The sequence below is a fragment of the Emys orbicularis genome, chromosome 5 (genome assembly GCF_028017835.1).
Source record: "Emys orbicularis isolate rEmyOrb1 chromosome 5, rEmyOrb1.hap1, whole genome shotgun sequence".
Classification (NCBI taxonomy): Eukaryota; Metazoa; Chordata; order Testudines; family Emydidae; genus Emys; species Emys orbicularis.
In genome coordinates, this window is record NC_088687.1 from 2,880,773 (window position 1) to 2,952,270 (window position 71,498).

The 71,498-nt window shown below is 45.7% G+C and overlaps 2 protein-coding genes across 3 annotated transcripts in view; both read left to right on the top strand.

Annotated features, from left to right (window-relative positions):
• The first annotated feature begins 508 nt into the window (after nt 1-508).
• On the top strand, nt 509-22,857 carry SARAF (store-operated calcium entry associated regulatory factor). Of its 2 annotated transcripts, none has more exons than XM_065404802.1 (6): nt 509-629; nt 4,104-4,279; nt 5,603-6,008; nt 9,458-9,566; nt 17,361-17,488; nt 19,787-22,857. In XM_065404802.1, the coding sequence occupies exons 1-6, from the start codon at nt 527-529 to the stop codon at nt 19,810-19,812; spliced, it is 948 nt and encodes a 315-aa protein (XP_065260874.1). In that variant the 5' UTR covers nt 509-526; the 3' UTR covers nt 19,813-22,857. The 2 variants fall into 2 exon arrangements, with proteins under 2 accessions (XP_065260874.1, XP_065260876.1); XM_065404804.1 differs by having other exon boundaries at nt 9,461-9,566.
• A 34,311-nt stretch (nt 22,858-57,168) lies between these two features.
• REST (RE1 silencing transcription factor) overlaps nt 57,169-71,498 on the top strand; it is a 14,630-nt gene continuing 300 nt past the window's right edge. Inside the window, exons 1-3 of the mRNA XM_065404771.1 lie at nt 57,169-58,079; nt 64,654-64,737; nt 70,090-71,498. The exon at nt 70,090-71,498 is cut by the window's right edge and continues 300 nt beyond it. Coding sequence (XP_065260843.1) covers nt 57,179-58,079; nt 64,654-64,737; nt 70,090-71,498 — 2,394 coding nt within the window. The 5' untranslated portion in view covers nt 57,169-57,178. The remainder of the gene's footprint in view (nt 58,080-64,653; nt 64,738-70,089) is intronic.

A 71,498-nucleotide genomic window follows, 5' to 3' on the forward strand; every position in this document is an offset into this window, starting at 1 on the left:
GATCTTCTGGGATCGATTTATCGCGTCTCATCTGGACGCGATAGATCGATCCCAGAAGCGCTCCCCCGTCGACTGCGGAACTCCTGCTCGCCGAGAGGAGGAAGCGCTGTCGACGGGGGAGCCTGCCTGCGCCGCGTGGACCCGAAGTAAGTACTTTTAGTTCGATATAGGAAACGTCGACTTCAGCTACGCTATTCTCGTAGCTGAAGTTGCGTTTCCTATATCGATCCCCCGCCCCAGTGTGGACCAGCCCCTAGCCTTAGACGTTGCCCAGCCGCCCCTCTTGTTGGCTCAGAGACTCCTCGCCTCCCATTGGCTCTGCAGGGCAGGGAGGCGGGATCAGGACGGGGGGCGGAGCGAGGGTCGGCGGGACTCCGCCCATGTTCCGCGCTGTGGCCGGAACGCAGCAGGGTGCGCGAGAGAGGACTGCTCAACAATCACCAGCCAATCAGAGGGCGCGGCTTGCAGGCGCGTGCGCAGTAACGGGCGCTGTCGGCGCCGGGTGACAGCGAGCTGTAGCAGCCGGATGTGCCCTGGAATCGTCATGGCGGCCGGCGGGCGGGTCCTGCTCGTGTCCCTGCTGCTGTTCCTGAGCGGGCCGGGGCTTGCGCGGGGCTGGGACCAGCCGGGTAAGGGCTCGACCCCTCCCCGCGGGGGGGCGCGGGAGCCGGGCTGCGCCGGTCTCTCAGCGCCCCGGGAGGGTGTGAGCCCCCTGTTCCCGCGGGGCGGGCGGCGCGCCGAGCCGAGCCCCGCCGCGGGCCTGGCCCCGCACTAGCCCTTGTTAACGGGGGCGAGCAAGGGGCACACGGGGTTGGTACCGTTACACTAACGCTGCCTGCCGCTGAGCATGCGCACGCCGCGCACGGTACCAGAGCTGGCAGAAGCTGGGGCTCAGTATAGGGACAAACAGGCCAGACCTGGGGAAACCATCTCCTGGCGTGTCGGCTCCAATTCACTTCCCTTTATACCCGGCAGTAAACAAGTGATGTCCTTGCCAGGGACTGACCCCAGCTAAGAAGACTGGGAGACGGGTCACCCTTAGTGCCAGTCTCAATCCAGACCAGCTTCACAACCTCCTTTCTCAACAAGGCCTTTCCTCTCCTCTCTCCTGTTTTCCATTCCACCTGGGTTCACATCCGCTTCACTTTTAAGATAACACTGGTGGGGTGGGAAGGTTTATGTTTGCTCCTTTTAAGACACTTTCCTTTTGTCTTATTTAAAACCATCCCCAGTCACCCCTATCTAGGGTGACCAGATGTCCCGATTTTATAGGGACAGTCCCGATATTTGGGATTTTTTCTTATATAGGTACCTATTACCCCCCACCCCTATCCTGATTTTTTACATTTTCTATCTGGTCACCCTACCTTTTATTGGTCCAGGCCTTCTTTTTATAAACTTCCCCTCACCCAGCAGTTCTCAGCACGTGGCCCGCAGGCCGCTTGCAGCCCAATCAGCACAGAGCTGCCCCATGTGACAGCCTCAGGGCCATACAGGTAGTATTGGATGTGGCCCCCATAACACATTGTGGCCCATAATGGTAAATAGGTTGAGAACCACTGCCCTAATCTCATTAGAATCCTGGGCTAGATGGACCATTGGACTGACCCAGTATTGCTGTTCTTGTGTATGCATTATTTAGGGTCTGTCTTCAAGTCTCTGAATTTTACTGTTTTGCTTGTTTTCATTTTTGTCCCCCTGAAAAATTATGATTGTGAGGGTTTGTTTGCTTGTTTGACCTGCATGGCTCATGTATTGTGGTAAATTTCTATAAAGTGTAAGATTCTTGACGATCCTCATAAGTAGGTGATAGTATGCTTCGTCATCATGACACAGCAGGCATTTAATTTTTGAGTCTTTTAATGGGCATTCTTGACTTGGGGATTGTTCCAGTAGAGTTGGTATGTCACTGATTTATCAATTGAAGAGGGCTAGGCTGAAATTAAACCCTGTTTTACTCATCTTTCTTTCTTGAAGTCTTCAGTTTGTATATTGCTGTCTTGAATTTGATGGACTGGTACATGGATTGACTAATGTCATAGGTTTTTCCTCCACTTCCATTTTGTACTAATTTTAGGTTCAGTCATGAGTGCCAGTCAAAAGCTTTTTATGGAGTCTATGAAGCAGACAAATATTTATTTTAACAAATTTGTTCATGAGCATCTGTATGGTAAATACACTGTCAGGGATTCGCTTTTCAGAGAAACTACACCTCTACCCCGATATAACGCGACCCAATATAACACGAATTCGGATATAACACTGTAAAGCAGTGCTCCGGGGAGGCGGGGCTGCGTGCTCCGGCGGATCAAAGTAAGTTCGATATAACGCGGTTTCCCCTATAACGCGGTAAAAATTTTTGGCTCCCGAGGACAGCGTTATATCGGGGTAGAGGTGTATTGCATTGCTACTAAAGGTTCTTGCATAAATCTGAATGTTATTGGTGAGGTGCCAGCTGGGCTGTGACATACATAGTAACATCTCTTTGAAAGGAGTAGAACAGAGCTGGGTCCTATTAGCAGGGTTTATCGGTGTCAGACTTTCAGCCACAATCACATTGTTGCTGGGAGTCTCAAGTGGTTTTTAAAGTGCTCAGAGTGGATAAAAATCAATGATTTGTTTTAAAAAAAAAAAAATAGGTTTTTTCCTTAAAAAGCATTTTATCGAAAAAATCTGATCTAAAGATAGTTTTAATTAAGATACATTATAGCTCAGATATCTCATCATGGAATAGGGATTATAAATTCTAATTCTGTACTATGAGACAATATACCATATATACTCGTTCATAAGCCTAATATTTTTGGTAAATAGTGACGCATCAAAGAGCGGGGCTCATCTTATAAACAGTTCTACACCAAAATTTGATGATTTTAAACTCTATGGAATCATTGAATTGAATATCTAATACATTGTTGTTTTGTTTACCTGGAGCGTCTGCAGGCATGGAGCCCCTCAGCTCCCTGTGGCTGTGGTTCGCCGTTCCCAGCCAATGGGAGCTGCGGGAACGGTGAACCACAGCCACTGGGAGCTAAGGGGCTCCATGCCTGCAGACGCTCCAGGTAAACAAAACATCCCAACCTGCCAGCGGCTTACCCTGATGGGCTAGCAGCCAAAGTTTTCCAACCCCTGAAATATAGGGTCAGTTTATGAAAGGGTCATACAGTTTTCGCTATTTTTACTTATCCATCTTGGGGTGTCGGCTTATAAACGAACAGGCTAATGAACGAGTATATACAGTATTCATGTAATGTTTAAGAAAAGTTTTGTAAATGAGTTCCAATAGTTCATGGATTAGGGACCCAATCTTATGGGTTTCCAGGGGTTTCTGTTTAGATTATTTAGGTTAATCTTTCTATCTACCCAATGGGATTCAGTGCTCAGTCTAGAAGATACCAGCAGAGATGTTTAGTTTTGCAGTTCTCAAACTGTGGATTTGTGTCTCCAGAGATAACATGCTTGTTAACAGCAAAAATGTTTTTAAATAAATTAAATAATATATAGAGGTGAGATATAACAGACCTCAACCCTATTGTCCCTCTGCAAATTATGTAGACAGAATCAATCCCTGACTCTCTCTCTAAAAGTGCAAAGTTTCAAAAAGTTCAATGAATTAGAAGATTGTTGGGGGCAGAATAGATCTGGACAAGGAGAAGTCTGGAGATAAATGTGAGAAGGGAGGGACAGGCAGTAGAAACAAAAGTGAAACTGTTTGAGCAGCATATTCCAGAAGTCTTGAGGTCTTTCTGAGTGTAGCCTTCATTGATTTGAAATCTACCATACCATTCTCTCACTAGAAGGGAAAACCTATAATGGCAGCAGGCCGTAAAAGAGACCCAGTTTGGGAATATTGTAATGAAGTTCCTCTACCTGTGAAGAATATGTATTAAGGTTATAACAACCAACAGGAGTGCACTTTTATGTAGAAATCCATGATTAAATCGAGTCTTCCTGACTAGTGATTTAAATCAAATCCACCCTGGTGCTCCCTGTTCTGAAAGCATCTTGGCAGGCTGCTTGAGTTAACTGTCACATTTACTCTTGTTCTGAAACAAATTCTTCATGGATGCTAGTTCTGTTAATTTGTGTACTTCCTGTTTCAGGGAGAGTTTTGTTGCGGGAGGTCCAAGCTCTCACTTTCCACAGAGATCAATATACTACTTCTCGGCGAACATCTCCAATTCCCCAGTTACAATGTACTGGCGGTACAGCTGGATGTGCATACGTCCCCGCGATTGTCCAGTGTCTTAACAAAGGCTGGGATGGCTTTGACATACAGGTAGCTTCACTTAAAAGTGCATGTAAATGAAATGCTAAATATTAAATAAGAATCTCTTTGCACAGACTGAATGAAATTTTCAGCAACCATAAACAGAAAAGAATCACAAGAACGTTTCTAAATTATAGTGCAGATTATTCCTTTAAATTTGATCCAAATGTTAGGTTTCTTTAAAATACCCTTCCTGAAATCAAAGACCAATACAAAAGTCTCCATATTACCCATATCTTTCTTTAGTGTAAAAATAAGGTCTAGTCTACATGAGAAAGTTGCAGAGTTTAACTTAATTATTTTTAAACTGGGTTAGTTAAAACAGTGCAAGACCATACTTGGACACCCTTATTTTGGCTTTGCTAAAACAGATTGCCAATCAATTTATGCTAAACCTGAAACAAGGCATTCTGTAACCAAACACAGAGGTTTGTACCATCTTAGCTAAACCGATTTTTAAAACCAATTTAAGTTAAACTGCTGCAAATCTTTCAAGCAAAAATGTGGTTTCAATTTTAATATTTTATCCAATTGTCAAAAGTTTGGGTAATAGCAAAATAGATCTCTAAGGAAGAAAAGCTGAAATGGGAGTCTTAGCAATAGAAACACTGAAAGATCTTGGTATTACTTTGTAAATTCAGTCGAATCTGGATTTACAATTGCACATGTCATTCTGAATTGTTTCTTCAGAAATTACCTATTTAAATCTTCCTAAAGCTCTGTGTGCCCTATGGCTAAGGCCATTTTTTTGTTTGAGATAGGCACGTCTTTAGGAGTTGCATTTATGACTTCCTTTACAGAATGGTTTCATTACATCATTGTTTCTGATCCTGCAATTTAATCTGTGTGGGCAACCCTTCTGTCTCACTGATGTCAATGGAGCTCCACCTGGATACAATAGTCTGTTGACATGGATCAGATTGCAGGACTGGAACCTTGATTAGTATTTCATTGTAACTACCACACAGCTTTCTTGTGGGGGACACTTATTAAAACATTTTAAAGGCTATTTTTTTTTTATTACATGATACTCTGCAGTATTCTTTAAAGATGAATGCTTAGAAAAACCTGATATGTGAACTACTGAAACACTGTCTTTAAAGTTACAATTGCTTTCCTTTTTGAATGTTCAGTTTCTCTAAGTTAAAGGTTCGTGAATCTTGATAGCTAACTTTTAAAATACAAATGTCCAGAAGCTCTCTTAATTACTGTTTTAAAATTATTTTATTAATTATTGCTATATTTCACTACATATATAGGAAAGCAAACAAAAGAGCTACTCTCACCTACCAGGAAATGGTTACTACTTTGAATTTTGTTTACTAATTTCAGTGGGAGTGTAAGGCAGACTTGGACAACTCCTATCGCTTTGGAAGAATCGAAGTGACCTGTGAAGGCTATGATTATCCAGACGACCCTTACATCTTAAGGGGATCTTGTGGTTTGCAGTACGGGTTAGAGTTAACCGAGGAAGGCCAAAGAAAAGCAAACAACTTTGGTGGAAGCTTTGGCTCCAGCTATTACCAGTCAAGTAAAGTGAATTCTCAGGATTCCTCTAACTCTGTTGCTGGAGTGATTGTCGTAATAGTACTTCTGCTCCTTGCTTATGGATGTTACAAGCTATTCCTCAGTAATCAGCTGCCTCAACAGGATTTCTCTAATGGTGATGGATACTCTAGGACGTCTTGGCAGAATAGTCAGACACCACCTCCTCCTGGTTTTAAATCCAGCTTCACAGGTGTGGTTCTAAGCTTGTTGTAGCAATGGGATATTGCTCTGGCTGCAGCAAATGTGGGTGGGAATAGTTTAAGAAACAAAACAGTGTCTTCATGCATTGCTGAGTGTGAATGTCAGTTATGGGGCCCACAGTCATGAGTTCATTATTAAAGTTGCAACTAGCTTTGCACTATACTCTTTGGAGGAGACTTTCAAAGGCACAAATGGCCAACTCCTACTGACCCTCAAAGAGAGTTGGATTCCTGGCTGCCCTTTGTCTTTGAAACTCTCCCATTATTTTTGGCAAACTTAACTTTTTTCAAAGCAGTCCTTTTAGCATGAAACTTCATATTTATTTGGTCAGAGTCTGTGGGGAGGAGGGTTGGTCGGTCACAACTTGAAAGGAATCAAACATTTTGAGTAAAAATATTTTTATGTGGTATGCCATTGTGCTAGGTGCTGAATAAACACAGAAAAAAGACAGTCCAGTGCCCCAAAGTTTATAAACTTAAATATAAGGAAAGAGACACCAGATGGATACAGACAGACCCACAGAGGCACACAAGGAAACAATGAGATAACGTTGGTCAGCATGATAGGCAGTGGTCTCAGCATGCCAGCAGCCCAGCCATTGTCAAGTTTTTGTAGGCTTCATGGCAAAGGGGAGTTTTGAGGAGGGAGTTGAAGGTGGATAATGCGGTACAGTAGAACCTCAGAGTTACGAACACCAGAATTACAAACTGACCAGTCAACCACACACCTCCTTTGGAACCGGAAGTACACGGTCAGGCAGCAGCAGAGACCTAAAAAAAAAAAAAGCAAATACAGTAGTATATTAAATGTAAACTACTTAAAAAAAAAAAAAGGGAAAGAAGCATTTTTTTCTGCATAGTAAAGTTTCAAAGCTGTATTAAGTCAATGTTCAGTTGTAAACTTTTGAAAGAACAACCATAACGTTTTGTTCAGAGTTACGAACAACCTCCATTCCTGAGGTGTTCATAACTCATAGGTTGTACTGTAGGTGTGCAGATGTTTACGGGGAGTGCCTCCCAAGTGTATGAGGCAGCACTGGAGAAAGTATGAAGGTGCTTGTTTGAAAATGTAAGTAGTGGGCAATGGAGGCTGGCATCATTGGCTTATCGGAAGTGGGAGTCAACTTTTCAATACTGAATGAGAGATAGGGTAGGGATAAGTCATGTGGAAACTTGAAAATTTAATGCTGTGAACTAGTGTGGTGGTGAGCGCTTTTATATGTATGTTAATGGGAGTTGTGCTCTTAAATTCCATAAGTGCTTTTGAAAAAACTGTTCCTATTCGCTTATTGTGGAATTTCTAAACCATGTGTCTGTGCCGTGTGCCCATTAATGACCCTGGTGAGTTCCTACAGAACAGCAATGGCTATTGTTATCATTATTATGTATTAGTATTGTGAAGCACCTACAAAACCCAGCCGTGGACCAGGACCCTACTGGTGTTGTCAAGCGCAGAGCAAAAAGTCATTTTCTTCTCCCATCCTATTCCTTATCATCCAAATTTAGCCAAGGTCCCTGTCCTTGCCAGGGCCAACAGATTTTAGACATACTAGGAAATTTTCCCTGTTTGTAAAATTTTTCTTTAACTCTTATCTCAAATACCTTATTGATTTCCCTCAGACTACTATGGCATAACATGCATGTGAAGTTTCTGGCAGATGGTTTAGATTGGACGAGTTCAGGGGGAGTTTGGAATGCCATCTCCAATCACTTCACTTTTTATTTTTTATTTTTAGTGATTATTAATATGTTTATCTCTGGAGTTAGTTTAGAGTGCAGTTCTACTCTAAAATGTGACTGTAAATGACATTGTGAAATTCCACATTGCCTCTGACTCCAGGTTAAAAGGCTTCTGCTTACAATTAGAAATATGGCTTTTTCTAACTGTTAATTCTGCAGGTTCAACCAGAGATTTAAGTCAAGCTGGGTTTTCCCTGACTCATGCATCACCAATAATGAAGATTTTGCAATCTGATCTTAGTTAACAGTTCTGTTAACACACACTTAAGACCGAACTACCAGGAGAAAAATGTGGTAGTGTTGTTTTAGTCATTAGATTGAGCACATACACCTCTACCCCGATATAACGCTGTCCTTGGGAGCCAAAAAATCTTACTGCGTTATAGGTGAAACCGTGTTATATCGAACTTGCTTTGACCCACTGGAGTGTGCAGGCCTGCCCCCCTGGAGTGCTGCTTTACTGTGTTATATTGGGTCGCGTTATATCGGGATAGAGGTGTACTACTCAACATACTTATTTACTCAAAATGGCAGCAAATCTGTTGAGTGAGAAGACTGGGAGGCAGTGGTCTAATGTATAAGGCATTGAGCGAGGTTCTGTTCCCAGCTTTGCCACTGACCTGCTGTGTGATCTTGGATGAGTTGCTTCACCTTTGTTTCACCTCTCATGCTTTATCTGTCTTGCCTGTATAAGCTCTTTAGTACAGGGACTGTCTCTTAATGTGTTCTTGTGCAGTGTCTAGTAACAAAGACATTGTTGGATGGAGCTACTAAGCCAGGGGTAGGCAACCTATGGCATGTGTGCCAAAGGTGGTACGCGAGCTGATTTTTAGTGGCACTCACACTGCCGGGTCCTGGCCACCGGTCTGGGGGGGGGGCTCTGCATTTTAATTTAATTTTAAATGAAGCTTCTTAAACATTTTAAAAACCTTATTTACTTTACATACAACAATAGTTTAGTTATATATTATAGACTTATAGAAAGAGACCTTCTAAAAATGTTAAAATGTATTACTGGCATGCAAAACCTTAAATTAGAGTGAATAAATGAAGACTTGGCACACTACTTCTGAAAGATTGCTGACCCCTGCACTAAACATTACTGTAATACAAACAGAAGGTGCCATTTCATAGAATACCAGGGTTGGAAGGGACCTCAGGAGGTCATCTAGTCCAACCCCCTGCTCAAAGCAGGGCCAATCCCCAGACAGATTTTTGCCCCAGATCCCTAAATGGCCCTCTCAAGGATTGAACTCACTACCCTGGGTTTAGCAGGCCAATGCTCAAACCACTGAGCTATTTCCCCTCCCCCAAGGAAATGTTAAGGAAAGTCCTGAGGAGACACCATCTGAAGTTGTAGGAGGATATCACAGGGGGAAGGTCCCGCCACCTGAGCAGCACCTCCTTGAACCCAGGACCCTCAAATTAAAAGTCTGATGCTCTACCAACTGAGCTAGCCAGGCTCATTTTTTAATGTAGTCACTTTCCAGAGCAGAACTGCTCCCTGAAGCTCTTCAAATGGGGATTGATCTATTGAAGGCCATTGAAGTCATTTGGAGTCAGCCTCACAGTTCTTCTTTGTTTAAAATAATTCTTTAATATGACATATTATTGACTCTGAGGATGGCATGATGGTTAACTGCCACTGACTCATATTTGATAGTTTTGTTTTGTTTTTCTGTTTGCAATTTGAATTAAGGAGCTGGTGGTTTTGGTGGCAGTTCCAGTTCTGAGACCAATTTAGGAGGAGGGTTTTGGACTGGACTCGGAACAGGAGGCCTACTAGGATACTTGGCTGGTAGTCAAAGGTAAGCTCTACGCTCACTCTCTCCCTCCCTGTTCCCAGTAGTCTTTCCTCCTCGTGGTGTATGCTTTACCTGGCTATAAAATATTCACATTGCTTCTGGATTTGAGCTTGCAGGATCCTGCATCATCCAAGCTGCAAAATCCTGCCACAGTAGCAATTCCCAGGCGGAAGCTGCAGCTTCAGCAGATGGGGCATTTTAAAAGGGTTCTCTGAGACTGGTTTTGTTTCAGTTAAGGCACCTACCATTGTAGCTTGTTTAAATGAATTGCAAATTAAAAAAATTATGTAAAAAAGCTGTGTGGAATGTCTCCAGTGACATAGCTAAGAGTATTAAGAATAGAAGTAATTGTAAATTAGGCTTGGTCTACACTTACCCCCCAATTCGAACTAAGGTACGCAACTTCAGCTACGTGAATAACGTAGCTGAAGTTCGAAGTACCTTAGTTCGAACTTACCTCGGTCCACAGGCAGGCTCCCCCGTCGACACCGCGGTTCCCCCGTCGACGCCGCGGTACTCCTCTCGTCTAGCTGGAGTACCGCAGTCGACGGCGATCACTTCCTGGTTCGACTTATCGCGTCCAGACAAGACGCGATAAGTCGAACCCAGAACTTCGATTCCCAGCCGCCGAACTAGCGGCTGGGTGTAGACATACCCTTAGATGGGCTGTTGATTAATTGCCGTTAACTTACGCGATTAACTCAAAAAAATAATCACAGTTTTAATTGCACTGATAAACAATAGAACACCAATTGAAATTTATTAAATATTTTTTGATGTTTTTCTACATTTTCAAATATATTGATTTCAATTACAACACAATACAAAGTGTACAGTGCTCACTTTATATTACTTTTGATTAAATATTTGCACTGTAAAAATGATAAACGAAATAGTATTTTTCAGTTCACCTCAGAAGTACTGTCATGTGATCTCTTTATCGTGAAAGTGCAACTTACAAATGTAGATTTTTTTTGTTACATAACGGCAATAAAAAAAAAAGTAAAATTTTGAGCCTACAAGTCCACTCAGTCCTACTTCTTGTTCAGCCAATCGCTCAGACAAACAAGTTTGTTTACATTTACGAGAGATAATGCTGCCTGCTTGTTTACAGTGTCACCTGAAAGTGAGAACAGGCGTTCGCATGGCACTTTTGTAGCCGGCATTGCAAGGTATTTACGTGCCAGATATGCTAAACATTTGTATGCCCCTTCATGCTTCGGCCACCATTCCAGAGGACATGCTTCCATGCTGATGACGCTCGTTAAAAAAAATGCGTTAATTAAATTTGTGACTGAACTCCTTGGGGGAGAATTGTGTCTCTCTAGCTCTGTTTTACCCGCATTCTGCCATATATTTCATGTTGTAGCAGTTTTGGATGATAACCAAGCACATGTTCGTTTTAAGAACACTTTCACTGCAGATTTGACAAAATGCAAAGAAGATACCAATGTGAAATGTCTAAAGATAGCTACAGCACTTGACCCAAGGTTTAAGAATCTGAAGTGCCTTCCAAAATCGGAGAGGGACGAGGTTTAGAGCAGGGGTCTCAAACTCAAATGACCACGAGGGCCACATGAGGACTAGTGCATTGAACCGAGGGCCGCATCACTGACACCCCCCCCTCGCTGCCTCTGGCCCTGCCCCCACTCCACCCTTTCCATTAGGCCCCGCCCCTGCCCCACCTCTTCCCACCCCTTGCCTGCCCCATTCCAACCCCTTCTCTGAAGTCCCCACCCCAACGCTGCCCCCAGGGGGTGCATAAAGGGTGCAGGGTGCGGCAGGTGGCTCAGGGCAGGGGGTTGGGGTGCAGGAGGGGTGTGGGATGTGGCGGGGGCTCAGGGCAAGGGGTTGGAGTGCAGGAGGGGTGCGGGATGCGGCAGGGGGTTGGGGTGCAGGAGGGGTGTGGGATGTGGCAGGGGGCTCAGGGCAGGGGGTTAGGGTGCAGGTGGTGTGCAGGGTGCGGCAGGGGGCTCGGCAGGGAGTTGGTGGGTGGGGTGCAAGAGGGTGAGGAGTGTGGCAGGTGGCTCAGGGCAGGGAGTGCAGGAGGGGTGTGGGATGTGGCAGGGGGTTGGGGTGCAGGAGGGATGTGGGATGTGGCAGGGGGCTCAGGGCAGGGAGTTAGGGGTGCAGGAGGGGTTCAGGGTGCGAGCTCCAGCCTGGCGCTGCTTACCTGGAGCGGCTCTGGGGTGGCAGCGGTGCGCGCCAGGGCAGACTCCCTGCCCGCCCTGGCCCCCGGCCCCACGCCGCTCCGTTCCAGGAAGCAGCTGGAACCGTGTCTCTGCAGCCCCTGGGGGAGAAGGGGGGGCTCAGAGTTCCGTGCCTGCGCTGCTCTTGCCGCTCCCCTAGGTACCTCCCACGAAGCTCCCATTGGTCGCGGTTCCCTGTTCCCGGCCAATGGGAGCTGCGGAGGGCGGTGCCTGGAAGGAGGCAATGCAGGAGCCCTCTGCCTCCTTCCCCCTCCCCCCCCTGGCCTGAAGGGGCGTGCTGCCAGCTGCTTCAGAGAGCGGCGCGGGGCTCGCAACCCACAGGGAGCAATCCCACGGGTAGGCAGAGGGGCGGGGAGCTTGGCGGGCCACATGCAAGAGCCCCGCGGGCCGCGTGTTTGGGACCCCTGGTTTAGAGCATGCTTTCAGAAATCTTAAAAGAGCAATACTCTGATGGAGAAACTACAGAATCAACCTTCTGCTGGTGGCATCTGACTCAGATGATGAAAATGAACATGGGTCAGTCTGCACTGCTTTGGATAGTTATCGAGCAGAACTCATCATCAGCATGGACGCATGTCCTCTGGAATGGTGGTAAAAGCATGAAGGGACATGAAACTTCAGCACATCTGGCATGTAAATATCTTGTGATGCCAGCTACAACAGTGCCTTGCGAACGCCTGTTCAAACTTCCAGGAGACATTGTAAACAGGAAGTGGGCAACATTATCTCCTGCAAATGTAAACAAACTTGTTTGTCTGAGTGATTGGTTGAACAAGAAATAGGACTGAGTGGACGTATAGGCTCCACAGTTTTACATTGTTTTATTTTTGAATGCAGTTATTTTTTGTACGTAATTCTACATTTGTAAGTTCAACTTTCATGATAAAGAGATTGCATTACAGTACTTGTATTAGGTGAATTGAAAAATACTATTTCTTTTGTTTTTTACAGTGCAAATATTTGCAATCAAAAATAAAGTATTCTGTGTTGTAATTGAAATAAATATATTTGAAAATGTAAAAAGCATCCAAAACCATTTAAATAAATGGTATTATATTATTGTTTAACAGCGCAATTAATCGCATTATTAATTGCGATTAATTTTTTTAATCACATGACAGCCCTATAAATTAGCCTTTTTTCTTAATTTTATCTCCCCTAAAGTCACTTTGGGCTGGTTCCTGCTCTGTTGTAACATCCAGAATGCACCATTCTGTGACATTATGGGGAGCCAAATTCCAGGAGCTCCAGTGCATGGACTAGTCTCCCCACCTCGTATCCCATGAATGAAAATCCGAGTGGCATGGTTCTACAAAGGACTTTTACATAAATATTACTTTGTACAAAGTAACAGGCAAAAATGTGTGTTACAATAATAAAGTAATTTAAATATCTGAGCCCTCATCTGCCATTCACATTTGAAATGTTTATTTAAAAATCAAAAAATTTTGTAAACTCTCTTCCAAACAGCCTAGTAGGAGTAGCAACAGTTGCCATTTTAGTGGGATTTTATTGGTCTTCAGGGACTCTGCAGAGCGCAAACTGATCTTGCACAGGAGTGTTTTGTTATCAAGTGACTGGGCTACCTGCAGATATGCCAACTCACTTTTATTGGAATGTAGTAATATAAGGGGCTGTGTGTATTTACCTACTCTTTAAGGAACAAAAGTTGGGATACTAACTGATAAAAGCTTTCTGACTCTAATACAAAACATGCTGGAATGCACTGAAGTTTCAATCTACTTTGACAAGTGATTGGGAGGGAGCTGGAGGAGACAAACTGCAGAAAAAAACAGTTTTGGGGATCAGAGACCAATTCTGCACAAGCAGCAATAGAATCCAGCTGACACTCTTAGCTCTGAAGGGCTCACAGAAGTAAAAGCAGCAAAGCTAGCAGATATGACTGAATACATACACGGTGCAGATTTCTTCAGTAGGAAGAAACAGAAATGTTTACAGTGTCACTCTTCAGAGGAGAGTGGCTTGTTGAAGTAAATGAAGTCGCCCCCATTAGGGCTTCTAGGATGTTTCGAATATCTGGATTTTTTAAGCTTTAAACTGGTCTAAACACCAGGAAATTTGTGTATAGTAGGGTTACCATACGTCCGGGTTTCCCCGGACATGTCCGTCTTTTGGGTCTTTAAATAGCCGTTCGGGGGGGAATTTGTAAAAAGCTAAAAATGTCCGGGATTTCTCCCGGACGACTATTTAAAGACCCAAAAGCGGCTGACAGGGCAGCCGCGCCGGCTGAAAGCGGTACTGGGAGCAGCATGGAGCGGCCGTGAGAGGTGGGTGCGGGCGGCCCGGCTTCCCCTGCCTGGGGCTCCCCTCGCCCGCCGGGGGGCACGGGCTCCTCCTCTGCAGCACTGCCCGCCGCGGGGCTGGGGCTCTCCCGGGGCTCTGCCCTGCACGCGCCCAGCACCTCCGGGGCTGCTCCTGCCTCCCTGGGCTGGCCCCAGATCCCCTCCCCCGGGGGGCTGGGGTCCTGCTGCGGCTTGTGCCCCTCTGCCTCCTCCGCGGGGCTGGCAGCCCCAGGGGGTTGAGGCCGTGCCACCCCTTCCCCAGCTTCCCCCTCAAGCAGCCCCCTGCCGGGCCTGTTCAGCCCTCGGCCCCACCGGGTCCTGCCCTGCATCATGCAACCCGCTCCTACCGTGCGGCGGCCCGGCACGGGGGGACTGGAGGAGCCGCAGCAAAGCCTCGCCCGGAGCTGGTGCAGGAGACGAGCCTGGCTCTCAGCCCAGGCTCCGGCATCAGCCGGGAGCGGAGCCACCAACCGCCGGCTCGGCTCAGCCCAGCCCCGCTCTTAAAGGGACAGGGACCCCACCACGGCTTGGCCCGGCCTGGGGCACGTGGAGGTGTCACCTCACCCCCCGCCTGGGGGGCCCAGCGAGGGGAGTGCTCAGCACCATAGCAGCGCAGAGGGGAGGCCAGCAATGCACCTTACTCTCTCCTGCACTGCCAGCCACGGTCTTGCCTCCTTTCCCCAGCTCTGTGAGGCACTGTACACCTCAGAGCAGCAAATGGTAGCAGATTCTGCTGTCTCCAAGCAGAGTCTAGCCCTGAGTGTTTATTTCCGCAGCAGTGAGTTTTCGGTTTGGTGCATTCACTCCTGATCTCCCTGGTAAAGTGTAACAAAAGCCCTTGGCATTCATTTTCTCAGTGTTTCTGGGAATACCCTTTTCAGTTTCATAGATTGATCTGGGATCTTTCTTTTGCTGTTTCCGGAGAGAACTGTTGACAGCAGAGAGATATGTCCCTGACTAGAGGGCAGGAAGCAAATTTGACTAGACCAGTTGTGACTTCCTTTTGATTTGTTACTATAAAATGTATTACACACAAATAGATTGCTAATGAACTTCCACCTTTGGGTTTCTGGAAAACAACTCACTCTAATACTTGGAAGATGCAGGGACCTTTGGTCTTAAAAAATGAAACATCAGACTCATTAATTTGGGGGAAGTGCAGTGGTCCATTTAAGAAATTTCTTAAAAACATGATTCAAAAAATCCTTCTGAGACTGTATTTTAATGCTGAGATCCCAATAGCCTTACTATAGAAATAGAAAGTAAAACAAAGACATTCTTGATCCAGGTCAATTAGAGCAGTGGTTGTCAATGTTTCCAGACTACTGTACCTCCTTCAGGAGGCTGATTTGTCTTGAGTACCCCTCACTTAAAAACTACTTGCTTACAAAATCAGACATAAAAATACAAGTATCACAGCACAGAATTACTGAAAAATTGCTTATTTTCTCATTTTTACCATATAAATTATCAAATAAATCACGACTCCCAGATTGAGAAACACTGGTATAGTATATAGAGCAGTATAAACAAGTCACTGTCTACGACGATGGTTGCATATGCTTCGATAATTAGTTTGGCAAGGCCTATATCAAAGTTACACACATTTTTACACAATATCAGGCAAACCAGTTTGGATCTCTCACTATTGATGTCTCTGTACTAATTGTGCTCTGCATCATTTCACAAAAAAGTTATTTAACTGAGCTTGAAATTTGTCATTATACTGAGATTTCTAAAAATACCCTTCTAGAAAAACTTCCATTTGGTTTCCCAGTAAAGAAAAGGACTTTATATAGCTTGTTTGTTTGAACTTCGAGGCCCATACAGTCCCTGAAATGACACTGCCTTGGTTAGTGTTGTGCCCCATTTCTCACAGTACTCATGATGGGTTGGATTGTCACAGTCCAGCTCAGCCACACAAGGGAGTAAATATTATCTTTTCCAAGTAGACCCCGTTGATATGGGGATGCCCCTTTAAAGGAAGGCCCCGGGACAGGTATGAAGAGGTGAGTGTCAGAGGTAGGGTTACCATACGTCCGGATTTTCCCAGACATGTCCGGCTTTTTGGTCCTCAAATCCCCGTCCGGGAGGAATTTCCAAAAAGCCGAACATGTCCGGGAAAATAGGGAGGCATGGTAAGGGGACCGCCTCCTCCCCGGGCTCCAACTTTCCCGGCTCCCGCCGCTCTCCATCGCAGCAGGGGCCGAAGCAACTTCCCCAGCGCAGCAGCAGCCGGGGGGCGGGAGGGAGGAGGGGGAATGTGGGGTGCTCAGGGGAGGGGGCAGAGTTGGGGTTGGGAAGGGGCGGAGTTGGGGCGGGGCCGGGGGCGGGGAAGGGGTGGAGTTGGGGCAGGGGCGGGGTCCCGTGGAGTGTCCTCTTTTTTCACTATTGAAATATGGTAACCCTAGTATATAGAAAATATGTGCTTTTTGACTTCAGTCGGAGCTCTTGGGTGCTCAGAATGCCGGAAACTCGAGTCACTTATTTAATGGCCTAAATAAGTATTTAAGAGCCTAACTTTAGCTTCCTGTCTTAGAACAGATTTTAAGCCAACATTTTCAAATTTGTGAAAGCACATGCCACAAGAGTACCAATGTCACCAAGTACCATAGTAGCTTTGTTCCATTAAAAAACTCTTCTTTCCCCATGTTCTGACAAGAATAAGAAGAAATTGTGATCCAAACTTAGTGTGAAGGAGTAGATTTTGGATTTTCAAAAAGTAGGAATCTCCTGCCTGTAGAAGTTGAGAATAAACTGAAGTGAAATGAGTCAAAGATCATGAATTTTACTCAGTGTCTCTAGTCACACCTGTACTGCAGTTGCTCATATCTTCTCTAGTAAAATGTCCTAGAGATACTTTAAAGTACTTTTTTTTACATTACATGAATGTAATAGAAGAACAAAGGAATTGCCAGACTGGATCAAAAATCTAGTCCAGTTTCTGACAATACTCAGCATCAGATTCTTTTTAGGAAGGTGCAATCCCTAGGAATTAGAGACTGGTTAAATCCTGAAGCATGAGGTTTAATATCTCTTCCAAAAGTTATTAGCATTAAGTATGATAGCTCTGAAAAACCTTGTTATCCATGTATATGTCTAATTCCTCTTTGCATCTTGCTAATTTTTAGGCCTAAAAATAAGAAAAATGTGTGCAATTGTATTTTTCTACTCTCATCTGCCTTTTTAAAAGAGATGCTTCGCTCTGGGTGTTAATACCTTCTTAAACAGTGACCTTTCTTTAAAAAAAAAAAAAAAACTTAAACCCATGTTTCTTTTGTCAGGGCACAACCACATTCCTCATATTTTCCATATGCCAATCCATATGCCAGTCCTACCGCTCCTCCTCCTCCAGGTGGAAATTCAAGTGGCTCTACGGGGCCTCATACCTCAGGGACAAGAACTGCTTCTGGTAAGGCAAAGACTGTTTTATTTTCCTGTGGCTTTTTAAGAGATTTTGGGGCTGATCCAAAGCACATTGAAATGAATGAACAGACTCCCATGGATTTTAGTGGGCTTTGGATCCGCTCCTCCTGGGCAAAATAAAACCTAACATGTTGCTGGGTAGCTGTTCTCTATAAAGTTCCTTGAATGTGTGTGAACTTCCTACTGCACATAGATTCTTTCCCAAAGTATTATTGATTAAATAACCAAAATGACAAATTAGAGAGACAAGGTGGGAGAGGTAATATCTTTTCCTGGGACTGATACAGCTACAGGTAAACTGCATGCATGAAGTGCCAGATGACCTTCCAAGACTGCCACCTCCAGCTCTGTAATGACCATGTTCAGGAATTCAAAATTTGTACATAGAATCATAGAAATGCTGGGCTGGAAGGGACCTCAAGAGGTCATCTAGTCCATCCCGCCCGCATTGAGGCAGGATTAGTATTCCTAGCCCATCTCTGACAGGTATTTGTCCAACCTGTTCTTAAAAACCTCCAATGACTGGGATTCTACAACCTCCCTTGGAAGCCTATTTCAGTGCTTAACTATTCTTATAGTCAGAAAGTTTTTCCTAATATCTAACCTGAATCTCCCTTGCTGCAAATCAAACTAAATACTTCTTGGTGGACATGGAGTACAATTAATCCCCATCATCTTTATAACAAGCTATTACATATATCAGGGGTAGGCAACTTATGGCACGCGTGCCGAAGGCAGCACGCGAGCTGATTTTCAGTGGCACTCACACTGCCCGGGTCCTGGCCACCAGTCCAAGGGGCTCGGCATTTTAATTTAATTTTAAATTAAGCTTCTTAAACATTTTAAAAACTTTATTTACTTTATATATAACAATAGTTTAGTTATATATTATAGACTTATAGAAAGAGACCTTCTAAAAACGTTAAAATGTATTACTGGCACGCGAAACCTTAAATTAGAGTGAATAAATGAAGACTCGGCACACCACTTCTGAAAGGTTGCCGACCCCTGACATATATGAAGGCTGTTATCGTGTCCCCCCTCAGCCTTCTCTAGACTACGGTAGTTGACTTGATTAAATGTAATAAATTTCACATAAAAAAACTGCCCTTAGAAGACCATTAGGATTTGATTGCACTCCTGTGCAATCCTTGTTCTGCCCCTTGTGCATCTGCATTGTGGTATAGTCTTTAATTACATGAACATATACTATTAATTTTTCTCAGGACCTCACCCTCAGTCACTGTGGAAGTTGCTGAGTGAATGAAACTGCTGAACAATATTTTTATCCTTGGTATTCAGTGTGTGGTTCCTGTCCTTATTCACAGTACCTCATTAAACCTCCATATTGTATGAGATAAAGGTCCACAGGGCTGTCTGGTGGTCTGGATTAGGGCACAGAGATTTTTCCTTTTTAGTGCCCCATCTACCCTACATTTTCAGTAGTCAGAAGAGCTTGTTACCACACTATTGCAGTTTGTAGTGTAGAAAGAACCTTAGAAATATTTCTTAACCAGACTAAAACTTCAGACTATGGAACAAAGTTACGATTCCATCTTTGCTACAAATTGGAGCCAGGCTGTAACCAGGTCTCCCTTAACTCCTTTCTCATGTAAATAGGTTTTGTCATTCCAGATCATCACCTCTCCTTCTTTGTTTCCATGGAGGCAGCAAAGTTGCTCTAGGTGCAACAAGTTTCTTTCTCTTGCTCCTGGTTGAGTAGTGGCAGCTTATGGCAGTGCCATAACTGTGTTCTAAGATATTGCTCAATGATTAATATGGGGGCCAAGGGTTGATTTATTAATGAACATTTATATTATGGTAGCACCCAAAGACTACCATCAGGATTGAGGCACCATTGTACTTATGCTCACACAGCATTCAAAAAAATTCCTGGTCTGGAGGGTTTGCAATCTAAATGACAGATGTGGAGCTTCCCTGTAGGCTTTCAGTGAGCATCATGTTACCTGCACTAGGACCAGCCTTAATAGTCTGCAGACTTCATTAGTCTGTTAGGGAGTTTTCCTCTCTTCTATTAGTGTGGATTATTCGTGTGTGTTTTAGTAAACTCTTTTGTCAGAAATCAGACAGTCCAAGTTGTCACCTAGAAATCTTTCCCAGGCCAGCTCAGTGTCATGCTCTGTCACACTAATCCTGTGACTACCCTTAACAAGACTCAGTTATCAGTGTGTACAAGTGTAAAGGAGAGGGGAACCAAATGGAAAGCTGATGGCTGGACTGAAGCTGTTAATGTTTTTGTAATGATTGTCTTTTTCCTTTGCAGGCTTTGGAGGCACAAAAAGGAGATGATGTTCTTAGTTCCCTGGCACGGTTGCAGTTAAATACACTCTTCCTCCCTGCATTTTAGTGCCTTCTTTTTAAAATATGGAGCTTTAGTTTTAAAACCTATTGAAATCCTTCTCCAGAGGACTTATGGGCTGGGTGTTGAGTTAGAAATATCTCCACAGCTTAGAGTTTATTTTAATAAGATGTTCCTTGGATTTAGATGTTGTAGATGTTACGCTTTGGATATCTGTTTTGAAAAGAAAATGGAGATAAGATCAGTGAGCAGATACTGCTCTTGGTGGTGAGAACAGTTTTTTTGATGTGTTCAGACTAAAGTCTGTATGACTGTGTTGGAGAGGAATGAATGAATAAATATAGGCAATGAGTTTTTCATAGCCCTAGCAGAGTGGTTGGATACTACCATCTTGTTTAGAGATTTAGCAGGTATCAAAACATACCCTATTTTCCTATAATAAAAACAAAGTCCTCCAAGTTTACAAAGGGATATCTTACCAATCTTTAGTATTTTAGCGATCTGGCAATGGTATCTGTCCCAGTCTTCCAAAATTACTAGCTTACCCATGCCCTGGGAGCCAGTTCTTTTCAACCAGGGTTTCTCAGTCTTTGTGCTCCAGCATCTGCAAGCCAGTGGGGACACTGGGACGCTAGCAAACTTGGTAATAAACACTCAAGCCCAGCTTCTCAAAAGCTATTATTGAAATCAATGGAAGAGAAAGGAGCCTAAATATCTTTGAGGATCTGGACCTCAGTACATAATGAAGCCTGGCATGTAAGGCATTGTTCACCTCCGTGCTGTTTTCTGAAGATCCATTTGGGCTCTCTTTCACTTACTGTAACACCCATACATTCTATAACAGTGAATTCAATTAATCATATATGCAGGCATTGTCCATAATTGTAGGACTCTTTCTGCCTTTGTCCCACATGTAATGGGGATCTTGGCATCAACGCTGAGGCCTGAAGGTTGAATATTTGAAGGCTTCCTTGCTTTATGATTCATCCTTGAAATGACATGACTTATGTGCATTATTAGGTATTAAGTTTTTTAAATATATATCCACTGGTTCATGTAACGCTGGGTGTCTTAGCCTAGATAAGGAGCCACTGGCCATTGCCTTTAACTCCAAATCTTGTCAGAGCAGATTGATGTGGTGTTAAATGCTTATGGCCACAGCTGTCTTGTCTATAGTAGGGCTCCAGATGTTTCAACCATGGATGTTCGCTATGAAAGCTCTTACCAGAAAAATCCTTAGTGCAGACACAGCTTATGCCTCAGCCACCATCCTTCCTTTAGGGAGAACTGGCCAGGACTCAATTGGTTGGGAGTGATCACTGTAATTTGACTAAGAGCCTTGCTGCTCCTAATCAAAAACTAAAATGTCTTCCTCCAGAGCACAGCAGACCTTGAGACTGAGCCCAGAACGTGAATCCAGGTCTCCTAGGATATGTCTACATTGCAGCTTGGCGGCGTGGTTCCTAGCACGGGTAGATAGCTTGAGCCGAGTTAGTGAGAGTCTAGCACACTAAAAATAGCAGTGTGGATGTTGCAGTGCAGGTGGTAGCTCAGGCTACCTGCCCAAGTTCAGACCCAGGGGTCAGGTGGGCTTGGACTAGGGCAACCAGCCAATGTATAACAGCCACACTGATATTTTTAGTGCACCAGCTTGAGTGCTAAAATCACACCTTCAAGCTGCAGTTTAGGCATACCCCTATAGGGCTGTGTCTGAGCCAGCTTTGCAGATTTTGTTTTTAAAAATGTTGTAGCCTTTTTCTGTAACATGGACTCTGTGGCCTTCGGCATTGCTTTCTGATGCTATTTTGGAACCACCAACGATGGGGTCTGTGGGAGCTTCCCCTACCCTCCTCACATCATGATCTGGGAAGGGAAGAGGAGCTGCTTTAAAAAGCAAAGAAATAGGATCCTCTAAGGACCACTGGAGGTATGAAGAGAATAATATGACACTGAGGCCAGGTATACACTAGAAACTCTTGATGATATAGTAATGGCAGTTCGAGTGGTAATTTTTTTAGTGACATTTCTATACCAGCAAAAGCCCTAATGTAAACCTGGCCTCAGCGCTAGTAGGTGCAAAAAGAAAAATATAACCACAACTATTATTAAGCACAAATGCAATTGTTTAAGACTATTTTGCCTGAGTTTGGGGCTTGTTTCATGCAAGAAGACTACATTTATAAGAATCCTATTAACCAAGAAACTATTCAGAATGTGGAACTGAAACTAAAAGTAGTCCCAAATTTGTAGTAATTTTGTACTTCACCATCTGAGAGATCTGGATCTGCTTTCTGCTGGACTAGTGGGGACCAAGACTACTGCAGGAACACCACGTTCAGGCCTTGGCTTGCTCATTAATGATCCTGACAGCCAAAGAAGGAACACTGTTAAAAAAAACTCTTAACTGTCTGTGTTTGAGACAGTCACCTATATACAGCCAGAAAGACAGTAACTGATCTGGGAGGGTGGGCAGGTCGAGGGATAGGAGTTTTGCTGTGTAAAGCTGCCCGAGGACCACATGGTTGTTGGGGGAGAGGAATTGAGCAGGTTCATTTTCTCTCTCAATCTAGAGAACAGAATAAACTTTAAAATAGAATTAGTCTTACTGTTGGCTTGCTAGAATGTGTGTGTAACTATCTTAGCTCTTAGATAGTGTGGGGAGTAGTAAATGGTAGCAAGGGTTGATAGCTTTTTTTGGTGGGGTTTTTGGTTTTGTTGGCCAAGTCGAGTGAAGTAGCTTATTTTTACTTAGGTGTCTTGATATTTTTTAGTTATGTATCATGCCATTTAATTCGTAATTATTTTCTCATTGAAATTTAATGTATAATTTAGCTTTTTTAGCACTTTGTTTCCTTGCTATGCAAGATAAATATCCATTATCATAGAACTGTCTGGATGGAGTTTGAATTCTGTGCTTGGCTTAGAAATACATAATTGTGTATATAACATGCTTCAGATAATGCTTTGATTTGTATTTTGAATATTATTATGTATTCTGATGTGTAACCTTGATGACATTGATATTTCTACAGCCCTACCAACCTATCCATTGACTTATTTTTATTAAAGCAACAAAAGGCAGGGCAAAAGCAAACAATTCATAGGGGGAGGTACTGATTCAAAACCCAGAAAGTACACTGTATCTAAAGCCTAGATGACTCTTCTCGTTGCCATGTTGTTTACAATATACCATGATGCTATTTTACAGCACACCTGTGATACCACTGTACCTTTGGAGTGACTGTTCATCTCATCATTGGCTTCCCAATCAGCAGCATTAGCCTGCACATCCAGCTGCAAGGCTAGTGTATGCCATATTTTGTTTTAAAGGGGGAAATTACTAGCGCATATTAGAGGATTTATTATTGTCAGTCTTGCAAACAAAATCTAGCAAAACAATCTAATTCCAACATAAGAAAATATAAGAACATAAGAACAACCATTCTGGGTCAGCCCAAAAGTGCATCTAGCCCAGTATCTTGTCTTCTGACAGTGGCCAGTGCCAGGTGCCCCAGAGAAAATGAACAGAACAGGTAAACATCAAATGATCCATCCTCTGTCGCCAATTACCAGCTTCTGGCAAACAGAGGCTAAGGACAGCATCCCTGCCCATCCTGGCTAATAGCCATTGATGGACCTATCCTCCATTAATTTACCTAGTTCTTTTTTGAACTCTGTTATAGTTTTGGCCTTCACAACATCCTCTGGAAAAGAGTTCCACAGGTTAACTGTGCGTTGTGTGAAGAAATACTTTCGTTTGTTTTAAATCTGCTGCTTATTAATTTTATTGGGTGAATCCTAGTTCTTGTGTTATGAGAAGGAGTAAATAACATTTCCTTATTTACTTTCTCCATACCAGTCATGATTTTATAGACCTCTATCATATCCCCCCTTAGTCGTCTCTTTTCCAAACTGAAAAGTCCGAATCTTATTAATCTCTCCTCAGATGGAAGCTGTTCCATACCCCTAATAATTTTTATTGCCCTTTTCTGAAACTTTTACAATTCCTATATCTTTTTGGAGATGGGGTGACCACATCTGCACACAGTATTGAAGATGTGGGTATACCATTAATTTATATAGAGGCAGTATGATATTTTGTCTTCTTATCTATCCCTTTCTTAATGATTCCCAACATTCTGTTCGCTTTTTTGACTGCCACTGCCCATTCAGTGGATGTTCTCAGAGAACTATCCACAGTGACTCCAAGATCTCTTTCTTGAGTGGTAACCGCTAATTTAGATCCCATCACTTTATATGTATAGTTGGGATTATGATTTCCAATGTGCATTACTTTGCATTTATCAATATTGAATTTCATCTGCCATTTGCCCAGTCACCCAGTTTTGTGAGATCCCTTTGTAGCTCTTTTGAGTAGTTTTGTGTCATCTGCAAATTTTTCCACCTCACTGTTTCCCCTTTTTCCAGATCATTTATGAATATGTTGTACAGACCCCTGGGGGACACCACTATTTACCTCTCTCCATTCTGAAAACTGATAATTTATTCCTACCCTTTGTTTCCTATCTTTTAATCAGTTACCAATCCATGAGAGGATCTTCCCTCTTATCCCACGACAGCTTACTTTGCTTAAAAACTTTTGGTGAGGGACCTTGGCAAAGGTTTTCTGAAAATCTAAGTACACTATATCCACTGGATCCCCCTTACCCACATGCTTGTTGACCCCCTCAAAGAATTCTAGTAGATTGGTGAGGCATGATTTCCCTTTACAAAAACTATGTTGACTCTTCCCCAACAAATTATGTTCATCTATGTGCCTGACAGTTCTGTTCTTTACTATAGTTTCAACCAGTTTGCCTGGTATTGAAGTCAGGCTTACTGGCCTGTAATTGCCGGAATCAGCTCTGGAGCCCTTTTTAAAAATTGGCGTCACATTAGCTATCCTCCAGTCATTTGGTACAGAAGCTGATTTAAATGATAGGTTACAGACTACAGTTAATAGTCCTGCAATGTCACATTTGAGTTCCTTCAGAACTCTTGGGTGAATACCATCTGGTCCTGGTGACTTATTACTGTTTAATTTATCAATTTGTTCCAAAACCTCCTCTAATGACACCTCAATCTGGGACAGTTCCTCAGATTTGTCAACTAAAAAGAATGGCTCCGGTTTGGGAATCCCCCTCACATCCTCAGCCGTGAAGACTGATGCAAATAATTCATTTAGTTTCTCCGCAGGGCCTTACCGTCCTTGAGTGCTCCTTTAGCATCTCGATCGTCCAGTAGCCCCACTGTTTTTTTTTAACAGCTTCCTGCTTCTGATGTACTTTAAAAAAAAATTGCTATTACTTTTTGAGTCTTTGGCTAGTTGTTCTTCAAATTCTTTTTTGGCCTTCTTAATCATATTTTTACACTTCATTTGCCAGAGTTTAGGCTCCTTTCTATTTTCCTCACTAGGATTTAACTTCTACTTTTTAAAGGATGCCTTTTTGCCTCTCACTGCTTTTACTTTGTTGTTTAGCCACAGTGGCACCTTTTTGGTTCTCTTACTATGTTTTTTTTAATTTGGGGTATACATTTAAGTTGAGCCTCTATTATGGTGTCTTTAAAAAGTTTCCATGCAGCTTACAGGGATTTCACTTTTGGCGCTGTACCCTTTAATTTCTGTTTCACTGACCTCATTTTTGTTAAGTCCCCCTTTCTGAAATTAAATGCTACTGTGTTGGGCTGCTGTGGTGTTTTCCCCACCACCGGGATGTTAAATTTAATTATATTACGGTCACTATTACCAAGCAGTCCAGCTATATTCACCTCTTGGACCAGATCCTGTGCTCCACTTAGGACTAAATCAAGAATTGCCTCTCCTCTTGTGGGTTCCAGGACTAGCTGCTCCAAGAAGCAGTCAGTTAAGGTGTCAAGAAACTTTATCTCTGCATCCCGTCCTGAGGTGACATGTACCCAGTCAATATGGGGATAATGGGGGATTTGAACTATTATTATTGAGTTTTTTATTTTAATAGCCTCTCTAATCTCCCTGAGCATTTCACAGTAACTATCACCATCCTGGTCAGGTGGTCGGTAGTATGTCCCTACATCAAATCTTATAAAAGAATACTGAATCTAGAGTGCTTTGAGAAGTAGTCGTATGTCAGGAGAGGATTCCTGTTGAGTTGCATTCATTTCCCCCTCCCCCCCCCCCCACTCATTATGCTAAGCCTAACTTTGGGTATGTTTCAAAGTGCTTTAGTATTAGTGAATTTCAGATAAAAAGGATATTGACTAATGAATCTTTCAGAAATTTATAACCAGCTGTAAAAAGTGGTGACTGATGCATGAAAATTCCACTCTAGAAGAAGCAGTTGTTGTTTGTCTGCCCAATATTCTATGGTACATTTATACTAAAAGAAACTAAACTACCTATTGCTGACAACAGATGTTGGCAATTGATGTAGCTCAGCTGGTGCTGAACATTATTTAAGCTACAAAATTAACTGCATTGTAACATGCTTTGGCCATAGCTATGTTTAAACATTTTTTCCCCATTGCTTTTTCTGAACAGACACAAAAAAAGCCAATTTACAACTGTGGTTAAACATGGCTGGGTTGTAGTGCACAAGGGCCTAACAGGAAAGAGAAGGCCTCAACAGCACAGAATTAGGCCTGGTCCACACTAACCCCCCACTTCGAACTAAGGTACGCAAATTCAGCTACGTTAATAACGTAGCTGAATTCGAAGTACCTTAGTCCGAACTTACCGCGGGTCCAGACGCTGCAGGCAGGCTTCCCCGTTGATGCCGCGTACTCCTCTCGCTGAGCTGGAGTACCGGCGTCGACGGCAAGCACTTCCGGGATCGATCCCAGAAGATCGATCGCTTACATCCGGACCAGGAAGTAAGTATAGACGTACCCTTAGAAAGAAAGGAAGCTGAAAGAGTACCTGAGTACCCAGAGCTATAACCGACTGTGGCGCCACCTAGTATCAAAATTGACAACTTCACTTTCCATTAGTGCATTATTCTGCACTGTGTACGGGACATCAGGGCTGCAAAAGAATAATAGATCCTGTGGTTTTAAGATATTTCCATAAGTTTAGCTACTTTCTGCAAAATATACAGCCTGGCTTACACTAGAAAGGGTTTGCCAGTGTCACTATTCCACTGAATCCTCCTAGCGTAGGCAGCAGCTTATACCAGTAGAAGAGTTCCTTTGCTGACATAAATGCATCTACAGCAGGACTTTTGCAGGCCTAGCTATATCAGTTAGCAGTAGACCAGGCTTAAGTTTTCATTTAAGAATATTCGTTTAGTCTTCTCTTGCAGAGAGAGAGGTTTCACAATGTAACTGATGCTTAGTTGTGATAACTCCACCTTCTGGCCTGATGTGTTAATTTTAACTGCTGGTTGGGCCTATTTAAATACCAAACTTATCAAGCATGGCAGTATAAGGAAAGAAAGGTTAATAGATAACTTGGTCATGGCCTAATAAGGACCTACACCGAAGGCCTCCTAACAGCAGCTATTTTTTCTCTCTCTAGCAGGCAAGATCCACTTGTTGGAAGTTGAAGAAAGAAAAATCTGAATAGAACTAAATGCAGCTATTTAATGGAGAGGGATTACACAGCTTCCTAAGGGATATGGTAAATTCAGCATCACATCTACACAGTTTCTGTAGCAATTTAACTATAGTGCAGTTATATTGCTACAGCTTACTTCGTAAACTCCTTTATACTATGTAACGATCCACCCTGGGGGCTGCATACATTATACATTTCTAAACCAATATAGTTAAATGGGTACAAAAACTGTGTGTAAACCAGGAGTTGGGGGGCCAGAAGATACAAAGGTACTTAGGTGTTGCAATGCTTAACTCCTAGGGACCTTGTTGCCTCATGGAATTCTCAGCTCCAAGTTAGGCTCAGTAGGAGAAGAGTTAAGCACCTAAGAAAGGGTTGCTCAGAAGCCAGGAAGCAGAGGTGGGGCCCACCTAACCTAGCCTGGTGTGAAATGCAGAGGAAAGGCATAGGGCTTAGGTGCCTTTTGTGAATCTAGGCCTTCACTCCCTTTGATCTGGGCTTGGGTGCCAGAGAGTACAGCTACACTGGACTAAGAGACCCCAGCATAGTTGTCGCTGGCATGGATCAGCTGAGTCAGGCTTACAGAGCTCAAGCTGCAGGGCTAAAAATTGCAGTTCAGGCTTGGACTGGAGCCCAGGGTTTGGGACAGTCCCCCCTTGTGGGGTCCCAGAGCTTAGACTCCAGCCTGAGCCCACCCATCTACACAGCCGTTTTACAGCCCTGCAGCCTGAGCCCCATGAGCTTGAGTCAGCTGACCTGGCCCAACAGCTGGGGTAGACATACTTTGACTGACAGGCAGGTAACAGCTGCCTCCCTTTGCTAAGGATTCTCAGCAATGAACCCTCTTCTGGAGTTAGGTGCCTATGTCACAGCAGGCCTTTCTCAGGGAGGATGACTCCCCCCACCCCATCATACCCAGTAGCCCAGTGGCTAAGGCACTCAGCTGGGATGTCAGAGACCTGGATTCAAGTCTCTGCTCTAACTCAGGCAGAGTGGTGATTCACACCTGAGTCTCCTACATCCTAAGTGAATGCCCTAACCACACGCACACTCACACTCAGACCTGCTGGTGCAATAAATGGGGGAACACCTCGTTTAAGAATCCCAGTGGGGCTTCAACGAGCTTGTTAGCTGGGGGGGCAGTATCTGGATTTAGGTGGCTTTGCATGTGCCTACTGCCAAAACAGGGATTTACAGGGTTAGTTGGTAACTGAGCAGTTGTTTTGACAATGGCAGCAGTGCCTAAATGTTGAATTTGGTGCCTAAGTCCTTTGAATCTAGCCTGGAGTCTTGAAACCAACATTGACTGTCTTTTTGAGAGATGCTATAGTTCAAATACAACTTATATTGGGCTCACTTGTGAGACAACAGGAAAGAATAATCCCTTCCACTGAAGGAATCACTAGGTAGCACTCTATGGCTTGTGTTATGCAGGTCAGACTAGAGCATCAGAATGATCCTTTCTGGCCTTATAATCTATGAGACTCAGCTGGAGTGAAATTGTTTTTCTAAAACGTATTTTGGCTCCCTTCTCCCCACACTTTAGGCTTGATCCTGTTCTGAGTGAAGTCAATGGGAGCTTCACTACTGACTACCGCGAAGCAAGGTCAGGCCTTTATGTACTTATAGGAGCAGCTTTGTCAACTGGTTTTCTAAAGCAAGAATTTCCTGTTATGCTGCCAGGGCTGATAAGACTGGGATTGTTCTTAAATCTTCATCTTTAGTGTGTGTTTGTTTCTGTTTTGGAATCACTCAAGTAGCAACTGAGGACTACCACCACCACAAGCAGCCTTGTACTTATGAAAATAAGACTCAAATAAGAAACCAAGCTACACAGGTAACAGACACTGGGCAAATTCTGCTCAGTTACTTGTGCATCTTCCATTAATTTCAATGTAGCTGCATAAGTAACAAACAAAAATGTCATCATTGTAAACTGTGAAGAGCAGGAACTCTCTTTTTGGTGTGTGTGTGTGTGTATGTGTGCAAAATCCAGCACAATGGTCATCCCTTATTAGAGCCTCTAGGCACCACCACAATGCAAAGAATACATAGTAATGACCACAGCAATTAACTGCTTAACACACAATGCATCTTATTAGACTCTTTTTAAAGTGATATTATTCCACCCCCAAGGTGCAACCATAAACTTTTAAATTTTGAATCTATTATAGATTTAAAAAACTGTGTATGTGTCTGTCTCTCTCTCCTATGATTGCTGGCACTGAAATGAACACCAAATGGCATTTAACTTTGCAGAGCCCATAGATATTTAAAAGTGCAAAAGACAAATCAAAAGGCATAACACTTACAATTAAATTCACTACAGATGTTAGTTACTTCCTATGTACTTTCTTTCCTCAACTATATTCTAGTACTTGTGTAATTTGTTTCATATAATCTGTACAGCTATAATGTACCAAATGTGAACCTGTGTATTTCACCTTTACTCTTACTTTTGAGCATCTCCCTGGGTATCTCATAGACCTTAAGGTTAGAAGGGACCATTTTGATCATCTAGTCTGACCTGCACAACACAAGCCACAGAATTTCACCCACCCACTCCTGTAATAAATCCCTAACCTGTGTCTGAGCTATTGGAGTCCTCAAATCATGGTTTAAAGACTTCAAGGTGCAGAGAATCCTCCAGCAAGTGCCCCGTGCCCCACGCTGCAGAGGAAGGCAAAAAAACCCCAGGGCCTCTGCCAGTCTGCCCTGGAGGAAAATTCCTTCCCGACCCCAGATACGGCAATCAGCTAAACCCTGAGCATGTGGGCAAGACTCACCAGCTAGACACCCAGGAAAGAATTCTCTGTAGTAACTCAGATCCCACCCCATCTAATATCCCATCACAGGCCATTGGGCATATTTACCACTAATAGTCAAAGATCAATTAATTTCCCAAATTAAGCTATCCCATCATACCATCCCCTCTATAAACTTATGAAGCTTAGTCTTGAAGCCAGATATGTCTTTTGCCCCCACTGCTCCCCTTGGAAGGCTGTTCCAGAACTTCACTCCTCTGATGGTTAGAAACCTTCGTCTAATTTCAAGTCTAAACTTCCTGATGGCCAGTTTATATCCATTTGTTCTTGTGTCCACATCGGTACTAAGTTTAAATAATTCCTCTCCCTCCCTGGTGTTTATCCCTCTGATGTATTTATAGAGCACAATCATATCTCCCCTCAGCCTTCTTTTGCTTAGGCTAAACAAGCCAAGCTCTTTGAGTCTCCTTTCAAAAGGTATCTTGTCTACAAGCTTAGAGCACAATCCTGAGAAAACCTATGCATGTGAATAACTTTGCTCCCATGAAGGCCCATGACTTCACTGATACTGCACACAGTAAATTGAAACTACCAAGTAAAGTTGCAGGCTCAGTGAGGTAGGAACCATCTCTTACTATGATCTTGGTCAGAGCCTCTCAGTGCTACTGCATACAAATAATAATCACTGAGTGATCAAGGGTTAATTCTGTTTAAACTAATAGAAGAGTAAACAACAATAGATACGCATATAGGGTCCTTGATTTCAAAAGGCAAAATTTAAAAAAAAATTAATGAAATTAGCTAGGGAAGTGGACTGGACTGAAGAACTCAAGAATCTGAATGTGGAGGAGACTTGGAATAAGTTGCAGAAGCTATCTGAAGCCTGCATCCCAAGCAAGGGGGAAAAATTCATAGAGGAGAGTTTTAAAGACCAAGCTAGATGAATCCAAGCATCTCAAACAGGGTATTATATGAAAGCAGAAAGCCTACAAGGAATGGAAGATGAGAGGGATCACCAAGGAAAGCTACCTCTTGGAGGTCAAAAAGTGTAAGGAAAAGTGAGAACTGCCAAAAGTCAAGCAGAGTAGGACCTTGCAAAGGAAATTAAAGCCAATATTAAAAGGCTCTTTAGCCACATAATAAAAAGAAAACAAGGAAAGAAAAAGTGGGACTATTAAGCAGTGAGGATGGGATAAAGATTAGAGATAATGTAAGTATGTCCCACCACCTAAAAGTTTACTTTGCCTCAATTTTTATGAGGGTAATGGCAGGGTGGCTAATGAGAACAAGGATATGGAAGTAGAAATTACCACATCCAACATGGAAGCCACACTCAAAACAGTTGAATGGGATAAATTGGGGGGCCTGGATAATCTCTATACAAGAACATTAAAGGAATTATCACATGAAATTGCAAGCCAACTAGCAAGGATTTTAATGAATCTCTCAACTTGGGGGTCACCCTATATAGTGTGATGGGGCAAGGCCAGATGGCTACAGTAAAGTAGTGAGGAACAGGTATGTTAGCCCCAGGCTAAACAAATCCCTGGTACCATGGTAACCAAATGGCAGTTGCTCCAGGTTAATCAAGACACCTGGGGCCAATTAAGATCCTTCTAGAAGGCAGGAGAGACAGCTAGATTGATTGGGACACCTGAAGCCAATCAAGGACTGGCTGGAACTAGTTAAAAGCCTCCCAGTTAGTGCGGTGTGGGTGTCAGGAGCTATAGGAGGGAACTGTGCTGTTGGAGGAACGAAGTAGTACCTTGCAAAGGAAATTAAAGCCAATATTAAAAGGCTCTTTAGCCACATAATAAAAAGAAAACAAGGAAAGAAAAAGTGGGACTATTAAGCAGTGAGGATGGGATAAAGATTAGAGATAATGTAAGTATATCCCACCACCTAAAAGTATACTTTGCCTCAATTTTTATGAGGGTAATGGCAGGGTGGCTAATGAGATGCACCATATCAGGGGCAAGGAAGGAGGCCCTGAGGTAATTGTGAAGAAGATATTGAGTGGGGCTGCTGTGCGGAAGTAGCCCAGGGAATTGTACACTCCCTATTTCCAAAAAGTCAGCTTTCATAGCTGCTAAGTTTAGGGTCCCTGGGCTGGAGCCCGGAGTAGAGGGCGGGCCCAGGCTCCCCCCTCCCCTCCCTGATTAATCACTGATACTGGGAGACAACAGAGACTGTGCGAGGGAGGGTTGTTTCTCCTCACCTCCCTTGCTGGCTTATGATGAAAATGGCTCAGTAGACTGTGACCCTTGCCTCTAGAGAGAGAAGGGCTATGTGGAGGGTCACAGTGAGCCTCTGAGGCTAGCAAAAATCCATCAGGAAACGCAGGACCCACGGAGTCAAGGACAGAACTTTGTCACAACTGGTGTCAGCATCATTCACAGCATGGCGGAAGAAAGAGGTTAAAAAAAAGAAAAAAATAGTGCACTGGGGTTTTGGATTTGGTTTTTTTTGGTTTGCTTTGTATCACAATGGAGGAGGTGGTAAGAGCTCTGGTACAAGCCACTGCAGCCCAGCAGGAGGCCACCCGGGTTCAGGCAAAGGCGCAACAGGAGTCTATGTGGCTACAGCAAGAAACCAATCAATTATTAATGGGCCAGGCAACCCAAGATCGTGCCCTCTTGCAAGAGGTAGTGGACCCGCTAAAGATCCTCACCACCCAGGCCCAGGGTCAGATGGGACGCGAACCCTGAGGGCCACTGGTTGTCTGCCAAAGATGACGTCAGAAGATGACGTAGAGGCATATCTCCTCTCATTCTAAAGGACTGCTCAGCGTGAGACGTGGCCCCAGGAGCAGTGGGCCAGCATTCTCGCCCCTTTTTTGTGCAGAGAGGCCCAGAAGGCCTACTTTGACTTGCCTGCCATGGACGCCACTGACTATACCCGACTGAAGGCAGAGATCCTAGCACGATCAGGGGTGACGGCAGCGGTACGGGCCCAGAGGTTCATGGAGTGGAAGTACCAGGAGAACAAACCCCCGAGGTCCCAGCTATTCGACCTCATATACCTCGCACGGAAGTGGTTACAGCCCAAGGTGTGCAGCCCGGAGGAGATTTTGGAAACCCTGGTCATGGACCATTACATGCGAGGACTGCCACCAGATCTCCGCAAATGGGTAGGCCAGAACGATCCATCCACCTATGATGAGATGATCACGCTGGTAGAAAGACGCATGACAGCCAGGGAATTGACCCGACTACCCAAGGAAGGCCCCTTTCAAAGCAAGCACCCGACCCCAACCCTGGAAGGTGGGACAGCCAAACCCCTGGGGAGTCCTAGCTGGAGGAAGGAGGGGGCTGAAAACCAGCAGGCACCTCAGAAGGAAGGGATTGGCCTGAGTGGGGGGAACCCTGGGACTAAACCCCCTAACCTCCATGATAGGGGAGTGATTAGAAACAATTATAGATGTTATGCATGTGGGGAGTGGGGACATATAGCAGCACAGTGTCCCAGCACTGAGGAGTCTGTGCAATGCAACTTGGGGGACTGGGAGATCCTGTGCTCCCTTATCCACCTTGCAGGCGTCGCATTAGCCCCGCATAACTACACCAGGCCGGTGAAGATAAATGGAGCAGAGACTACAGCGCTTGTGGACTCGGGGAGTGCTATCACCCTTATATCGGGAAAGCTGGTAAAAAGTAGCCAGCTGCTACAAGCCAAACGTGTAGCAGTGACGTGTGTGCATGGGGCCGTGAGCCATTACCCTACCATCCCAGTGGAGATAGAGGTTCAGGGGAACCCCATTGAGGTGACAGTGGGCGTGGTTCCTAAACTCCCATATCCTGTAGTCATTGGGAGGGACTGTCCAGGGTTTGATAATTTACTCCCCCCGGAGAGGCTGGAGGGAAGTGGGGACCCTGATGGCAGCGACTCATCATTGGGGGAATGTCAACCCCCAATGTTAGCTGAGATTTCTCAGGATCTATTCTCAGCCCCCCCAAAAGGCCCGGAAGACAAAAAAAGAGAGGAAGGCTGCGAAGGCCTTGGGAACCCGGATCCTGACCGAGGGCCAGAAGACCGCCCTAGTAGGCAGAGGGACACGAGCAGCCATCAGAGAAACTACCACCCTGGAAGGTGAGCCAGAGGCTGGCCCCAGCCATGACAGTGGTGAGCTGTTGGAAGAAGCAGAAGCTGGCCCCTGGGAGCTCAGACAGGTTAGTCCTGGGAGAGAGACTTTCGGGCGGGACCAGGCAGAGGACCCAAGATACGATAACGTCAGGAAAGAGGTGGCTGAGATAGATGGGATACCAGTGGAGGGGAAGGTCCGGGGTCCAGGACCTTACTTTATAGTGAAGAAAGATCTCCTGTACCGCGTGGTGCAAATGCAAGAGCAGGAGATGCATCAACTTCTGGTGCCACAAAAACATCAAAAAGCCATTTTGAGCCTCACCCACAGTCACCTCTTTGGAGGACACCTAGGGGTAGAGAAAACCCAGGCACAGATCCTGTGGAGGTTCTTCTGGCCAGGAGTACATGAAGATGTTCGGCGATACTGCACCTCTTGTCCAGAGTGTCAGCCACATAGCCCTCGCCCGCACTTGCGGGCCCCTTTGATACCTCTTCCAATAATAGAGGTACCATTTGAACGCATAGCCATGGATCTGATTGGGCCCCTAGAGAAGACAGCTAGGGGCCACCAACATGTGCTTGTTGTACTAGACTATGCAACCCGATACCCAGAAGCCTTCCCCCTATGCAACACAGCTTCCAAGACAATAGCTAAGGAGCTAGTACAGATCTTTTCCCGGGTTGGGCTACCCAAGGAGATACTGAATGATCAAGGGACACCTTTCGTGTCCAAGTTGATGAAAGCTCTCTGTTCATTGCTCCATGTACAAGCCCTATAGACCTCTGTATACCACCCACAAACAGACGGCCTTGTGGAAAGGTTCAATAGGACCCTCAAGGCCATGATCAGGCAAGTGGTGAGCCGGGATGGGAAAGATTGGGATACCCTATTGCCTTACCTCATGTTCTCCATCTGGGAAGTCCCACAAGCCTCCACAGCTTTCTCTCCATTCGAACTACTATACGGGCGCCACCCCCAGGGCATATTGGATATAGCCAGAGAAGCCTGGGAAGAGGAGCCAAATCCCGGAAGGAACGTAGTCGAGCATGTACTGCAGATGAGGGATCGGATAGCCCGAGTTACACCCATTGTACGGGAACACTTGGAGAAAGCACAGGAAACCCAACGAACCCATTATAACCACCAAGCAAAGCTTCGACGGTTCCAACCAGGGGATCAAGTGATGGTCCGGGTGCCCACAGCAGAAAGTAAGCTGTTGGCCCAGTGGCAGGGACCCTACGAAGTGATTGAAGCCATGGGAGAGGTAAACTATAAAGTGCGGCAGCCAGGCCGCAGGAAACCGGAGCAAATTTACCACATCAATCTTCTAAAACCTTGGCATGATCGAGAGGCGTGCTTAGTCACCCAGGAGACCCTTCCCCAGGAGGATAACTTACATGAGCAAGTGAGGATGTCACCCGACTTGACGCCGATCCAAAAGATCGAGGCAGCCGACATGATTACTCGCAACCGAGATGTGTTCTCTACAAAACCGGGGCGGACGACTGAGACCTATCACCATATCCGCACGATCCCCGGAGCCAAGGTAACATTGAGACCCTACCGAATCCTAGCAGCCAAAAGAGAAGAAATCAAGGCCGAAGTAAAGAAAATGTTAGAATTAGGGGTTATTGAAGAATCTTACAGTCAGTGGTGCAGTCCAATTGTTCTAGTGCCTAAACCTGACGATACCATGAGATTCTGTAATGACTTTCGCCGACTGAATGAAGTATCCCAATTCGATGCATATCCCATACCACACATCGACGAACTGTTGACCGACTGGGTAGTGCCCGATTCCTGACTACACTGGATCTGACAGAAGGGTATTTGCAGATTCCCCTGTCCAAAGAAGCTAAAGGAAAGACAGCGTTCTCCACCCCGGATGGGCTATTCCAGTACACCGTCCTCCCTTTTGGGCTACAGGGAGTCCTGGCCACATTCCAGCGCCTTATGGATAAGCTGCTGCACCCCTATACAAGTTATGCAGCCGCATACTTAGATGATTTCATCATCCATACGCCAGACTGGGGAACCCACTTGGAGAAAGTTGAGGCAGTACTGCGCACCTTAAAGTGGGCTGGCCTCAATGCTAATCCCGCTAAATGCGCCATAGGGCTAGCAGAGGCTAGGTACCTGGGATATATTGTAGGGAGGGGCATAGTGAAGCCCCAAACGAATAAGCTAGAGGCGATTGAAAACTGGTCCCGGCCGACCCGAAAGAAGCAGGTCCGCGTGTTCCTAGGCGTGGTAGGCTACTACCGACGTTTTATTCCCCATTTCGCCACTATGGCAAGTCCCCTAACAGACCTGGTGAAGGCCCGAGGTCCAGACATGGTGAAGAGGACCGATGCAGCAGAAGGGGCATTCATAGACCTTCAGACGGCCCTCTGTAATGACCCCGTACTCATAGCCCCGGACTTTAACAAGGAATTTATCTTACAAACAGATGCTTCTGAGGTGGGGTTGGGGGCAGTTCTGTCGCAAATGGTGGAAGAAGAGGAACACCCGATCCTCTACCTAAGCAGAAAGCTTCTCCCAAGAGAACAGAAATACACAGTAGTTGAGAGAGAATGCCTTGCTGTCAAATGGGCTATGGAGACACTGCATTATTACCTCTTAGGCCGGCGATTTACTCTTGTGACAGACCATGCACCCCTCCAGTGGATGCAGCGGAATAAGGAAAGGAACGCAAGGGTCACCAGGTGGTTCTTATCCCTCCAACCGTTCCAGTTCCGCATATGGCACAGGGCTGGATGCCACCATGGCAACGCTGATGGTCTGTCACGAGCACACTGCCTGGCGTCCCAAGTTGCCCAACTCTGTGGTGTTGAGCGGGGGGGGGGGGGGGGGGAATATGTGATGGGGCAAGGCCAGATGGCTACAGTAAAGTAGTGAGGAACAGGTATGGCTAAACAAATCCCTGGTACCATGGTAACCAAATGGCAGTTGCTCCAGGTTAATCAAGACACCTGGGGCCAATTAAGATCCTTCTAGAAGGCAGGAGAGACAGCTAGATTGGCTTCAGGTGTCCCAATCAATCAATCAAGGACTGGCTGGAACTAGTTAAAAGCCTCCCAGTTAGTCAGTGTGGTGTGGGTGTCAGGAGCTATAGGAGGGAATTGTGCTGTTGGAGGAACGAAGTAGTATGAATCCATATCAGGTGCAAGGAAGGAGGCCCTGAGGTAATTGTGAAGAAGATATTGAGTGGGGCTGCTGTGGGGAAGTAGCCCAGGGAATTATACACGCCCTATTTCCAAAAAGTCAGCTTTCATAGTTGCTAAGTTTAGGGTCCCTGGGCTGGAGCCCGGAGTAGAGGGCGGGCCCGGGCTCCCCCCTCCCCTCCTTGATTAATCACTGATACTGGGAGACAACAGAGACTGTGTGAGGGAGGGTTGTTTCTCCTCACCTCCCTTTCTGGCTTATGATGAAAATGGCTCAGTAGACTGTGACCTTTGCCTCTAGAGAGAGAAGGGCTATGTGGAGGGTCACAGTGAGCCTCTGAGGCTAGCAAAAATCCGTCAGGAAACGCAGGACCCACGGAGTCAAGGACAGAACTTTGTCACAATAGTTAAGGACATAAAACCATGTTATATTTTATCCTTTAAAAAAGTCAGATTGTGCCAGACCAACCTGCTCACTTTGAGAAGAGAACCAATTTTTCTAGACAAAGGAAATGTAGTAGATCTAATTTACCAGGATATCTGTAAAGCATCTGATACAGTTTCACATGGGAAATTAATTAAATTGGAGAAGACGGAGTTTAATATGAGAATCGAAAAGTAAGGAACTGGTTAAAGGGGAGACTACAACAGGTCATGCTGAAAGGTGAGCTGTCAGATTGGAGTTCCTCAAGGATTGGTCTTGGGACGAATCTTATTTAACATTTTCATTAATGGAAGGAATTTGGGGTGCGGCCTCAGTTGCACCTTATCCTTATAAAAAACTGTATAAGGAGGTTCCGAAGTGAGGGCTCTCAATTCCGATACCCTCCTAGCCGATGTGATGGCCATGAGAAACGCTACCTTCCATGAGAGGTGCAGGAGGGAGCAAGAGGCTAGGGGTTCAAAGGGCGGCCCCATGAGCTTAGTGAGGACCAGGTTGAGATTCCACGCAGGGACCGGTGGGCGCGAGTAGGGAAACACCCTCTCCAACCCCTTGAGGAATCGGACTACTGTGGGGTTGGAGAACACCGAAACCCCCAACTCCCCAGGGTGGAACGCCGATATGGCAGCCAGATGCACCTTAATTGAGGCGGGGGCGAGCCCTTGATGCTTGAGGTGTAGCAAGTAGTCTAGAATTGATGGGATTGAGGCTGGATGTGGTGAGGCTCACACCAGTGGGAGAACCGTTTCCATTTGGCAAGGTAGGTCGCTCTTGTGGAGGGCTTTCTACTACCAAGGAGGACTTGCTGGACCTCATGAGAGCACCCGTGCTCCCTATCGTTTAGCCAGAGAGAAACCACGCCGTGAGATGCAGCGACGGTAGGTTCGGGTGGAGCAGGCGACCTCGGTCTTGTGTGATGAGGTTGTGATGGAGGGGGAGGGTTATCGGAGTGGACACGGACAGTTCCAACAGGGACGTGAACCAGTGCTGACGTGGCCACGCCGGGGCAATAAGGATGACTGTCGCCTTGTCCCTGCGGGTTTTGAGGAGGACCCTGTGGATGAGCGGGAATGGGGGGAAGGCATACCCCAGGCTCCCGCCCCACGGGATTGCGAAGGCATCTGCCAATGAGCCCGGACTGTGGTTCTGGAATGAGCAAAACTGGGGGCATTGGCTGTTGTCCTCGGTGGTGAAGAGATCCACCTGGGGAAACCCCCACCTCCGGAAGATTGAACGCAGGACATCCTGCTTCAACGTCCACTCGTGCATGAGATAGGACCGGCTGAGGTGGTCCGCTAGTCCGTTTTGGACCCCCGGGAGATATGTCGCTAGTAAGTGGACTGAATGGGCTATGCAAAAGTCCCAGAGGCGGAGTGCCTCGTGACAGAGGGGAGAGGACCGGGACCCGCCCTGTTTGTTTATGTAGAACATGGCGGTAGTGTTGTCCGTCAGAACCGACACGCTGTGGCCTCTTATGGTAGCGTGAAAGGTTTGGCAGGCAAGGAGAACCGCCCTTAGCTCCTTCAGGTTGATATGAAGCAACTTTTCTTCCCTGGACCACAAGCCCTGAGTGCGCAGGTCCCCCAGGTGCGCCCCCCAACCCAGGTCCGACGCGTCTGTTACTAACGTCAGAACGGGCTGTGGGGCGGCGAAAGGGACTCCCGCGCAAACCTGCTGCCAATCGAGCCACCAACAGAGGGCGTTTGACACCCGAGCCGGGATAGTCACGACCAGGTCTAAGGGGTCTCTGTTGGGGCGATATGCTTGGGCCAGCCACAACTGCAGCGGCCTGAGTCTGAGGCGGGCATGTCCGACTACGTGGGTGCAGGCCGCCATGTGCCCCAAGAGTTGTAAGCAACATCTGGCCGTGGTCGTGGGGAATTGCTGGATGGAGCTCACGGCCTTCTGAATGGCCAGGAACCTCGACACGGGGAGACTCACCCATGCCGCCACTGAGTCCAGGACTGCCCCTATGAAGTCCAGTCTCTGCGTAGGGACCAGTGATGACTTGGGTACATTGACCAGTAGACCAAGTTCGTGGAACACCTGTAGCGTCAATGCCACATGGGAGCAAACCTCGGCCTCCGACCGGCCCGCTAGGAGCCAGTCGTCCAGGTATGGGTAGACGCGCATCCTTCTTTTTCGAAGAAAAGCTGCTACCACGGACATGCATTTCGTGAATACGCGCGGGGCTGTTGCCAGGCCGAAGGGCAAAACTGTAAATTGGAAATGGCGCTGGCTGACAGTGAAGTGCAGGAACTGCCGGTGGGCCGGTCGGATAGCGATGTGAAAATAGGCATCTTTCATATCGAGGGCAGCGTACCAATCCCCCGGATCCAGGGATGGAATGATGGTACCAAGGGAGACCATACGGAAACGTGGTTTGAGCAAGTATTTGTTTAGCTTGCGTAGGTCCAGAATAGGATGAAGGCCCCCTTTTGCTTTGGGAATGAGGAAGTATCTTGAATAGAACCCTTTCCCTTTGAGGTCCGGAGGAACCTCTTCCACCGCTCCTACTGTGAGGAGGGCCTGCACCTCTTGCAAGAGGAGTTGCTCGTGAGAGGGGTCCCTGAAGAGGGACGGGGTTGGGGGGTGGGAGGGAGGGGGCGAGGAGAACTGAAGGGTGTATCCTGCCTCCACCGTGCGTAGGACCCAGCGGTCCGATGTTATACGTGACCAAGCACGGTAAAAACGGGACAGGCGGTCCCTGAAACACAGGGGGGGATCTGGAACAGAGGTTGGTACACTGTCCTCGATCGCAGCTTCAAAACCCTTGTTTGTTTCCCGGCTGCGGTTTGTTTTGGCCCTGATTTTGGCCTTGGTTGGGCGTGTTGTTGCGTCTACGCCTGTTATCCCTGCCCCTCCTGCGGTACGGCTCCTGTCTAGGACGAGGGTGGTACTGCCTCTGCGGAGGTTGGGGCTTGAAGGGCTTCCTCTGCGTCACTGGGGTGTGCATCCCCAACGACTTGAGGGTAGCTCGAGAGTCCTTAAGGCTGTGTAGTCTGGCATCCGTTTGGTCCGAAAACAAGCCTGAACCCTCGAACGGAAGGTCTTGGAGGGTGTTTTGCACCTCTGGGGGAAGGCCGGAAGCCTGCAGCCATGCCGAGCGTCTCATTACCACTCCTGACGCAATTGTCCTAGCGGCTGCGTCAGCGGAGTCAAGTGAGGCCTGTAAGGAGGTTTTGGCCACCGTCTTCCCTTCGTTTACTAAGGCAGCAAACTCGGGTTGCGAGCCCTGAGGCAAGGCTTCCTTGAACTTGGACACCGATGCCCAGGAGTTGAAATTGTGCCTGTTCAGGATCGCTTGTTGGTTCGCGATCCGCAGCTGGAGGCCTCCGGACGAGTAGACCTTTCTCCCAAATAAGTCCAAGCGTTTTGCCTCCTTGGCCTTGGGGGCCGGGGCCTGTTGGCCATGTCGCTCCCGTTCGTTGACCGCGGAGACGACCAGCGAACATGGGGTTGGGTGGGAGAATAGGAAATCAAACCCCTTGGATGGGGCGAAGTATTTCCTCTCTACGCCCTTTGCCGTAGGCGCCGCGGAGGCTGGTGTTTGCCATACGGTCTTGTAATTAGATTGGACCGTTTTTATGAGCGGGAGCGCAATCCTGGAGGGGCCTTCCGGGCTTAGAATGTCGACCATAGGGTCTTCCTGCTCTACGGTTTCCTCTGCCTGCAACCCCAAATTGAGGGCTACTCGGCGGAGCAGGTCCTGGTGTGCCCGATGGTCAATCGGGGGAGGACCAGACACTGTTGTGCCCGCCACGGCTTCGTCTGGTGAGGAGGAGGAGGTCATGGCCTTTTGTGCGTCCTCTTCCTCCTGTAACTCCTCATCAGTAGGGCGCTCCTCCGGAGTGCGTTCTCTGACGTGGGCCTGAGACGGTGCCGGGCTCGGTGCCGAGTCGGCCCTTTCCCTTTCTGGCGGCCTGGATACCGTGGACTCCCTGCGGGAGGGTGGGCGCCACCATGGGGAGCGGGACCGGTGTCCTAAGGGGCCCGATCTCGAGGTTCTGGATGGGGGGCCTTGTTGATGGTAGGCCCAAGGGGTCCAGAATGGCCATTGCCCTGGGTGGCCCCACTGTGGTTGCCAAGAGGCTTCGTGCTCCCTACTGGCCTGCGTTCTGTGGGCATATTTGCTGGAATGGCCCGAGTCCACCTCCGAAACTATGGACGGTGATCTAGAGCGCCACGGCGGTGCCGTGGGGCGGTGCCGGTCCGGGGTTGGAGAGCGGTGCCTTCGTGACCGGGACCGGGAGTAGCGCCGTGCCGACCTGGACCTGGATCGGTACCGGTGGCCCCGGGAGCGGCTGCGGGAGGACGGTCTCAGGGATCGCACGACCGAAACGTCCCGGTGCCTGCTCGAGCAGGGCTGCTGGTCCGGTGCCTCGCGTCTGCTGGGGCCCGACGGTTGTTCGGCCCGCTGCGCGGAGGGAAGCCGGGAGTCCACCGAGGCGGAGCTCGACCGGGATTGGCGCCGCGAACGGTGCCGAGATGGCGACCGTGATGGGCGCATCATCGCCGGCTTGCCTTTGGACGGCAGTCTCGGCGGAATGTCCTTAGCGCGGAGGGTGCCTTCAGCGGACAATTCAATGAGGTCCTTTGCTGCCTCAAATGTGTCTGGGGTGAAGGGCTGTTCCAACAGTTCCTCCAGCCCTTCCTCCTCACTCGACGCGCCTATCCCGGGGCTCGACGGGCCTTTCGGCGCCGGAGCCACTGGCACCGGGATCTGTGTTGGGACCGCAACGGCTTTAGTGGCACTTGCGGTCTTCGCGGGCGCTACCCTCTTGTGCGGGGAACGTCTTCGGGCCTTGGGTTGGCCCTTCGGCTTAGCTGGCGAAGAGGACCGGTGCCGGGGGTGTTCCCTCCGAGCCAGTACCGTAGGCTTAGGTTGCCCCGCCGGCATCGGATCCCGAACCGATGCCGGGGCACTCCGCACCGAGGTTGACGGTGCCGTAGAAGTGGAGGGCTGTAACGCCGACTCCATGAGCAGCTGCTTAAGGCGAAAGTCTCTCTCTTTCTTAGTCCTGGGCTTGAAAGCCTTACAGATCTTGCAGCGCTCCTTTTGGTGTGCTTCCCCCAGGCAACGGAGACCCGATTCGTGTGGATCACTCAGTGGCATAGGCTTGCGGCACGTGGCACAAGCCTTGAAGCCTTGGGCGTGCGGCATGCCCCGCCGCCCAGGGCCGGTGCCGGGGTTAGCCAAACACCTAACACAAAGAGTTTAAGCCTTTGTAAAGAACTGATAACTGCTAGCTTAACACTAACTACTAACTACTAACGAACTGATAACTGTAACACTAATTACTATGCTAAGGGACACTCTCAGATGAGAGACAGAGTTGTTCCAACGTCGCCACGGACGGTAAGAAGGAACTGAGGGAGGGTCGGGCCGGCAGGGATATATATATGCTAGAGCGGGGCGCCGCTCTGGCGGGAGGGGAGACCCTGCAGGCCCGACGGGAGCCGCTGAGAGGAAAAGTTTCCGACGTTGGTGCACGCGGCGCGCGCACACCTAATGTGTAATGGACGTGAACAATCACTCGAAGAAGAACATTACATCTGGAATTTAGGCTTTTTGCTAGATCTTAAAAAAACAATTACAAAAATTAAGCACCCAAAATAGCTTTCTTGGGGGTTCAGCTTAAAGGTTACAAGCAAACAAAAGCATCTGGGGTTAGCACAGAGCAGATCCACAAGCCTTAAAATATAAACAGAAATAAACCTGATCGTGTCTAGCTAAATATTCTGATCTATTTGCACATGTGGAGTTCAGAGAAGTAGTTCTAGGTGTGATCTGATGATTTATGAGCATACCTGGCTTAAAGCTGCTTATAGCATGGCTGCTCTGTTCCTCCAACCCAAAGAACAACAGACAAAGGGAAAGTTTCTTTCCCCATTTTAAAAAGTTCTAGCCTTCCCATTGGCTCTTTTGGTCAGGTGCCCACTTTCCCCCCCCCCTTTACCTGAGGGACTTTTTAACCCTTTACAGGTAAAGCAAGGGAAGAACACCTACCAAGAGGGATTTTACAGCTAACTGGCTGGCTGGGTGTCCATCAAAGGGAGCTACCCCTCCCCCCTCTATTTATCACAGGGAGCATGACCGCCAGATACATCTAACATTCTCTGAATGTAGGACAATATACACTTCCCGTTCCCCCCAAAACAAAGAAAGAAAAAGCTGCATGAGTAAAAATAATGCAGGCAGAAGTCTAGCAGCAGAGAGGGGGCTGTCCAGTTTATCGCACTGAATGCACCATGTATGATTACCTGCCTTGTGGGCAGGTGGCGTATGTGTGCATTTGCTGTAAGCAGCTCCTGGCCCTCAAAGACCTCCTATGGGCTCTTGAGACCAGAGTGGCTGAACTGGAGGAGCTAAAGGCAGAGAGATACACAGAAAGTCTCTTTCCAGGACGCAGTAAAGTGGGTCCCACCCCCAGTCTGGCAGCCTCTGTGCTGTTGAGGAGGATGAAAGTCTCAAGAGAAGGAGAACATCAAACTGGAGTGGCAGGAAATGATCCCATAGTGCAGGGGTGGCCAACCTGTAGCTCTTTAGAGGTTAATATGCGGCTCCTTGCATAGGCGCTGACTCCAGGGCTGGAGCTACAGACATTGGAAAGTTAATGTGCCAGGGGGTGATCACTGCTCAACCCCCTGCTCTGATCCAGTGTTTACCAGATTTGCCCATTGCTTTGGGGTATGCTCATTTATTTGGGTTACTCTTCTGACGGGAGGGGGGGTCTGTAATTTTATCAATTACTGCTTGTGTCACGTGTGTTTTCATATGGAGCTCTACTCCTCCCTTATGCAAGTCCCCTCCCAATGGAGCTATCCTGCAGGACCTAGGTTCCCCAGGGCTGGGTTCCTCCAGCCCCGGAACCGGATGAACACACACACACACACACACACACACATACATTAACAGAGCAAGTCTGAGCGGACCGGGTCAATCAGCACTGTCAAGCTGACCTCTTATATGTCTCTGGACTCACTGGGCTGGATGAAGCAGCACTTTCAAGCTGCCTCTCCTTATATGTCCCTGGGCTCCATGGACTGGGTCAAGCAGCACTTTCAAGCTGTTACCCAGATTCAGCACGTCTCTATCCCCACTCTCACATCACAATTGTACTGGCAGTAACCTACTTGATGAGCAAACCCCACAGTATTCTGGGCGCTGCAGGGATCTTTAGCTTAGGTAAAAGAAGCGCTGCTGTAGAGTAAATGGGTGAAGCTAAAAACACAAAAGAGTAAAGTTCAGCAAGCGAGAGAGAAGCAACCAACTTAACCATACAAGTTATTTATTGAATAATAGTGATAACTACACAAGGAGGGCCAAACCAACATAACATACATTATTAAAGGTTAATACCTAAGGTAGAAAGGAAAACAGAGAGAAAGAGGGGGATCTCACTGCTCCCTGAAGCTTGAACTGGTCGTTCCCAGGTGATGGTGGTAACTGAGGGCAGGAGACAGGCAGAGTCCCCAGCACGATCAGTCAGGAGATGGAGTCCCAGTGGAACTGATGCAGAGCTTGGGTCTATGCATGAGAACACTGACTGGAGGGTGAGTAGGGATTTTTGTAGAGAAAATACAATGGTTCAAGGGAGAACACTAGATTTGTTTATAGGTAAACTGATCACTCAAGGGTTTTCTTTAGGCTAGACAATAGGAGCTGATCACTCTTGGCTATGGATGGTGTTTTCTTCCAGGGAGCTTACAATGCAACTAGGCTGCTTCAGTATTTTGGATATCAATCAAGGATTCCTTACTAGAATTGGTCTGATAATTGCTGAGCTGGGTGTGTGCAGACATAGGTTCATTAGCATCTGGAGCAGAGATCCCTCATGATGCTGTGCTTCCCTGGTCCCAGAGTTCAGTGTGGTTCTCTGTTCTCCATTCTGTTTACAAATTGAGATGTCTTAATCTTGTCACCAGGGGTCTAGGTGTGTCTCCCAACACCCTTCACTGCTCTCTGCAAGGTTTTGGTTTAAGCAGAGGCTGTTTTTGTTTTTCAATATATGGAGATATACCTATCTCATAGAGCTGGAAGGGACCCTGAAAGGTCATTGAGTCCATCCCCCTGCCTTCACTAGCAGGACCAAGTACTGATTTTGCCCCAGATCCCTAAGTGGCCCCCTCAGGGATTGAGCTCACAACCCTGGGTTTAGCAGGCCAATGCTCAAACCACTGAGCTATCCCTTCCTGGTGGGGGGATGGTGGTATCTTTCATGAGTCAGACAGGTTGGATACTGCGCCTTGGTTCCCCAAGAACACAGAACTGACTGGTATCACCAGGCCCTGCCCCCACTCCACCCCTTCCCCCAAGGTCCCTGCATGCAAAACAGCTGATTGCGGCAGGTGGGAGGCATTGTCTGGCAGAGCTGCTGGTGGGCGGGAGGCGCTGGGAGCTGGAGCGGGGGGAAGCTGATGTGAGGCTGCTGATGTATTACTGTGGCTCTTTGACAATATACATTGGTAAATTCTGGCTCCTTCTCAGGCTCAGGTTGGCCACCCCTGCCATAGTGGGACCCTCCTTCCAGGTGATGTCATGGCATTAGGGTGACCAGATGTCCCGATTTTACAGGGACAGTCCCGATTTTTGGATCTTTTTCTTATATAGGCTCCTATTACCCCCCCCCCCCACCCCATCCCGATTTTTCACATTTGCTGTCTGGTCACCCTACATGGCATCCTCTTGTACTGAGGACACCCCTCTGGGGAAGGGGACCCAAATTATTAAGAGACAGGCAATAGTAATGGGGAATTTGATTATTAGAAATATAGATAGTTGGGTTTGTGATGACCGGGAGAACTGCCTGGTGAATTGCCTGCCAGTTGCAAAGGTTGCAGATCTCTTGAGACATCTACACAGACTTTATGTGCAATGCTGGAGACAAGCCGGTGGTTGTGGTACATGTAGGTACCAATGACATAGGGAAAGGTAGGAGAGAGGTCCTCGAGGCCAAATCAGGCAGCCACGTAAGACTACAAAGTCCACGATAGCATTCTCTGAAATGCTCCCAGTTCCATGTGCAGGGCCAGTTAGACAGGCAAAAATGCAGGGTCTCAATGTGTGGATGAGACTATGGTGCAGGGAGGAGGGGTTTAGGTTGATTAGGAACTGGAGAACCTTTTGGGAAAGGAGAAGCCTATACAGGAAGGATAGGCTTCACCTCAGTCAAAATGGAACCAGATTACTGGCATGCAAAATTAAAAAGGTCATAGAGAAGTTTTTAAACTAAGGGCTGGGGGAAAGCCAATAGGTGCAGAGGAGTGCATGGTTTGGATAGAGACATCCCTTAGGGGAGGATCTCTTAATGGTGATTCTCTATATTTTAGTAAGGAGGTGAGGATAGAAGTTGATAAAGCACAGGCAGATGCTGAAGAGAAAGAGTCAAATGAAAAAGAATCTCGTTCAGTTACATCACATGAAGGCACACAACTAAATATTTGACAACTTTTATAGGTACTTGTATACAAATGCTAGAAGTCTGAATACTAAGGTGGGTGAACTTGAGTGCCTGGTATTAAATTAGGATATTGATATAACAGGCATCACAGAAACTTGGTGATGATAATCAATGGGACACAGATAGGGTACAAAATATGACAGAGTAGGTTGTGCTGGTAGGGGAGTGGCACTATATGTGAGAGAAAGAATAGAGTCAAATACAGCAAAAATCTTAAATGTATCAAACTGTACTACAGAATCTCTATGGATAGAAATTCCATGCTTGAATAATAAGAGTATAGCAGTAGGAATATATTGATCAGGCTGGTGAAGATGACTATGAAATGCTCAGGGAGACTAGAGAGGCTACAAGAATAGAAAATTCAGTAATAATGGGGGATTTCAGCTATCCCCATTCTGACTGGTACATGTCACCTCAGGATTAGATGCAGAGATAAAATTTCTAGACACTATTAATAACTCCTTTTTGGAGCCGCTAGTACTGGAACCCACAGTGGAAGAGGCAATTCTTGATTTAGTCCTAAGTGGAGCACAGGATCTGGTCCGAGACGTGAATATAGCTGAACCGCTCAGTAAGAGCGACCATAATGTAATTAAATTTAACATCCTTGTGGGAAAGGAAATACCAAAGCTAGTTAAATGGAAATTAAAAGGAACAGTCACAAGAGTGCACAAGCTGCATGGAAACTTTTTAAAAACACATTAATAGAGGCTCAAATTAAATGTATATCCCAAATAAAAAAATATATAAGAGGACCAAAAAAATGCCACCCTGGCTAAACAAGAGAGTAAACGAGTTGGTAAGAGGCAAAAAGGCATTGTTTAAAAACTGGTAGTCAAATCTACTGAGGAAAACAGAAAGGAGCATATACTCTAGCAAGTCAAGTGTAAAATTATAATTAGGCAGGCTAAAAAGGAATTTGAAGAGCAACTAGCAAAAGACACAAAAACAGCAAAAACAATTTGTAAGTATGTTAGAAATAGGAAGCCTGCCGAACACTCATTGGGGCCACTGGACGATTGAGATGCTAAATAAGCATTTGAAGAAGACAAGGCCATTGCAGAGAAGCTAAATGAATTCTTTGCATTGGTCTTCACTGCAGAAGATGTGAGGGAGATTCCCACACCTGAGCCATTCTTTTAGGTGATAAATCTGAGGAACTGTCCCAGATTGAGGGATCAATACAGGAGGTAACTGTATTGAAACAAACTGACAAATTAAACAGTAGCAAGTCACCAGGACCAAATGGTATTCGCCCAAGAGTTACAAAGGAACTCAAATATGAAATTGCAGAGCTATTAACTGTGGTATGTAACCTATCACTTAAGTCAGCCTCTGTACCAGATGACTGGAGGATAGATAATGTAATGCCGATTTTTTAAAAAAGGCTCCAGAGGTGACCCTGGCAATTACAGCCTGGCAAATCTAACTTCAGTACCAGGCAAACTGGTTAAACCAAAGTAAAGAACAGAATTATCAGACACATAGATGAACACAATTGTTGGGGAAGAGTCAACATGTTTTTTGTAAAGGGAAAACATACCTCACCAATCTACTGGAATTCTTTGAGGGTCTCAAACATATGGACAAGGGTGATCCAGTCGATATAGTGTACTTGGACTTTCAGAAAGCCTTTAAAAAGGTACCTCACCAAAGGCTCTTAAGCAAAGTAAACAGTCGTGGGATAAGAGAGATGGTCCTTTCATGGATCAGTAACTGGAGAAAAGATAGGAAACAAAGGGTAGGAATAAATGATCAGTTTTCAGAACGGAGAGAGGTAAATAGCAGGGTCCTCCAAGAATCTGTACTGGGACCTGTGCTGCTCAATGGATTCATAAATGATCTGAAAAAAGAGGTAAACAGGGAGGTGGCAAAGTTTGCAAACAATACAAAACTATTCAAGATAGTTAGGTCTAAAGCAGACTGCAAAGAATTACAAAGGGATCTCAAAAAACTGTGTAACTGGACAACAAAATGGCAAATGAAATTCAGTGTTGATAAATACAAAGTAATGGACATTGGAAAGCATAATCCCAACTGTTCATACAAAATGATGGTGTCTAAATTAGCTGGTACCACTCAAGAAAGAGATCTTGGAGTCATTGTGGATAGTTCTCTGAAAACAGCAACACAACATGCAGCGGCAGTTAAAAAAGCTAACAGGATGTTAGGAACCATTCAGAAAGGGATAGATAATAAGACAGTAAATATCAGAATGCCACTATGTAAGTCCATGGTATCTACACCTTGAATACTGCATACAGTTCTGGTTGTCCCATTTCAAAAAAGATATATTAGAACTTGAAAAGGTACAGAGAAGGGCAACAAAATGATTATGGTATGGAACAGCTTCTATATGAGGAGAAATTAAAAAGATGGGAACTGTTTAGCTTGGAATAGAGACGAGCGGAGGGGACGGTGGACATGGAGGTCTATAAAATCATGGGTGTTATGGAGATAGTGAATAAAGAAGTGTTATTTACCCTTTCACATAAGAACTGGGGTCACCCAAAGAAATTAATAGGCAGCAGGTTAAAACAAACATTAGGGAGTACTGCTTCACACAAGTCAATCTGTGGAACTTGTTGCCGGGTATATTGTGAAGTCCAAACGTATAACTGGGTTCAAAAAAGAATTCGATCACTTAATGGAAGATAGGTCCATCAATAGCTATTAGCCAAGACAGTCAGGGATGCAACCCCATGCTCCCAGCGCTCCTAAGCCAGATGCTGGGACAGGATGACGGGGGATGGATGACTTGATCAGTTCCCTGTTCTGTTCATTCCCCACCAAAGCATTTGGCTCCAGCCACTCTTGGAAGACAGGGTACTGGATTAGGACCACTGATCTTAACCAGTATGGCCATTCTGATGTTCTTATGTCTTTGTGCCCAGAGGAAGAAAGATACATGGAAGTTGCAAAGGTGATGGTTTGGGAAGAAAACCAAGATGATTTGGGAAGAGCCTCTTCCCAGATAAGTCCACTATATTTGCTCTCCCTGGGAGCTACACCCCTGAATGAAGGGCACTGAGGGCAGGCAATCACAGGAGGAAGAACAAGGAGATTTCCTCTAGGAAACAGGAGGACGGAACTTCCATGAGTATGTAAAGGGTATTTTGGAAGGTGCAGAGTCTCTGTACAGTTTGTAAGCCCCACAATGACTTCTGTTACTGTTAATAAGCAATTATTTTAAAAACTTGAGAAAATTCCAAAAGAAGAAGAAAAAAGAAGAAAACTCTTAAAAGAACTTTTATTTTTCAAAAGACAGGGTAAAACATTCAAGAAGTGCTTAACTGACTTATGTTCCTACGGTCCATTAAAAGTCAAGTCAAATTCCTAAGTCACTAAAGCACTTCTGAAAACTTTACTCACAAACATTACAAAGCCTTGAAACTCAAAGTTAAGATTACAGTTATAAATTCCAAGAAAATAAATCACTTTGCCCCTAAAGCCCACCAGGCCCTGTATCACTGAAAAAAAGAAAAGAATCAAACATACCTCTTTCATTAAAAACGGAGAAGCGATCTAACTGGACTCTTTCTATTGTAGACTGACATATTGCATACTACCATAGCATTTTTAAATGGAAATAGAGATGGGTCCCTTTAAACCAGATTTGATGCACATTGCCAAAGATAGTGTGGGGGTGCATGCCCAGCTGTTGCCGATGATGTACCTGTTTTGTGAACAAATAGACTTTATTACTGGAGAGCTGCCTCCCCTCTTATTTGGACTGATTAGATTTTGGTAGGCATAGAACTATACAATTAAAAAATCCTTGTAATTGGGGGGAAAAGGTAAAAAAGGAGAATCTTCATTTCCACTGCTGTCAATCTTTATTTTTATCAAGCAATGAATTCAGCTTCTAAAAATAAAGAAATTACAGGACCAGATCCTTGACTAATGTAAATTTGCATAGATCTCTCTATATGTTGAATTAATAAGATATTAAATATATAACTAACTGAGGTACTTAAAATGAGTTGTACAACAAATGAAAACCTATATATTTATATCATTATTTTTTGTTATGTACTGGTGGTGTGTTGGTTCTGTACAACCTATACATGAAAACATACTCCCTCTCCTGAAGAGTTTACAATATATGTCTGGTTTCTGCAACTGCTTCATGTGGTCTGACCTCCGCATCTGTACAGAGCCCCAATAACTTTATGGGGACTTCATACAGACAGACCTTTATGCCCACAGGGAATCCCATCCAAGTCAGTGGGAGTCTGTGTGTGGATCAGATTGCAGGATTGTATTTTAACTAAAATAACATTAGGTTAAATATTATACCTTATTATATTCTTTGGTGATGAACTATTCTGCACCAAATTAAACTGTTCTGTGAACTTGCTTAATTATATAGCCAATCTACCAGTAATCACTAAAAGAGTCAAAGCAATGCTTTCAACACCGAGAAAAGAAAATCCATAGAAAAGAACAGTATACAAAAGCCGTCAGCCATCTGTAGGAGAAGTTTAATAATATTCCTCAACTTGAAATGCATGAAGCAGCTCAGGACTATCAACACCAACTGGGCTCACTTGAGCTGAAATTCCTGATGGGATAAAGACTAAAAATGAATTCATCATTATATCAAGATGCTGGCTAGATAAAGTATTTAAAAATATGACCAGGCCTAATGCTCTAAATGAATCCTGACTTGGTTTGAATTTTCCAATTATTTTTGTATGTAGGAAAAATAGCTTTAACTTTAAAATTTGTCTAAAGAGTTTCACTCTGCCAACTCCTGAGTCTGCCCTCTTCTTTATGTCTGATGTTGGGTGCAGTGCAGAGGGAGATAAAGTACACTTTGAAGTTGGTGAGATGAAAAGAGAGAGCAGCACCAAGGCAGCGCAGCTGAAAGGAGTGGTTTTTTAAACCTCACAATTAAATTAGTTCCTTAACTACTCAACTCTATCTTAGCATTTAAGATTTACAAAGCAGTTCATCTGAAAACATACAAGTTCAGTTCAAGCTGACTTTTAAAACATTATCAGCCAACAGCTCTGTGACTGCACAGTAAAGAAAATAGCAATACAAGTTATTCTGTACAAAGGTTGGGTTTCTGCTGTGCCTGTTAATATAAATAGAGTCTTTCTGAAACACAAGTGAGACAAGCAGTTGGTTAGGTCCCCATGCAGTAGCTGAAACAGTCTTTTAACAGCAACTGATTTTTCCCCTCATCTTTCTAGTAGTAGACCTGGAGGTGAAAATAACTCATAGAATCTCTACACAGAAAGCTGTGGTCCTAATATTGCTTGTGTCCCTGTACATCTTAAGGCCAACCCTATTTTTACTTTTAGCGAAGTCTGTTGGAGAAAGTAAGCAGATTTTAAGCAGATTTTTTTTTTATCTCTACTAAAGATAGTGTACAAAGTATCAAACTTGTGTTTCTGATATCTGTGTTAAGACTCCAAAACTGATACCTGAAGGTTTGGGATTGGGAATATCTTGCTGAATTATCTCTTGATTGTTCTAAATTTACAAATAAACTTAAAATATGACTTTAATTGGTGTTTGTGTATATTTTTTCTTTCTTTATATAGGAATTAGATACATGCTCCTGTCAGCTAATTTCTAAGTTATCTGCAAAAAACCTAGAGTTTTCAGGTACCTAAGTACCCCCTGGAATCACAGGTAAAGTTGCCCCCCGCCCCCCTACCTACAATGCTACCAATGCTCAACCCCATCTCCACTGCCAGACAAAGCAGCAGTGTACCTATGTTGGGAGGCTGATTAGCATGCGGTAACTGGATCCTTTGGCATGTCCCTTCTTACACCGGGGCCATTCCTCTCTATATGGGACTGGGTTCCTATGAAGGATGTGGGTGACCTAGCACTTCACAAACATCCCTTTCTACAGGTGCTCAACTCAGTGTTTGTGTAGGCCCAAAACCACAGCAGCACACTGCAACCCCTACCCCACTACCACATGAGACCTTTCCATCTCAGAGTCCCTATCACACCCTGACCCATAGAACTCCCCATCTCACAATCTGACACATGAGAATCTCACCTTGCAGCCTCTCCAGTCATCCACACAAGAGGCCCATGCCTCACAACCCTCACAACAATCACCTCCGAAACACTGGACTGCTCACCTCAGAGCCCCTCTGCATTATCACCTCTGTCCAGGCACAAGAGACCCCCACCTCACTGACTTATGATACCTCCCACCTCACAGCCCCCTCAAAATCACTCACCCACACAAGACCTCTCTCAAAGGGGGTCTTAATTGGCCTCTTCTCATAATCCCCACACCTCACGGTAACCCAATGAAATACCCCCACACCACACCCCTCAGAATCCCATATACACACAAGACCCCCCCATTTCACAATTGCCTCCAAGACATACCTCATCACCCAGCCTCTCACAATCACCCTGACCAATATGCCCCCATTTCAGAGACTCCTCACAATCATCCCAAGACATCCCTGAACTTGCAGCTCCCACATAGTCATCACCCTTACAATCACCCACAGGACATCCCCCACCTCACAATGGTCTCCCATAACATTTTTCTCATCTCACAGCCTCCTCCTATTCACTAACTCACCCACCGATCCACAACACACCCCACCTCACAGGTCCTCACAGTCACCCCCCTCACGCTCGCTCACCTCACAATCCTCCTCAACTTGCAGCTCCCCCCACAATCACCCCCCCAAACATGCTACTATCTCATAGTTCACTCACAATCACCTCCATGGTATGTCCCCACTTCACAGCCACCCTCACCTCACTCATCCCTGTGACATTCTCCCCACCTCATAATAACCACCACACGACAACCCTCCACTTCACAGCCCCTTCATAACTCACAACAGCCCCCACAAGCTGCCCAACATCTCCCTACCTCATAGCCCGCCAAAATTACCCCCTCACAATTCCCACATCCTCCCCTCCACCTCATAACCCCACGTCATTCCCCCAGACTCCTCTGGGGGGAGGGATAGCCCAGTGGTTTGAGCATTGGCCTGCTAAGCCCAGCGTTGTGAAGTTCAATCCTCCAGGGGCCACTTAGGGATCTGGGACAAAATCAGTACTTGGTCCTGCTAGTGAAGGCAGGGGGCTGGACTCGATGACCTTTCAGGGTCCCTTCCAGCTCTATGAGATAGGTATATCTCACAATCAACCCTATGATACACCCCCACCAGGACTCCACAGAATCACCTCCCTGCCTCACAATTGCACAAAAGATATCCCTGACCTCACAGCCCTCTCCAAATCATACCTCACGCTCACTCCATGACATCCTCCCACAACCTTGTAGCCCCCTCACAATCACCCACCCAAACCTGCCCACCGCCCACAATCACCCACAGCATACTCCCACTTCACATTTGCCGCTCATGAGATCTACCCTTCACAATATCCCCACCCCACAGCCCTCTCATGACGCCTCCACCACATCCTACATCCAAACTCACAGCCCCCCCAGCAACCCTTCCATTTCTCAGCCCCTCACAACCAATCACTGTCCCTTCAATCATCACCGCCCCACAGTTCCATTGACCACCCCCACATCGCCCCACCTCACCCCCCTCCATCACCCCCCGGCGAGGCCGGGCCACCCCCCCAGATGCCTGAACACCCCCACTCACCAGCCCCCATGCCCCGGCCGCCCCCGGGGGGCGGGGCGGGGCGGGGCCGCGCGGGGGCGGGGGGCCCGGCGGCGGGCGGGGCGGGGCGGTGCCGGGCGGCGCTGGCGGCGCTGCGGCGCGGGGTGTGCTGGAATGCACGGCGCCTCCTGCCGCCCGCAGGAGACTCGCGGCCGCCCCGCGCCCTGAGCCCGGCCCCCCAGCCCTCGGGAGCAGGGCAGAGCCCGGGCGGGCGGCGGCCCGGCCCCGCCGGTGAGTGCCGCGGGGAGCGGGCTGGCCCGGCGGCGCCGGGAGCCAGAGGCGCTGTCCAGGGCTGATCTGCAGCGAGGCAGCCCGGCGGGGGCGGCCAGGCCCGGCCGGGGCGGGGGATCAGCACCAAGGCTAAGGGGCCGGGGCCTGCCTCGCGCGGGGCCCCTCCCGCGCTGCGCCCGGCGGAGCTGCTCGGGCCGCTGGTCCTGAAGCGGCCGGCGAGGCGGGCGGGGGTGCCCCGGAAGGGGCTCGGCGTCGCCGGGAGCCCCAGGCCGCGCGGCCCGGGAGGCTGGACAGCGATTTCCTGCCCGAGGCTGGGCCTGGGTCTCCGTGGCTGGCGGGGCGGGGGGGTGTGACCTTGGGCCGGGGCGCGGGGAAGGCAGGGGCGGCTCTCTCCTGCGGGGCTGGGCGGGAGGAGGGGGCCGGGGCCCCGCAGGGCGATCGCGCGAGGAAGGGGAAGCAGCCGCCGGACGCGGCGGGGGGGCAAGTTGTTCGCTCCCGGGCGCACGGCGGGGGCCGCTCGGGGCGCGGCGGCGGCAGCGGGGTGAGCGGGGCCGCGGGGGGACGGGAGCGGCTTTGTGTTGGGTCTCGGAGAAAATGGCCGAATGCCTATTTGTGGAATGCAGCCGCCGCCGGTGCTGCTGGCACCGCCACACGCAGGAATCTGGTAGCGGGCGCCCCCCCCGGCCCGGCCCGGCCCGGCCCGGCCCTGAGTGCGGAGCCTGGCGGCTCGGCCGGCGGAGGTCGGCTGCTGGGCCTGGCCCCGCGGAGGCGGACACGCCAGGCTTTAGAGAGCTGATCTGGGGCTCCAGATAGCGACTGTACTTCCCGGGGCTGGGGTGCGAGCGAGGGGAAATGTTGTGTAATGGGAGCAGATTGCATCTGGTTTCATCGGCTGAGCAGACCTAACTTGGTTCTTTGAGAAACCAAATGGAACTCGAAAAGCCTGTGCTTAGCTCTGGAAGTAAAGGCATTGGTTGCTTTGAAAAATGCAGCTTTTGATGTTTGCCCTCCAGCAGGATTCCTTAGTCAAAGTAGGCCGAATACGGAAAAGTTGTTGATAGTAACGTTGCTTTTTAATATGGTGAACGTAACTTCTGTATTCTTCTCTCTTGGTCTTTAACCCAACAGAAATCACACTCATTCTCTCACAGTAATTGTTGTAGTCCCTTTTGATTAAAGAGGCCTTGAAGAAATTAACAAAACTGATTAACTTGTCAAGAGCTCTAGTCATCTGGAAGTTGTGATGAGTCTACACCAGATTCAATTAAATTGACCATTATCACAGTCGTCCACTTTGTAAGACATGGCTGCGTAGGTAATGGAGGCACAGCATGGCTTTTAAGTCGCCAAAGCTTTTGGATTCACAAGACAAGTGAAACTAGAAAGAGAGCTCTCTCCCAATTTCTCGCAAACTTCACATAACTCTTCTAAAGTTCAGAAAGAAAGAGCTTTCAGATTTTTTTGTGAAAGCAGATGCAAAATGAGTCTCTTTGCAAAGAGGGTATCCTGTAAAGTATGGGAATACGTGACTTCCAGCTTTGAATGAGAGGGGGCAGGGGAAGGGATTCAGAAATATATCTTTAGACATATTCTAAATTTAGTTCAACAATGAGTAATATTTTATAAAGCTAATGTGTCTGGTGATAGTGTAGAGCAATCAATAATTTGTTTTAGATTATAGTTAAAGTAATTTTTTTTAAAAGATAAAGATAAAATTTAAAGCCGATTTTTCAGAGCGTGAGTTCATACTTGTGAGCAAAAAGTAAAAATAATTTTAAAGAAAAATGAATTAGTATTTGCTCAGTTCATAAAAGAAAATATTTATCTAATGTAAGGAAGAGATAACTCACCAAATCTTTTTGTTTTTATTCTCCTATTTGTATTTAATAATAATTGACCATCTTGGATAGATTTTCATAGGTTTCTGAAGTACACTCTTAGTTTTGGGTAGTAGAACATGGATGTTTTATATTTGTAATTGTTAGATTTTTACTGGTGCATTTTTATTTTATTTTATTTTTTTTACAGAATTGCTGTTATGGCAACTCAGGTGCTGGGGCAGTCTGGTGGGAACAGCCTATTTGCTGGCAATGCTAACATCAGTATGGCATTGTCTAACGACATGTATGATTTGCATGACCTTTCCAAAGCTGAGCTGGCAGCCCCTCAGCTTATTATGTTGGCAAATGTGGCCTTGACAGGGGAAGTTAATGGCAGCTGCTGTGATTACCTGGTTGGAGAAGAGAGGCAAATGGCTGAATTGACAACTGTAGGTGACAGCAACTTTTCAGACAGTGATGGAGAGGATATGGAAGATACACAGGGAGTGGACAGTGACCCTGATGAACCTGAAAACATGGAATTAGGGGCTCTTGAAATTCCTAGTGTGGAAACCCAGGGTCCAGCTGTTTGCCCTACTCCTGAGGCTTGCAATCTGGACAAGGACCTCCCATTGGAAGCACCAGATACTCCTGAGAGTGTGGAGGACAAATCTAAAAGCTTGAAGAGCAAGCCATTTCGTTGCAAACCATGCCAGTATGAGGCAGAGTGCGAGGAAGAGTTTGTGCATCACATTAGGGTTCACAGTGCCAAAAAATTCATTGTAGAAGAAAATGCAGAGAAGCAAGTCCAGGTCAAAGAATCTGATTCTTGCACCACAGAAGAGGCAGATTTCTCTAAGGGGCCTATTCGTTGTGATCGTTGTGGCTATAACACTAACAGATATGATCACTATCTGGCTCACTTGAAACACCACAACAAAGCAGGAGAAAATGAGAGAGTCTACAAGTGCACCATATGCACTTATACTACAGTCAGTGAATATCATTGGAAGAAACATCTAAGAAATCATTTTCCTAGGAAGGTGTACACATGCTCCCAGTGTTCCTATTTTTCAGATAGGAAGAACAATTATATTCAACATATTCGAACTCATACAGGTAAGTCTATCATCTGTATTTGAGTAGGAATATTGGTGATGGGGGGGAACTATACTAAGTATATAAAAATGAGATTCTTGTATTTGCAAGATTTGCTCCACCCTGATAAGGCTCTCTGAGTGTTGTAGTCCTATAATATTACCAGGTTAGCTTCCAACTACATGGATGCCTATACTTGATATGAACTGCACTTTGTAGTCCTGAAGGACTGAGAAAACACATCCAGTGTCATGGGTCCAAGGGGAGATTAAGAGTATTGTATCCATTTTGCTCAGCCCAGCAGTCTAAAAACCACATTATCCTGAACAGAACATGAATATATATTTAAAAGTGGTTCATTACCTTTAGAATTTCTGGACCTGCAAAGTTCAGGCCAGCTGCCTTAAAAAACAACAACAAAATTGACATCAGACTAAGGGTAACGTTTTCAAAGGGCCTGTGTGACTCAGTCAAAACTTGATCATTTTCACATTAAATTTCAATAATAGAAAACAAGGAATTCACATATACATACAGAAATGAAACTCCCCTACCCCCAAACCTTGAGCAACTACCAACCCTGCTGAGAGGTTAAGAGCAGAATCCACTATAACTACGTGAATCTTAATTGGCCAAGCTTGTGCGACTTTCCACTCAACTTGATGGCATTTCTCTGTTTGGATGTAATGTGGTAACTTTTGAACCCCATATCCAATTAATTCCAGAATTTCAGGGAGTGTTCTCAGAATCAATGGGCAGAATCCTATTGATTTTGGGGGAAATTGGAAAACCATCGGGGTAAAATTGGGGACACACAGAATACCTGCTGTCTGTCTAGTGGTGCCACAGCTTCAGGCACCCCTGCAATTGTCTATAGCTCAAGATACTGGTTAATACCAGTTAACACTGGTTCTCAAACTTTTGTTGTGGTGGCCCCTTTCACACAGCAAGCCTCTGAGTGTAACCCCCATTATAAATTAAAAACACACTTTAAAATATTTAACACTATTATAAATGCTGGAGGTGAAGTGGTGTTTGGGGTGGAGGCTGACAGCTTGCGACTCCCCATGTAATAACCTCGTGACCCTCTGAGGGGTCACGACCCCCAGTTTGAGAACCCCTGAGTTGACACCTTCTGACATAACAATACCCCGATTTTCATTCCTCTGCCCATTCTCCCAATAGATTTCAATATGTTGACACCCTGAATTTCTTACCTTCCAGACAGAAAGAAGAGAAGTAATAATGCGGGGGAAGGCACACAGAGCCGTGGCAGGGATAGGTGGGGAATGCTGGTATGGACGGAACAGGGGTGTACACAGAGTCCTGGGTTGGGGGTGGGGAATAGGGGCGTCACACAAAACCTCTGATGGGGTGCAGGAACGGTATGGTATGGGGGGGGACACAGAGCTATGGTATGAGGCAGGGAGTAAGTGGGTTGCAGAGAGTCCCTAACATAGATGGAAGGGTGGCCCACAGGGAGCTTGTGGGGGCATGGAGGGCTGCCAGGAGTCCCTGGTATGTACAAAGAGCTGAGCCTACTGAAGCTATGACATGTGCGACCCCTTAGTTACTGTATCTGGGGCTCAGATATTTCTACGGTCCCCATCACTGCAGTATCCAAGAGAAATAGGTACACCATTTGTTAGCACGCAGGAGTCCCATGTGGGAGATTTTGAACCAGTTTCCAATCTGCTACTGAAGAAAAAAATTAGGGCCTCATTTTGCCTTGCACTGAGTGCGGTCCCAGGAATTTCTGTGAAGTGGCTCCAGGTGTAGGGCAGGACAGAACTTGGTCTAAATATTTTGCTATTTTAACAAGATATTCTCAAGCATGAGCAACCAGTTTCCAAATCTCTTACATAGGGCTCCTATGCTGTCAATGTCACAAGTGCTATTACTTTTTAGCAAAATGGCTGCCAGTGCCACCAGCTTTATGTTTAATCACAATTGGTGTTTGGTCAGATTAACTCCTGGGATAATGGGATAAAATTCTTTCTCTGCTCCTGTGGCACAGAACGGGATTCATGTGTGGCTGGGTTAGTTGGCAGTGTGGTCACTCCTCCTGGGGGCAGCTTTAAATTCCAGCCAGTTGAGGTTACCTCAGGGAGAGAGACTCAATCATCACATCTTCCAGTTGGCCTGGGCTGGCCCCCCTCCTTTTTCCTACTGCGCGGGCTGTGCTGGCTGATCAAAGTGCATAGAGAATTTCTCCTTGTGTTTCTAACCCAAGTAAAATGGTTTTAGTGGCTTCATCTTAATCTCCTACACAGTCCTTCACAGTTTGAAATCTCTGTTTAGAAGTCCATGACTGGAGTCATGAGATTTGCAGGTAAAGACTGAGGTACAGTGGTGAAGCTACATGGAGAAGCTTGTACAGTGCCAGCCTGCATTAGTCTGTGCCCTTAGTTTCTTATCTATGTTAAAATGTACTCATATCTGCCAAATAGAAGTATCTTGTTTAGAGGACATCATCAGCTTAAAAAAAATCACACTTCTGTCTGAAAATACTTTAAGTACTCTTTTTAAAATCACACCTAAGATCATTAGAGAGACAGGGTGGGTGACGTAATAATTTCTTTTATTGGACCAACTTCTGTTGGTGAGAGAGACAAGCTTTCATGCTCTCTCACCAACAGAAGTTGGTCCAATAAAATATATTACCTCCCACACCTTGTCTCTCTAATATCCTGGGACCAACATGGCTACAACACTACTGCATACCTAAGATGGTTGTAACTGAAAGAGATTAGGAAAAAAACAATATGTTCCTGTCTTTCAGTTTATTTTGTGCATTTGACAGCACTTTGTGTATGGTCAGTTTCACCATTTTCCCTGTAGTTAGTCAGTTTTTGCTTTTGTTGGTGTGGATCTTTCAAAGATCATTAGGAGAGGGAAAACTTTTTTTTTTTTAGAAATTAGAAAATATGATTGTAAAATCACTAAAATAGGCAGTGGGGCTATAGATCAAGTGGAATTCCCTGAAACTACTTTCAATTCATTTGTAAAAATTGTTTTGATTTCTGGTTAACGATGGCTCTTTAAAGTTTCCCCACTTTTGTTTGGATGCTGCGGTCAGCTGACTCAGTTTATCACTCTGATAAACTCTCAAAAGCTCTCATTGAGATAAGGGTGCTCAGCATTTTATAGGATCTAACCCAAAAGCAAGAGCCTTTCAAGACAGCATTTAGTTGATCACTGCATTTGGGGTGGGCAGTACTACACAGTAACGGCAGTTATAATGTTTCAGAGAGGAATAAATAATCAAAAGAAGAAATGAGCCTTGATCATTTTTCATGCTGTGGTACAAGGGCTTGTTGCCAGCGTTTGGATTTATGATTTCATTAAATGTTTTGTATTGACAAATGTTTGCCACTAGTTCACCAAGAAATTAAACAGGGAAGCTATTTTAAAAAAATCAAATAAAACAAGTAGAAGAAAGGGTTCTTTTGTTTTTTTGAGTAACTGTGGCAGTCTGTACACATGGTTCTTTACTTAGAAGGGTCCTTATTACTGGTTAAAACTGAACTTTGTATTTACCGTGCCTTATGAAACATCCAGCCTAGGTAGTTGCTTCCTTCACTAGGTCTTAACATCTTAAAATGGGCTTGTCAGTAAGGCCCTGATCTGATTTGTTGGAGATGTATCTATGTTATTAGAAATGAGGGGTCTGCGTGTGAGATGGAAGGAAGTGGAATTGAAGAAGTAGTTAGTTTTGGGTTTGTTGCCAGCCAGGCTAAACAATCTATGCTGATTGCTACACAGCTGTTTTGTCTTTTGTTTAAAACTCTGATTTGTTACAGTCTCAGATTGCTGCCCGTTTATTAAACTCACTATTGTTATGGTAACACTCTAATTGAAGCCCTCTTATGTAGCTTTTACAATAATATTTAAATCTTCTACATAAGATATTTTATTTTGATGTTGCTAGTTCTTTACTTTCCATTTAATAGTTTTAAATTGCTGAAGTGGATGTTGTTTCTTAAATTAGTTTCCTAATTGTTAGTAGAATTACAGATTTCGCATATAGATTTTTTCCTACTAATTAGTTTCACTCTTATAATGCTCCTGTGTGATGAAAAAGATGAGTCCAAGGACCGATAATCATCCTTATTGTAAGAACAACACAAACTCAGACACAAAATTGATACACAAATGAACTGCTATATTTGCAATCACCACTGCCTTCCCACGTATTGAACCTCTATGCATCAAGAGAGCTGAAATGCTTTGATCAGGCATTATGTCTCTATTAGGTTTTCAGATTGAAGTGAATGTGTATGTCTTCACTGCAGAGTTAATTTGGGAGTGGGCACCCGGGTTAGCCTAGTTCAAGAGTGAGCAGCCACATGGCAAAGCCCTACCTGAGTTACCATGTCCACTCTGGTGCTGTGCTCTTAGGACTTCTGCGGTCATATCCCATGGTTCAGCTGTGGTAAGCTGAGCAGCTCTGTGGGAGTGTGTGTCTGTCCTTCTGGGCATGCGGGGGTAATTGTGGGAAAGCACTGGAGGACTATCAGCACTTAGTTTAGCTCGCATCCACACTACAGAGTGAAAGTGGTACTGGAGCTTTAGCCTATAGCCCAGGTATAGAGTGTACCAGCAAGGTCTACACACAGAGCACAACACATTACGCGGGGTTCTCAAACTTCATTGCACTGCAACCCCCTCTGACAACAGAAATTACTACACGATCCCAGGAGGGTGGACCGAAGCCTGAACCTGCCTGAGCCCCGCTGCCCCAGGCTGGGAGGCCAAAGCTGAAGCCCAAGGGCTTCAGCCCCAGGCGGGGAGCTTGTAACCTGAGCCCTGTCGCCCAGGGCTGAAGCCCTCGGGCATGGGCTTCAGCCCTGGGTGGTGGGGTTTGGGCATGGGCTTTGGGGTCCTGACCCACAGTTTGAGAACTGCTGCATTACAAGGCTCTGCAGTTTACACCCCTACAGAGGGTATGTACCCTACAGTAGTGTGGAGCTGTGCAGACAAACTCTGAGTCACTTACGGTTCTTTTGAAAATTGCACCCGTAGGTGCCTACCTTTTTAGGCTACTGTTTTTTTAAATGTTGGGGTGTATCCATAAGCGAGTTCACCATTACTTTGCTAATATCTTGGAAGTCTATAGTACCTTTCACTGTTTTATATAGAAACAAAGGGTATGCCTTTGTTGCACAGTGATTGGCATCAGGGTCTGAGCATCCGGGGATAGCCTAGCCCAGGTGTGCATGTAACTACAGCAAAACCCAACCTCCATACCTGGGCTTTCAGTGGTCCTGCATTTGCCTGTCAGCCTCAAGGGAATTAGTAAGTTAAATCAATTATTTAAATTGCTGCACCCCCTTTAAAGTTATCTAAAAGTCCAATATTTCTGAATTTTAAATTTGTCATTAAATCAAGACTATGAAATGAAAAGCACTGGTAACAAGCAATGACTCAAACTAAAACAGACCAGGACCTTTGTTCATGAATTTTCAGATTGGAAAGAAAGTCTCATCTGCTTGGAGGAGGCATTTTTAAACACAACTACCGCTTTACAACAGTAGACCCACCCCTCCCTTAATTTCATTGTATGTGTCTGGCATAAATCTCCCACATTGTTTTAAGTGGGGGAGAATTAACTGTTTTAGGAAGGGGATTAAAATGTTTTAGGGAGGAATTTTTCTTTCAGGTGCTGATCTAATTAACAATGATTGTATAATTGGGTTGGTGGGAGGAAGAAGCTTAGTTAAAGGGCTTGTCTACACATACAGCGCTGCAGTGGCACCGCTGCAGTGCTTAATGAAGACGCTACCTACGCCAGTGGGAGAGGTTCCCTGAGAGGCGGTACCTGTGTCAATGCGAGAAGCCCTCCCATCGACACAGTGCTGTCTACGCCAGGAGTTTGGTCAGTTTAATTGCATCGCTCAGGTGTGTGGATTTTCCACACCCTTGAGTGACGTAGCTATACCGACATAAGTCTGTAGTGTAGACTAAGCCACAGAAACTCCAAAACAATCTCAGCCCTATCCCTAGACCCTCCCCTACTGCCCTTGGATGTCTCCACACTAGGAAAAAAGTGTGTTCTTAAAATCCTAGTGAAGACAAGGAAGCATGTAACTTTCATGTGTTTTCCAGGTCCAAGTAAACACCAGTTGGGAGCCTACGATTTACCTTGACCTGCTTAACACGTATTAATACTAAAACTGCCTTGTCTTCACTAAGGGCTTTCCTTGTGCTAGGGTATATCTACAAATGAAGTTAATCCAGAATAGCAAATGCATTTTATGTTTGTTTAGCTTGAAAGTAGATTAACCTAAAAATGAACAAGGCACTGGCTTGTCTATCTGGGGACACCCAGATTGCGATTGCACTACAGAGACTATACCACGTAGCCCTATAGTGTACACATAGCCTACGCCGACAGAAGGAGTTTTTCTGTCGGTCCAGGAACACCACCTCTCTGAATGAAGTTAGCTATGTCAACAGACACCCTTTTCCATCAGCGTAGCTGTGCCTGCACTGGGGCTTTTGTTGGCATTGCTACATCACTCGGGCAGTGTGGGGCTTTTATTTGAATTTACCGTGTTTTGTTTTTATTTGAACTCACTGTTTGTTTTTGCAGGAGAGCGTCCCTATCAATGTGCTATGTGTCCCTATTCAAGTTCTCAGAAGACTCATTTAACCAGGCACATGCGAACTCATTCAGGTTGGTAAAAAGGCAGTAATCACAGTAACCCAGAAATAAGCTAGTGACTTTTTGGTTTATTCCATAGAAAATATTTATTAAATTTGTTTAGTGTTGTCTGAGCTTAAATGATCATAATGAAAACGATCTAGCTTTTTAAAAGGACATTTTTAATCTTGTGCAATTCAAACAGGCACTGTTGACTAAAGAACAGGATATCTGGTATCCTAGGGGTTTCCTACTTGGGATGGACCATTAGAATCAGATTGTCAAATTAAGCAGTTTTACTCAAATGCTGCCAGTTCTTACTTCACTCTCTTTACTATGTATAAAGTGACATGCAAAAAGTGTTAATATCTTGTCCTGTAAAAAAACATTTTGGGTTAGATTGTGAAGCTTTGGTTAATTTGGATAGGTTTTGAACAAGTAGGTAAAATGGTTGTCTCCGGGACAGGAAAAAGAAGACCATGATAAGTTTTGCATTAGTAAATTAATATTGTTTGAAAATAAGAGGCTCTGCACTGCTGCCTACCACCATTATTGGTTTACTTAAAGATGGCGAGCGTAAAAGTGATGATGTCACGCTTCCTTCATTTGAAAAGTGGTAGAGATCCTTAGATGAAAGGGGCTATACAAGTCAAGTGCAGAGTATTACTATTAAAAGTCGTAAGGAAGGAATAAATATTTTCCCATTGCTATCCAGGGTACATTCCAAGGCTTGGAAGAGTACCTTCATTCCTTTGTACTTTTTAAGACATGATATAGGTTCAGGAGCAATAGGATGAAGTTTGTGGGAACAGATCCGCAGCTTGTGTAAATTGTCATAGCTCAGTTAAAGCCAGGTGAGGATCTAGTCCAGGAGTCTCAAACACGCGGCCCGCGGGGCTCTTGCGTTGGCCCGCCAAACTCCCCGCTCCTCTGCCTACCTGTGGGATTGCCCCCTGTGGCGTTGCGAGCCCTGCGCCGCTCTCTGAAGCAGCTGGCAGCACGCCCCTTTGGGCCGGGGGGGGGAGGGGGAAGGAGGCAGAGGGCTCCTGCATTGCCTCCTTCCAGGCACCGCCCTCCGCAGCTCCCATTGGCTGGGAACAGGGAACCGTGGCCAATGGGAGCTTCGTGGGAGGTACCTAGAGGAGCGGCAAGAGCAGCGCAGGCACGGAACCCTGAGCCCCCCCCCCCTCCCCCAGGGGCTGCAGGGACACGGTTCCAGCTGCTTCCTGGAATGGAGCGGCGCGGGGCCGGGGGCCAGGGCAGGCAGGCAGGCAGGGAGCCTGCCCTGGCCCCGGTGCGCGCCGCTGCCACCTCAGAGCCGCTCTAGGTAAGCGGCGCCGGGCTGGAGCTCACACCCTGAACCCCTCCTGCACCCCCAACTCCCTGCCCTGAGCCCCCTGCCACATCCCACACCCCTCCCACACCCAATCCCCTGCCACATCCCACACCCCTCCTGCACTCCCTGCCCTGAGCCACCTGCCGCACCCCTCACCCTCTTGCACCCCACCCACCAACTCCCTGCCCTGAGCCCCCACCGCACCCTGCACACCACCTGCACCCCAACCCCCTACCCTGAGCCCCCTGCCGCATCCCGCACCCCTCCTGCACCCCAACCCCCTGCCCTGAGCCCCCTGCCACATCCCAAACCCCTCCTGCACCCCAACCCCCTGTCCTGAGCCCCCTGCCCTGAGCCCCCTGCCGCATCCCGCACCCCTCCTGCACTCCTTGCCCTGAGCTACCTGCCGCACCCCTCACTCTCTTGCACCCCACCCACCAACTCCCTGCCCTGAGCCCCTGCCGCACCCTGCACCCTTTCTGCACCCCCTGGGGGCAGCGTGGGGGTGGGGACTTCAGGGAAGGGGTTGGAATGAGGCAGACAAGGGGTGGGAAGAGGTCGGGCAGGGTCTAATGGAAGGGGTGGAGTGGGGGCGGGGCCAGAGGCAGCGAGGGGGGGTGTCAGTGATGCGGCCCTCGGTTCAATGCACTAGTCCTCATGTGGCCCTTGTGGTCATTTGAGTTTGAGACCCCTGATCTAGCCTGTGATATCTAATATATATCTGTTTCAGCAATTCTGAGAGAATAGTTAATTTATGCTTGGTAATTAAAAGAAATTTGTCATGGTTATGTCCACTTACTGTAAGAAAATGTCTTGTTTAACTTTTATGCACAGTATCACAAAAAAAATGGCAGAAAATGTTTACACAGTCATATTCCCTAGGATTTAAGGCCAAGATGGTAATTGTCACTGTCATTTATTTCACTGTTGGTAAAGTCATGTTTGTGTTCTCAGTAACCTATTATAATTGTGTTTGGTCTCTCTTTTACAAATCTTGTTTGTGAAATGGCAGCATTTACTATTGGATAGCTGCTATTGTATTGAGGTGATAGCCACAAGCACAAGTCTAGGAAATCCTCAATGTGAACTTCAACCTACACTATCCCTATTGCCTTAATTGTGACTCTTGCCTGGGTAATGAGGGCAGGATCCAAATCCTAAATCAGAAGAATATAAATATAGTAGTCAGATTATATTACCGGCCTCCAGACCAGGAACAAAATACTGTGTGTGCAATGTTGAAAGAGATGATAGAGACAACTAAGTCTAATAAAGCAGCAATAGCATATGCAACTATTTTCATATAAGTGGTTGTATGTCATAGAATCCTAGAAATGTAGGGCTGGAAAGGACCTTGATAGGTCATCTAGTCCAGCCCCCTGCTCACTGAGGCAGGACCAAGTAACCCTAGCCCATCTCTGACAGGTATTTGTCCAACCTGTTCTTAAAAACCTCCAATGACTGGGATTCTATAACCTCTCTTGGAAGCCTATTCCAGAGTTTAAATATACTTATGGTTAGAAAGTTTTTCCTAATATCTAACCTGAATCTCCCTTGCTGCTGATTAAGCGCATTACTTCTTTTCTTACCTTCAGTGGGCATGGAGGACACCGTCCTCTTTATAACAGCTCTGAATATATTTGAAGACCGTTACCAGATTCCCCTCTTAGTCTTCTTTTCTCAAGACTACACATGCCCATTTTTTTAAACCTTTTCTCATAGGTCAGGTTTTCTAAACTGTTTATCATTTTTGTTGCTCTCCTCTGGACTCTCTGCAGTTTGTCCCCATCGTTCCTGAAGTGTGACCCCCGAATTGGTTACGGTACTTCAGCTGAGGCCTCACCAGTGCCGGCCGAGTGGAACAGGGCAATGTGTCTTAAATTCAACACTCCTGTTAATACCATGTCTTGACATGGTTTAAAGACGCAATTTCTGAGCACCTTAAGCAGTTGGAACAGATAATTCTAGAGCACACAAAGGGAAAGGCTGCTCTTTACCTAGTCCTGAGTAACACACAGTAAAATATAGTTGATCCACTAACTATTGGTGATAATCGTGTAATTAAGTTCAGGATCCTCAAGGAAGGGATTGCACCATACCAAACACTAGGACTGTGATGTTAAACTTGTGAAAGGAGGATTAAAGTGGGGACTAAAAAAAAAAAGAAAGAGGAAGATGGTTTAAAAAACAAACAAACAAACAAAAGCAGCGCAGCTCTGGTCTATGCTTGGTATTTTAAGGTGCTATTGTGATATAAACAATATTAAAAAGATTCTAAAGTCAGAAGTGAGGAAATTAAAATCCTTAGACTCAGCAACGGAGACAACTTAATTATATCCTTACAGTGACACAGAAAACATGCAGCGCTCTAAACAAACAAGGAAAGGGGAAAGCAAAAGACCAAACAAAACTCCAGAGTGATTAAATAGCAAAGGACTGGAAGTTATTAAAGCCAAACAGATACCCTTCAGAAAACTGAAATGTAGCCCATGTGAAGCCAATAGAGTGAAATGAGGACAAGTTACATTTCAGATGGAAATTAGAGGGCTAAATGGGCATTTGAAAAACAAATAGCCAAAGACACAAAAACAAATAAGAAAATTGTTGAAGTATATCAGAAGCAGGAGGCCTCTGACTGCAGTTAAACACTCACCGCTGGCCCATGTGGCTGACGGGCTCGGGCTAAGGGACTGTTTAATTGCAGTGTAGCTGTTCGGGCTCAGGCTGGAGTCTGAGATCTGGGACCCTTCCCACCTCGTGGGGTCCTAGAGCCTGGACTTCAGCCCAAGCCTGAATGTCTGTATTGCAATTAAACAGCCTCTCGGCCTGAGCCCCACAAGCCCAAGTCAGGTGACACAGGCCAGCTTTTTAAATTTTGTTTTGGTTTTTAATTGCAGTATAGACGTACCCTGAAGAACGCCATGGGTCTGCTGGATTACTAGAGATAAATGGAACAATTAAGGAGAATTAGGACATTAAAGAAGCTAAATGATTTCTTTGCATTCTCAACATAGAAGATCTTTGAGAGAGACCTACATTTTGTCAGTTAATAAAAAGAGGTACTGCCAGGGGTTAAGGAGTCTAAAGAGGAGGTGCTAGGGCAAACTGCTCGATTAAATAACAAGACACTCGGACTGGATGGCAGCTTACCTTATTATTAGTGAGTTTTTTATATTTATTTTTTTTTGCAAATTTTTCAAAACTGTTGAACTTGTCTTGTTACACTAAAAAAATATTTTTGCACATTTGCATTTATGTGAAATAAGCCAAAGTAGTTCTGCAGTAAACTCATTCAGTAGATAGTATGTTTTGTAACACCCTTGCAAAAATGCAGATGCCCTAGGACTTCAGCAATGATATGAGAGAGATGTGCTGAATGGAATTGGTCTTCAGTTTTTAAAACTAACATGCAAATGCTAAACCAAATAGGATTTGCACATTATATTTAATACAAAGTAATATTTTAATATTTAAAGTAAAAATTCAGAGAATTGAATTAATAGGGGTAATGATCATCTGAATGGGGTACATTTTTTCCAAAAATTCTATTTTTAAAATGTGCTTTATTGCTTTGCTTGCCATGTGTAAGAATCAATTTTCATCCATTTCATTTTCAGTGCAAATAGAAAGTATATTAAACATTTGTAAAGTTGGACTTTTTTGGAAATATTTGTGTAAGACGATTGATTATTCATCACCTGTTAATTTCCATTTTTCTACAATGCATTCAATGGACCAGTTGGGTATGGATTCCATTTGCTAATATTACTATAGAATGATCTATTCCGGTATGTATTCATAAACAGAGTGTGATGTAGTTACTGCTTGTTTGGTTGTTTTGTTTTTCCTTCTCTTTTCTTTGTGTTGTTATTGGTGTCTTTGTGAACGTGTTTGTGACTATAAAATTATGATTTTGGATTTCTTAAGTTGACATACTTTTAACAAAGGAGCATGGACAATTTAAAAAAAAATTCATGTATGCACCTATAAAATGTTGAGTAATTGTTTCTTCTGTGTTTATTAATCATAATTCCTCACTCATTCCTCAGGTGAGAAGCCATTTAAATGTGATCAGTGCAGCTATGTGGCCTCAAACCAGCATGAAGTAACTCGTCATGCAAGGCAGGTTCACAATGGGCCCAAACCTCTGACTTGCCCACACTGTGACTACAAAACAGCTGACCGAAGTAACTTCAAAAAGCATGTAGAGCTCCATGTCAACCCACGCCAGTTCCTTTGTCCTGTCTGTGATTATGCTGCATCCAAGAAATGTAACCTGCAGTATCACATCAAATCCAGACATCCTGATTGTTCGGATATCACAATGGATGTTTCCAAAGTGAAACTACGGACTAAAAAGAGTGAAACTGACTTTTCTGAAAGCGTGAATGACAAGATGGAGAAAGAGCAAATGAAAGGAGAGTCATCTGAAAAGAAAAATGAGGGAGCTGTAAAAGTGGAGAAAAAAGAGAGCTTATCAAAAGAAAAGAAACCAGCCAGCAGTATTTGTGTAGGCCAGGTGACAACCAGGAGTCGTAAATCAGCTTCTGAAAACAAAGATGTAGATATTAAAAGTGACAAAAGTACAGAGAAATCAAGTAAAACAAAGAAGACTAAAAGAAAAGCAGAGGCTGCATTAGTTTCCTCTAAGCAAGAGCCTGAAAATGACACACAAACAATAGCAAAAAAGAAAAAGAAAGTGGAAAATAAATCCAGAAACTGTCAGGAAGCTCAAAAGAGTGAAGTCAAATTGGAGGTGCCTAAAAAACTGAACTCTTGCCTTAAGAAAAACAGAAAAAAGAAAGCTTTGAAGAATAAGCATAGTAAGAAAAGCAATAAACTTGATCAGGAAAAGATCCAAGGTGAGGTAATCCCTGAAAAGTCTCCTCTCCCAGAACAGGACAAAAAGGGGAAGTCTGACAGTGATGGGAATGACGAGCAGAAGAAGCCAGATCCTGTTGTTAGTCCACAGTTAGTGAACACTGACAGCCAGATTCCTGATAGGGAAAGCCAGACTACTGATGGAGAATGTGTGCAGGACCAGGGACAACTTCCCCCACAGCTTCGGGATGAAAATGTAGAGCCGGAGGTAAAAGACCAAGAAATGCTCACTTTAGAGGAGGAGAATAAAGAAACTGTTTATCAGAAAGAAGTTGAAGAACAGCCAGATAAAGAGCAGGCCACTTGCTCTGAGGAGTCTCCTAGCACATCATCCTCTCAACAAAACCTAGATGTGCCAAAGGATGCATTACCAGATTTGGCGCATCAGCTGGAGCTGGTGAAAACTTGTGAGACAGAAACTGTGACTAATCCAGATCCCGTAGATCTGTCTAAAACAGACTTGCCAGCTGAAGAACCAGCACCACCACCACCACAATCACCAGAAAAATGTGAGCAAGACCCTAAAGAAGCTCTGGCTTTGTCATCTGCAGATAACATGGCAGTGAATGAATCTCAG

What these genes read in the sequence shown, in the direction of transcription:
- SARAF (XM_065404802.1), top strand. Translation starts at nt 527, where the DNA reads ATGTGCCCTGGAATCGTCATGGCGGCCGGCGGGCGGGTCCTGCTCGTG. An exon ending in GCGGGGCTGGGACCAGCCGG is followed by an intron (nt 630 to 4,103) that starts GTAAGGGCTCGA and finishes TTCCTGTTTCAG; the next exon opens with GGAGAGTTTTGTTGCGGGAG. An exon ending in TACTTGGCTGGTAGTCAAAG is followed by an intron (nt 9,567 to 17,360) that starts GTAAGCTCTACG and finishes TTCTTTTGTCAG; the next exon opens with GGCACAACCACATTCCTCAT.